This window comes from Panthera uncia, chromosome D1, assembly GCF_023721935.1.
Source record: "Panthera uncia isolate 11264 chromosome D1, Puncia_PCG_1.0, whole genome shotgun sequence".
NCBI lineage: Eukaryota > Metazoa > Chordata > Mammalia > Carnivora > Felidae > Panthera > Panthera uncia.
The window spans coordinates 12,594,140-12,648,880 of NC_064808.1; the positions used below are offsets into that span (position 1 = coordinate 12,594,140).

A 54,741-nucleotide genomic window follows, 5' to 3' on the forward strand; every position below is an offset into this window, starting at 1 on the left:
TATATTATATATAATTATATATAATTAAATATATAATTATATTATATATTTATAATATAATATATAATATAATATAATAAACGACAGATACAGAATTGCTGGCTCTTTCTCTTGAGGGATTCTTTTGTGGGTTCCTCGGAGTAACACAGTAATTCCAGTTCAGATAATTCATCCTAAGGAAATAATCCCAAATTCAGGGTTGTGGTGGCACCTTTTACTCAGAGATGTGTTTGTTATGTATGTATACAACCTAAGTATCCCCTGGTTTCTTTGGCTAATAGCTAAAAAGGGCATATGCCCTTTCAGGCCGGATTGTGATGGACTGAAACTCCCATCTTTATCCGTCACAAGAAATGTAGAGTGATTCCAGCGTGTCTTCTCCACGTGGCTCAGAGAGTCCCCAGGGGGAAGGAACATGGCCACTGCTGCTTTCCTGCCTTCACAGCTGCCTCAGGCTGCTTTGGCTCCTCCCACACCTTCCGATTCCCATTGCTGAAGGCTCTTCTGCTTCCTGCTAGTGGCCACCCTTCCAAGACAGCACTGTTTCCTCCCAAACTTGCACACAGACCCACTTTATTCTAGGTTACCCTCAGCACAGTTGAGGCCAGGCTGCAACTACGAATGAGACTTTATTAAAAAGTGGAAGTAGCCGGTGTGATTCTAAGAATGACTTGGGCTACAACATGGCTGCCCTGAGTCTTCACGTGGCTTGCTTTGTGGACTCCGGGCAAGGCAATCCCATGAGACAAAGGAGTCCTTCCACAGACCGTTGGTCTAAGATTTGGCCACTAGTCTGGAACAACACCACATGTAAGCCCTCAGAGTTGGGTCTTGGCTGAGTGTATCCAAACTGAGTTCGGTTCTTCATCTACAGGTGTTTCCTGTAAAGTCTCAACCCAGAATTTCTTATGAGAATCTAATTTAAGGAGAGCACGCTGAATCAACCACAATTCAGAGAGGTACTATACCTTAAATTCACACTCAGAAAAGAATAATTTATCCCCAAAGAATCATGTCTTTCAAACATGACCCATAGTTAAAATATCCATACACACACACACACACACACATATATATATATATATAGTTTAACTACATGTCCCATAGTTAATATATGTGTGTGTGTGTGTAGTTTAACTACCTGCAATACATTTTGATTACTCAATTTCCAGGGACTGGCATGTGGGTCATTTCCAGCCTGGCACCTGTTTGTAACTTGCAAGCTAAGAATGGGTTTTATGTTTTGAAATGATCAGTTAGATCGAAAGCAGAGTAATGTTTCATGGCCCTGGAAATTATTTGGAATTCCAATTTCAACATCCATAAATGAAGTTCTGTTGGAATGTGGCCATCTTTTGATGTCAGTTTTTCAATGGCAACACCATTGACATTTTAAGGACTGGATTATTCTTTGTGGTGGGCATTGTTCTTTGCACTGCAAGATGGTTGGTCTCATCCTAGTCTTTACCCATTAGATGCCTGTACCATCCCCACCCCAGTCATTGCATCAGAAATGTATCCAGATATTCTCTGTGGGGCAAAAATCTGGAAGACAGAACCACTGGTTTGTGGCTTGCCCACGGCTGCTTCGGGGCTACAGGAACAGAGCTAAGTAGTTGTCACAGAGACCGTCTGCCCTCAAAGCCTAAAATATTTACATATTATATAGCTGTTTTTAAATGTTTATTTATTTTTGAGAGAGGGAGACAGAGTGTGAGTGGGGGAGGTGCAGAGAGAGGGAGACAGAATCCATAGCAGGCTCTAGGCTCTGAGCTGTCAGCACAGAGCCTGATGCAGAGCTTGAACTCACGCACTGTGAGATCGTGACCTGAGCTGAAGTCAGAGGTTTAACCTACTGAGCCACCCAGGGGCCCTTACATATTATATAGCTTTTTATAGAAAAGTTTGGTGACTTCTGCTTTAATTCTATTCTATTCTATTCTATTCTATTCTAAATTTCTTTAAATAATGCTGGCCATGACTTACTAAACTGATTTCACTGCCCACTAATAAGACTCAACTTGTGGTTTGAGAAACCCTATTCCTTTTTTTTAAAGTTTATTTATTTATTTTGAGAGAGAAAGAAAGAGAGAGAGAGAGTCAGTGCTAGTGTGTGCAAGCAGGGAAGGGCAGAGAGAGAGGGAGAGAACATCCCAAGCAGGTTCTGCATTGCCAGTGCAAAGCCCAATGTGGGGCTCAACCCCACTAACTGTGAGATCATGACCTGAGCCAAAATGAAGCATCAGATGTTCAACCAACTGAGCCACCCAGGTGTCCCTGAGAAACCCTATTCCTAAGCAGCTCTGAAAGGAACTATATTGATTATTAGATAAGAGCATATGCCTACACCCAAGCTTGGGTTCATATTTTGACCACGTTGCTTAATACTTGTGTGAACTTGGTCAAGTTACTTAATCCTTCTGAGCTTCTAGAACCACATACATAAAGTGGGGATGATAATAATAATAGTTACACAGTTAATTTTTGTAGAATGATTAGAATGGTGCCTTGGTAAACAATGAGCATTAGTTGTTTGCTACTCTCATTGGTGTTTGCATTGTTCAGGGTCTTCCAGAGAAACAGAACCAACAGGATGGGTAGATAGATGGAATGAGTCCCTACAGAGTAGGGACTTAGTTACATTGTTGAGTGAATGACTGTAAACCGTCCAATATTTTATGTTATCATATTCATCCTTTTCTCAGCAGAAAATCTTTGCTTTGTCTTTGCATGTCTAAAATGCTGACTGACATTCAGAGCAGCGCTATTTACCAGAGCCCAAAGCTGGAAACAACTCAGCCATTGAAGGATGAGTGGGTTCTGAAATGTGGTCTGTCCGTTCAAATGGGATATTATCCAGCCTTGAAAGCGAGTAAGATTTTTCTACATGGTACAACACAGACGACCTTAAAGACATCACATTAACTGAAATAAAAAGATATGACATGTTTTAAAAGCACTACATAGGGAAGAAAGGCAAAAAAAGAGAGAAAATAAATAAATTATCTAACTTAGTAGCAGTTATATTTGTGTGGTGAGGCTGGCCAAATATGATTTTAAAAAAAATTCCATGATTATTAAAAAAAAACTACTAAAAAAACACAAAAAAACAAAACAAAACACGCGAACAAAAAAACCTCTATGGGCCACCTGGGTGACTCAGTTGGTTGAGTGTCTTGACTTTGGCTCAGGTCATGATCTTGTGATTCATGAGTTCTAGCCCCTTGTCAGGTTCTGTGCGGACAGCTCAGAGGCTGAAGCCTGCTTCAGATTCAGGGTCTCCCACTCTCTCTGCCCCTTTTCCCTGCTCCCGTTCTCTCTCACAAATAAATAAACCTTAACAAAACAAAACAAAACAAAACAAAACAAAACAAAACAGCTTCAGAGTGTCTTCAGAATGTCCACTTAATTCTTTACTGTCCTTTTCAAGGACAGTAGCTCTCCTCTTGTTTTATTTTTAATTAAGGCTGGGATTTGAGAAGAAACCTGTTTAACCTATTTATTATTCATTTTTGGCCAGTAACACTGTTTTAAGTATTGTCTGGCCAATGTCTAGACTTCAAGGATTTAATTTACTATTTGCTGATGTAAAAGATCCAACACCATTCCTGCCCCATATCTTGATTTGCCAAATTTTATACCTGAGGGCCCTGTGCCATGAATTTTTCCACCTGAAGAGTTGCTTCTAAAGGCTTTTAGGAGGCTGTGGTCCTCTGGACCCTTTGGTCTGAAAGAATGTGCAGGAGGCAGAAGGAAGGAGGAGAAAAGGGGAATCAGGCTGGGGAAGTTACATGCTAACAGTTTTTATATAAGTTTGTTTTGTAAAATTGAGATCCAGCTAATACTATGGCAAATATGTAAGTAGCTATGTGGGAAGTTTGAGAGCATAAGGATCATTGACAACATTGATAATGGACTATTAATCTTGTCCCTATAAGATGAAGAAAATATTGAGCTGAGAAGATCACTGGATATGAAGTCAAAGAGTGGAGTTTTCGACTCTACCACTAACTTTCACTGTGATCCCCAGAAGCTAACTTGCTTCTAGGAGGGCTTCATTTTCTTCATTTATAAAGTAGAATTATAGCCATTTATTAACATTGAAATAAAGGTTATTTATTGAAGTCAAATAGTAGAGAGATTTTTTGGCATTTATTATAACTATTAATCAAAATAACCAGAAAGATAGAGTCTGTATCCTTTGGGAATTTCCAACCAAATAAAACATGGCTAATATATAAATGACTACAATTTATAACAACATAAGAAGCAAATGGCTTAATGGAGGCTCAAAGGAAAGAAGGAAGGAAGAAAGGAAGGAGGAGATAAAGGAAGAAGAGAAAGAAGGAAGCTTCATACTGGATTAAGGGTGTGAATGGTTTCATGGAGAGGGAGATCCTTGAGATTGGCAGTGAAAGTAGGAGTTGGATGTCTAGTCATGGTGAGGATACCAGGTGGTGAGCATGGTACAAGGAAGGGCACAACGATGTGACAGAAAGGATCTGATTTAGCTGAAATTATAGGAACTGTGAAGGAAAGTGTTGGGGAAATGGATAGAACAGATAGAGTCAAATTATGGCCTCATCAGTTTGGGGAGTTGGGGCATTATTCTTTCTGTTGCAAGAGGGCAACACTTATAATGGGTAGGGCTACCCAACTGGAGAGGGGGCTTAGTGGAGGATGGTCAAGAATGAGGAGTGACTGCGGGTTAGGGATCTAGTAGAATCTAGTGGAATGGCCTGGGTAAGAGGAGAGTGATGGCCACATAATGAGAACCACTATCTCTGTTAAGCTCTTACTACCTTCCAGGAACATTATGTGCCTTATTTCATTTCATTCTCCACTGCAGGCACTGCTGTTTAACCTACTGTTACATTGGAAGGAACTGAAACAAGAGTTGTCATTTTTTTTTAATGGTATGTAGTGTATTTATTTTTAAAAGATCCACCTGTAAATGGATCCCCAGAGTTCAAACCTGTGTTATTAAAGGGTCACCTGTATTTTAGGTTCTGTTATAATATAGAAATGTATTTTATATAAATATATAAAATATAATGCATTAATATTATAGTATATAACATATTATACAACATATGTAATCTTTGATTTTCTTACTGTACACAGTATTTTACAGTCCATCAAATTTTCTTTTTTAAAATATTTATTTATTTATTTATTTACTTCTGAGACAGAGAGAGAGACAGAGAGGGGAAGGGAGGGGCAGAGAGAGAGAGAGAGAGGGAGAGAGAATCTCAAGCAGGTTCCATGCTGTCAGTGCAGAGCCTGGTTTAGGGCTTGAACTCAAGAGTCATTAGATCATGACTTGGGCTAAAACCAAGAATTAGATGCTTAACCAACCGAGTTATCCATGTGTCCCTATCAAATGTTAGCTTGCAGAGTTTATTACATAACTTAGAAATGTCTATATGTTTCCTCACCCTAACGTATGAAAGTTGACTATTGTGATTATTAGCTTCTTTTATCTACATTCACAAAGTTTACTTTTACTTGACTGGTGTAAGCCTTAAATATAGCTTTTTCAGTGTTTCCTTTTTCTTCTAGTTAGAAGTTCCCACATTTTGCTCTTTAGTCAAAATACATCGTTTTCTTTTTGTTCAATAGCCTAATTTATTCTCCACCCCCGCCCACCCCCCCATCTCCCTCCTTCCCCTCCTGTCTGTCTCTCTCTTTCTCTTCATATCTAAATTGTTGCCACAGTATCACTTTATATAATTAGATGCCCCAACTGTAAATAAAACAGTTTGAAATAACACGTTCAAGATCAAGGGCTGGTGTTCAAACCAAGAGGTGTCTGCATGCAAGACAGACATTCTTCAACAGAGCGAAGATGGGAATTACAGCCTTTCCTACAGCTTCTGATTTTTATAATTAATTTAACCTCCTGGGTTTGCCAGATTTTGCTAAATTTGGAGTAAACTTTTATTTTGTTTTGTAGGTCAGAGGACATCACTGCAGCAAGACAGGATAGCAATCAAGAAAATGATAATGCCGGAAAGTGGCCCTCCGCCCTGCACCGACTTACAAAGGAATTGCCCACCCCCAGGGTCAGCCCTTCTTTGCTGCCTCTCCTGTGACAGGCCCTGGGACCTGACTTTCAGAGTTGAACAGCAATCATCACTTGGGAAGTTTTCTTATTTAAAATTGCCTTGATTAATTATCTCCTCTGAAACTTGTTTAGGAGTGAAATAAATACTTTCTTTCAAGTTCGGTAATTGCCGATCTCTGAGCGCCCAATCAATCCTAATAATGCCCAAGGCATCTTGTTAGAAAGTCACAAAATTGGGTCTTGAAGCCTCAGTCTCACACTGGCAAGAAGAGTTTGTTAGCATTTTGCTGTAATGGTTTCTCTGAAGAGCTAATTACTGATTGCTCAGGCTTCAAACGCACTATCATAAAGTTTTTTCAAGTCACAGAGACGTTAGAAGTGAAAACAACCTTAGACATAACCTGGGCTGAGCCCTTTCTTTGTCAAGTGAGGAAATTGATTTCCTCAAGGTCGTGGGGTTAGAGGCACAACTCTGTCAAGAACCTGATCTTTCTGATATTTAGAGCAATTATTCTTTGTGGAGCAGCATTATTCTTGTTCCTGAAAAAGGAAGAAAACGAAGAAGGAAGTCAGGGCAGAAGGAAGATAATGAAGGAAGAAAACTCAAATAGCTGTCACACCGGGAGGGAGTAGTAAACATTTTATGATTAACTCATGGCTATTTCCAAAGGATCTTCCATTAAAAAAAAAAAGACCATTATGTTCTTTTGGAATTTTAGAAACTCATGATAGAGCAATAAAAGAATTTTTTGAAAGAGAGGCAGCACTTCCTGGTACTTCCTGATGAAGCTAACAAAGGGAAGGAAATAGTTTTGAACTCTCAGGGAAATAATGATGCTTGCCTTTGCCTGTACTCTGTTCTCTTTTCTACCCATTTTTTGAAAAATTGGATCTTTCTTGTGAGAGATATTTGATTGATATAACTCTCTTGAATAGATATAGTTATGGAAATATATTTTATGTGTTTTCTTATATATGCAAACATTGCACACACACACACACACACACACACACACAATACAGCAAATATATGACAGAGCCAACATGATACTAGCCTGGGGAGGGCAAAGTCCTAGAACCATGAGATGAGAAATTTAAATGGATATTATAGTGCTGAGGTTCTAGACAAAAGTGAGAGAGTTGCAGTAAAAAGGCACATGGAATTATGCAAAAGAGCCATAAGGGACCCTGGTCGTATAGCATATGCATTCATCCACTCAAAATAGAATAGAGACATAAATGTAAGACCCGGAACTGTAAAAACTCCTAGAAGAAATAAAGTAGGGAAAATGTTCCTTGACACTGGTCTTAGGAGTAATTGTTTGGATATGACATCAAAAGCACAGAAAACAAAACAAAAAATGAACAAGTGAGACTACATCAAAATAAAACGCTCCTGCTCAGCAGCTTAAACAATAAACACACTGAAAAGGCAACCTATTTGTTGGGAAAAAATATTTGCCAACCACATATCTGATGAGGTTAACAACGAAAATATGTAAGGAACTCGAACAACTCAATGGCAAACCAAACTAGACAACAACAACAAAAATTTAAAAATAGGCAAAGAACATTCATAAGATATTTTCCCAAAGAATACATACAAATTACCAATAGGTATATAGAAAGATATGCAACACCACTAATCATCAGGGAAATGCAAATCAAAGAGGTGCTCTCACCACACATCTGTTACGATGGTTATTATCAAAAAGAGAAAAGATAAGTGTTGGCAAAGATGTGGAGAGGAGAGCACTCTTGTGCACTTTAGGTGAGAATGTAAATGGTTATACGAATTATGGAAAGCGGTATGAACTTACTCTAAAAAGAGAACTACCATACAATCCAGCAATCCCATTTCTGGGTTTGTTCATAGAAAATGAAACCAGTTCTTCTTCTCCTTCTCCTTCTTTTTGTTCCTCTTCCTCTTCCTCCTCCTCCTCCACTCTTCTTCTTCTTCTTCTCCTTCCTTCTTTCTTCTTCTTCTTCTTCTTCTTCTTCTTCTTCTTCCTTCTTGCTTCTGCTTCTGCTTCTGCTTCTGCTTCTCCTTCTTCTCCTTCCTTCTTTCTTCTTTCTTCTTCTTCTTCTTCTTCTCCTTCTCCTTCTCCTTCTCCTTCTCCTTCTCCTCCTCCTCCTCCTCCTTCTCCTTCTCCTTTCTTCTTCTTCTTCTTCTTCTTCTTCTTCTTCTTCTTCCTCCTCCTTCTTTTTAAAGAGATGAAAGTTTATTGAATACCCTGCAAGGGACTAGTGGGCAGGAGAGACTGCGACAAGGCAGTGGTGAGGGGCCACAGTCATGGGCAGAGTGAGGAGGTGTGGGAAAGTATGAAATTCTTCATGTTTTGGTGACTGTGCCTGGTTGTAAGTAGCCCATTGGTTAGTTAGGTCTTATGACTATTTCAAGGTGGCTCACTTAATGAGCCTACTTGCCTACAGCTTGGTGGTCCCAGTGGGCCCTTTTGCCTTACTCAGGTTTCCATTGCTCAAGCCTGTTGCCTAAAAGCGACCTCCACATTCCCCCTGACAGCTCGACAATTGAGAAATCTTTGGCATTTGGGTGGAAGTAGCTTCAGTAGCTTCTTCCTGCTGAATGGGGGGGGGGTGTGCAGAAAAGTCCCTACCTATGAGTTAACATTGGTAAGTTAGGGAATTTATAGATAGGAGTTATGAAAGGCAGAGGCAGCTGAATCCAGGGTAGACAACATGTCTTAATCTCCCTGAGTAGAAAGGATCATCTATTAGCTAAAAGATATGGCAGTGAAAGAGTTTCAGTACCAGGTGGAGAGACATCAGAAAAGACAACAAAATAAAATTATTATTATTATTGTTATTATTATTATTTAATTATAACATATATTATGAAATACATAATATATAATATTATTATAATATAATTATAATATAATGAGCAAAGGAAGCCCACACTGCAGCATTATTCACATTATCCAAGACTTGAAAATAATCTAAATGTCCATCAATGAATGAACACATGAGGAAATAGTGATCATATACATTTAGTTTTAAAAATGAAACAGATACCATCATCCATAGCATGGTTGAATCTGGAGGATATTATGCTAAGTGAAATAAGCCAGACACAGAAAGACAAATAGTGCATAATTTTACATATATGTGGGATCTGACTTGTATACGAAATCTAAAAAATGTCAAGTTCTAAGAGAGTATAACATGGTTAAAGGGGCAGGGATGTTGGGGAAAATGGAGAGATATTGGTCAAAGAGTGCAATGCTTGAGTTACGTAGGATAAGTGAATTCCAGAAATAGGATGTACAGGATGGTGACTATGGTCAGTAATACTCTATTGTATACAGGAAATTTGCAAAGAGGGTAGTTCTCAGATGCTATCACTAAACACACAAAAATGATAACTGTGTTAGGAGATGGATATGTTACTTAGCTTGATTGTAGTTATCGTTTCACTGTGTGTGTATACCAAACATCATGTTGTACATCTTATATATACATAATTTTTTATTAAAAATCAAATTTAAAAGGTGTGTGGAGTTTTATTTTCGCATTTTACAAATCATAAAAAAATGTTAGTACCTTTCCATATATATTTGGCAATGGTTACACTATTTATTGTTCGGTTTTATGCTTTTGTATTGAAAAAATAATATATGTTCATGGTAAATATTCCAGTAAAGCATATGAATGAATCCACAATAAGAAGTGATCACAACCTAGACCTGCAGTTTCCTTCTTTAAATGGATCGATATTAATAGTTCTGGGTTGTTTTCCACAAAGTTTTTATCTTTGTAGGGACACACATGTATATATCTTTGCATACACTGGCAAATGGAAAGATACCGTATACATTGTTCTGTGCATTGCTTTTTTTAATCTAAAAAACAACTCAGAGGTTATTATGTTTCAGTGTATTAAATAATCAGTTAACTAACTTCATGAATATTTATCAAGTACTCATGTGCCAGGTGCTACGTAGAGGGCTGTGCCAGGGCAAGAGTATAGTACATTAGTGAGTAAAAACAGATGTAGACCCAGCTTTCTTGGAGTTTATGGTTTAGGAAAGAGACAGGGAAATACATAGTCACAAATTCATGTAAATTTTATAGCATAACAAGTGCTATAAAATAGGGACTCTTGGTCATGGATGCTTTGGAAGGTATAGATTCTATAAAAGTTTTGGAGCAGCAGAGCCTAACTAATGGAAGGTGCTTCTTGTTGAACAGATGTATGCATACGCTGAAAGGTGCTATTGCTTTTATCCAGCACAAGGTATCAAAATTCTCCCTGCTAAGCTGAAGTTGGAATGTATTTTTTGGCTGTCCACATATGGGTAAATATTTGTATAAAAAGGAAAAATTTTAAATATTCATTAAAAGTGTCATTAATTACATTTCCTATATTTTAAGTCCTGGGAAAATAATTTTTAATTCTTTTTTATTTCTATGATATAGGTAATATATCTAGGATGCCTCTTGCTAAACAAGAACCCAACATTGAAGGGTGCCTAGGTGGCTCAGTTGGTTAAGCATCTGACTTTGGTTCAGGTCATGATCGCACAGTTCATGGGTTTGAGCCCCGTGTCAACCTCTGTGCTGACAGCTCGAGGCTGCTTCAGACTCTGTGTCTCCCTCTTTCTGCCCCTCCCCTGCTCACTCTCTCTCAAAAATAAATAAACATTAAAAAAATTTTAAAAAGAATCCAACACTGAAGTAGAGAGAGGAAAAATGAAAATCCCTCAATCTTCCACTTCATATTTAACCCTCTTCAAATTCAAGATTCTTGTTATGAGATAGCAAGTACCTTCTCCTAACTTTTAAAATAGACTGCTGTTTTAGAGCAGTTATAAACTTACAGCAAAATCGAGTGGGAACTCCAGGAGATAACTGCTTTTTGACACACATTTTTCCCTTTACATTTGCCTGAAAAAGTTGTATTAAAATATCTGCTTGTTGGGGCCCTGGTAAAAAACCAACTGGGTTGGGGCCCAGTTGGTTAAGCCTCTGACTCTTGATTTTGGATCAGGTCATGATCTCATGGTTGGTGAGTTTGAGCCCTGCATCAGGCTCTGCACCGACAGTGTGGAGCCTGGTTGGTATTCTCTCTCTCCCTTCTCTCTCTCTCTCGTCCCCTACCCTGCTTGCTGTCTCTCTCAAAAAAATAAATGAATAAACTGAATTAAAAAAAATAAAATATCGGCTTGCGTTTACATTTCCCACAATTAAATTATCTTCCTCGGAGGTAGGGACTACATTTTTATTTGCCTTTGATTTTTAACATTTGCAAAGCTGATGTAGTTGCCACATTTTAAAAACTTATTTGTTTCATTTTTTTTTTACTGAAGTATAGTTGACACAGAGTATTATATTTATTCAATTTTGAAATGAGTGACACGACTCTTTTAGTAGGGATAGGCTAGGTTATATTATATTCCATGTCCTTGGGACACATCATCTTTGCACTAATTGGTGACTTCAAGAAGCCAGGTTCCTTCCCTCTTTTGGTGTCACCATCACCAAAACAGGATAAATGTTGTGTATGGGGTTTTATGGACAGAAATAAGAACAGTGTACCTCACTGTTGTTCACATCCCGCTGTTCCGAATATAGTCATGTGATCCTGGATCAACTGCACAATAGGCTGAGGGATGTGGTCTTCAGGGAGAATCGTGAACATTTTGAAGCTCATCTGTGTTCTTCTTAATGAACAATGATGCTGAAATTAGAACTTTTGCTCTAGCAGAGGCAGATAAATCCATTCAGGTGGGGGGGAAAAAAAGGAAGAAAGAAAGAAGATAGAAGGTTAAGTAGTAGGACTTCTAAAGCATACAAAGTGCACTGTGACAAGTTCCCATTATACTGATTCTGCCATTACCTATCTTCATGGTCTTGGGCAAATCATGGAAGTTGCGAAAATCACACAAAAGAATTGCTTTCCTCTGCAGTTGTGACAACCTGAACTAAAAGCACCACAAGGACCAGGAGTCGTTTTACTTTGTTCATGGTTGTATCTCTAATGATTAGCACATACTTAGATAAATGGTCCATAGACACTTCTCAGTGAATATTTGGTCTATGGCTAAATGGGATGTAAATTATTTCTGACTCTGTTTCCAATGTGGTCTAAAATCAAATCCATGAAAATTAAAAAGTGAAAGTTGGCTCAAAGTAATTTTATTCAATTATTCACCTCTGGACACTGAGGTGTTCCTTCTACCATGAGACTGGAATGGAAGAAGTAGGTTCTGGAAAAGGGCATTATCAGGGCACATAAATTTAGAAATGTGGCTGTGGACACATATGTGGTTCAGGGAACATTCAATGGACAAGAGAGACACAGATTCCTTAAAAGATAGAAAGGGTTTTATCACTCGTCACTCTCCTTCTCCAGCTTCCTGCCCTGAGAAAGGAAGCCATTTTATAAGTACATTGTGCAGAATAAGAGTTAACCATACACAAATACTGACGGTCCTTATGATTTGATGAAAGAAGATACCAAGCAAATGTCCATGAAATACACGAACATGGGAAAAAAAACTAACATTTTCTAATATATCGTAATAAAGAATTTGATGGAATGGATCTTGAAAAACAAAGACTGTGAAATGCTATACAGAATTTTGACTATGTACGAATTCATACATGAAACCAATAAAAAATCAAATATTGAGAGGTGCATAATATTTCCAGCACTCCATTACGGTTATTCATGGCTCATTCAAAAAGGGTGTTAGTTTCACAAAACCCTCTGGAGAACTTTGTGGAATTTTTCAAAGGTTTCTCTTAATCTGTGTATCTCAATTCTCTTCAAAGCTCTATTGGATCGTCATCTATTTTGCTTTTCCTTTATTTAATTGCTAGATTGCTACACATCATGGCTCAATAGATGCATCCCCAATTAAAATATGGCAATTTTCTCCTGTGATTGGTTTTCATTATGGCTGCAATGTATCCTCTGAGGATAGCATGACGAAGTAAACCAAACTCTGACCTTCAAGTACAATGATCTTTTTGGTTGGGTAGGTTAGCTATTATGAAGCAGAGGTATGTTTGAGTGTTTGGTATTTCCTCAGTGGTTATTTCTTCGAATATTTTTTGTGTTAGGACTTCTGTTGCTTAACATAACCATGCAATGATTGGGATTTGGATCATAAATACATGTCATAGAATGTCTGTGTATATATTTCATTTCTCTCTTCACCAGGCTCAACGCCTCTTGCATTTGGGAATATCATAGCAGAGCTTCCTTTTTCTAGTGGGTGGTTGATGGTATTGTCGATTTGTCTCCTCTCTTTCTTGTCATTATACTCTCCTCAGGGTGCTACAGGGTGAAACTTAACAAAAAACTAGTTATCAATTTCACGTTACCAGAAAATCTACAATTTCTAAAATTTTAGCGCCTTATCTCCCCAAGAAAGATGTAAAACTCACTGAAATGTTCAAAACAGAGAAATTAAATAGAAACAATATTAATATTAATTCAAAATTTATATACTGATTATTATGTATGCTAAACAAGGTTCTTAATACTTGGCATGCATTGACTGACCAAATGAGTCACAGGCTTAAATGAAGTTGCTGTTCTTTTTCTGTTTTTTAAAAACACTTTTATTTCTTAAAGAACTGTTGTCTCATACTTTTTCCATTTTTCTCCACTGCGCGGTATTTAGGATATTTCTCCGCTGCTCTACACAGGTTTTTCTCTCTTTGACTTGTTCCAAGTTTGAGTGACATAATATCCAGAAAATGTTGAGCCCTGTGCCTGGGCTTGCAAACACTTAGAATTGTAACTATTCTCTAATTAAGAGTTGAAGATTCAGGACAGGTGTCCCTGAGGACAGGTCCCTGATGGAACTGTGAGTTACTGATGTTCCACACTGTAGTTTGTCAGAGTACCTAGTACAAAATGCAGGGACTGACTAATTGTGTTGATGGGAGGGGGGGAGGTGGGGAATGCCAAATGTTAACTTTTGACTCGAAGCATGTGGTTTGAGTAGAAGCATGCAAGAACATTCTAGGCACAAGGAACTGCAGGCTTGAATCCAAGCAGAGGTGGTAATGGTGCAGGCTTTTTCAGGCAGCAGCATGAGTTCTGAGGGTCAGCGTCATCAAGGGCATGGCAACGGTGAGTAGCAGAAATGGCTGAAGAGGAAGGATGTAACTTATGACCCTTTGTGTCTTGCACTGGACCTTGACACATTATTAAGTTGCCCTATTGGTCTGAGGTTCTTGAAATGGACAGGTGATTTACAATAGGGTCACAAACAACAACAGTAACATTTTTTTTTTCTGATTTAGTTTCTACTTATACAAGTGCTAATGACCCTGCTCTAACCTGGTCAGTCACATTTTTTGGGGGGGTATCTCCCCCATCATGCAAGAGTCTTTTACTAAAGTTGAAGAACTCATTCAGTGAGAATGTCCTATTCCTTCTTTCTATCCTTCCAAAAAATGGTCTCTGGCCCCTCCTTCTTGACACAGTTGGGCCAAGAAGCTGTGTCTTTTTGCAATCTCTGTATGGTTTCTAGCAATGCTAGGTGCTCTTTGATGTTTTCTGTCTCTCCCTTTACATTAGTGCCCTCTCCAATCTGTGCTAATTTGGGGACATTTTATTATTATGCCTCCACAACACTAGTCATAGTGTATAACGTCATATATTTATTTGACATCCCTCCCCCAAACTGCAGTAATTTCCACAAGAACAGGCATTGTATGTCTCTCTATTTTAATTTTTGCTTGGTTTTTTAAAAATTTCGATTGATATTTATTAAAACCTTTATATATGTTATCTCACTTCATCCTCACAACAGTTATATGGGGAAGACAAATTATTTCCATTGTATCGATAAGAAAACTGAGGTTTGGTGAGTTTAAGTGCCCTGCTCCTGGTCATACAATTAGTGAGCTGTAGACCTGGGGTTCACACTTAGGCAATCTCTGTCCTGGGTTTGCTTTTTAACCCTTATAAGTTCACTTAAGTCCTTACCTTGCCTCATAGTTGTATCTCTTTCAACATCTAATTCAGTGTTGGATACCCAAGAGTTGCTCAGTGGATATATTTCAAATGGATGAAAATAATTATGGTCTCGTGTAGAGATAAAATTTGCTGTAACCATGAGGCTTTGCTTCTGTCTCTCAATTTCAATTTCTCAAATGCTCTCAATTTCATTGTTTGCAAACTGGCACATTTTATTAAGTGGTACTCAATGTGGTTCAGAGCTAAAATTCAAAGGCCTTTTCCTTATTGTCATTATCACCATTAACATCATTACGGACTACAAGTTATTCTTGAGCATCTATTATGTGCAGACAATTCTATTGGTTATTCCTCTCTGCCAAATTCTGTTTGATCTCAAATGCATCAATGAAACTCACAAAAGAAATGGACTTTCCAGGTCAATTGGGCCAAATATATTTGTGATAAATGATCTCTCCCTTCTTTATTCCAGAAATAAAACTGAGCACTGTAATTATTCACCTGGAACCAGAAAAGCGTATGAAGATTGGCTTTTCGTGGCATAGCCCCAAGGGAAGATCAGGCTTATATTTTGTCCTCCCATTGTTACCATTGAAAAGAGGATTCCTGTGGAATGAATAGAAGGCACTTTTTTTTTTCCCCTAAGATAATGTGAGAAATTCTGACTTGAGTTGAACTTCAAACAAAATCATTATTTATTTTCAGGAAGTAAGTATTGTGTTTAACTAGAGGAAAACGGTCAGGAAATCACTATATGGACCAACCCTCCCCACCCCACCCCCCCTTTCTTGATATAATCAAACCAAAGCGTAATTTGACTTTGTGAAATACAACAAGGTTTTCTTCCTTATTAAATATATTTGATGAGAAAAGCTGAAACGTTTCCAAATGTCTTATCTTTAGTTCCTGTCTTTTTCAGTGGAACAGACAATTAGATGTGTACGTGATGGATGTTTTTATTCTCAGGAACCCTCTGTAGCTAGATGTAGTTGTGTGTAGCCTGCCTCCTTATATCTTGCAGGAAACTTATTAGGCCTTAAAGTAGATCAAAGTACAGGAATTAACTTCAGCCAAAGTTTTCATGACCTGAAAATGTTTCCTTTCCTACATTAGGCAGTGCATGGGATAGGAGTTCCTTAAGAGAAGTACAAGTTTATCTATCTCTCTCTACCTATCGTCTACCTATCATCTATCTATCTATCACTCTATCTCTCTTTCTATCTATCTACTCTATCTCTACCTATTTGTATGTAATCTATCTGTATCTATTTCTCTGTGTATCTATCTGTACCTTTATCTGTATCTATTTATATGTTTTTTCACTTACTTTAATATCTGAGATCTTTGTACAGAAATATAGATATAGATATGATGGAAGGTACATTTGGCCTGGAGGGGACTGAGAATTAAGAGATCAGTTCCTTGTGGATGACCACTCTCAGACACATCTACCTCTTAGAAAGATCTCCCTATTACAGGGAGGTGTTTGAGAGCTGGGGAGGGGGAGATGTTTTGTTTCTGCCCATCCCTTGGCTCTAACAAGGCATATAACCAGCTTTAAGTCTACGAATGAACACAGGTAAATGTCAGAAGAGCTCTTTATTGTGTGTCTCCCTATATAATAACACTATTCAATATATTATGCATTCTATTTCACTCACTCTCTTCACAAGGATTCTTGGAAGAAATCATTTCAAAGTTGGTAACAAGAATGGTGATGTTTTGCCCAAACTCTTGGTTGATTTACCTGTCTTTTGGATGCTACTAATTTTATAGATGGGCTGCTAAAAAGTTTCGAGTCAAGTTTGTTGTCCCTACAGAACAGTGGGTAGGACTTTGTGCAATAGGTTCCATCCTTGCCTCTATGTTATGTCCTGGTCTTGTTTTTCCTTTGCCTTTTCTTATTTTATTATCTCATTTACCTGTGTCTTATATATCACCCTAAACGCCTTCGACCCTTTTTTTTTCTCAATTTGTAAAAGTGGGGATGTACATATTCACATATGGTTATATTCATATATATGTTTATTTTACATTTTAATAACTGGAGAGGCAAACAGGAGAGTTGGGAAAGAAAAGCCTCTTGCAATTTTCATTCCCAATAAAATTCTGCAGTCGAGCCCAGCAATTTACTGGCTTGTATAAAAGCCACATATTGAAGAAGGGGAGGTTTCTTCATGAGAACAAATGAAACTCTAAGGAATCATAGCATAGGTGCAATTAGACGTCCTTGGGAGGTGAAGCAAATTTTTCTGAAGGACAGATTACTGAGGTGAAGAAATTGTGAAATCATAGAGAATGCAACACATGATTTTAACGTCCAGCTTTTAAAGTGCTTAAGCACATCTGTGATCTCTTAACGGCCCCCTGAACTAAGGAGGTTAGGTGAGACAATAGAGTTTTGCAGCTTATCAGTTTATTTAACATTGTCAGCAGCAAGATCAGAACTCAGGTCTCTTGGTTCTTGGTCTTAAGCCGTTTTCAGGAACATACTTTGTGAAAATGACAGCCTTGAATTCTAAGGCAATTAAAGTGTCACTTATTCCAAGCTTCTTTTGCTTATTATGAAGAATTCCTACTTTGACAATAATTATAGCATATGTATGTATGCATGTGCTTATTTATGTATTTTAAAGTTAAAAAGTGTAGATTCTTACCATCAAATAGATACAATTCCAAGAGAACAATTCTTTATTTTTCTAGCTCAGTTGTAAGTCCGTCACCTAGCATCTGAACAAAATTAAGTTTTTTAATTTTTTCCCTCAAGCATAAGAGATTTCTATTTATTGCTTTCAAGGAAATTATAGTAAATACATTTCCAAGGATATTCCAAAATATGCTTAGACTAATGATCGTATGCTTCTTCATGTAATTCTCTAGTAAAGACAAAAGGAGGCAATGACCAGAAGAGAAACCAGATCACTCCTTCGAGCTGCCTTTTTCATATCTTTCACGGGGTGCTCAATCACCCCAAGTGCAAAGAGAAAAAAGAAACAGCTCAATTGGAGTTGGAGGAGAAAGTCATTGAAAAATCCATGGTGACAGGGAATAAAAGGCACAGCATGGTGAATATAGTAAATGGTATTTTAATAGCATTCTATAATGACATATGGTAGCTACATTTGTGGCAAGCCTAGCATAAGCTATCAATTTGTTAAATCACGATGTTGCACACCTGAAATTAAGGTAACATTGTGTGTCAACTTTACTCAAAGAAAAAAATACGGTGACACTCACTACGTGAGGAGCATAGTAACCGAACTCCCGAGTCAGCATACCACTGATTTCTCTGTCACCTAAAAAGAGTGATATCCACTGTAGCATGAACATATCTCACAGTGAACAACGTATATGCATCAGTTGGGTTTTTCCGTGATCTCAAATGGCAAATGATAGAAGTCGATATACTGAAATGCTGACATAGTTATTCATCTTTCCACAGAAAAGGAACATAGACACCCCACATCGATGGATGAGAAAAATTTCACCAGAGTGAAAGAGTTTATACTTCTAGGGTTCACAGCAGACTTGTGGTTACAGAGAGTACTCTTTGTCATTTTCCTCACCATCTATGTCATCAGTCTGTCCGGGAACATCACCCTGATTTCTCTGATCGGTGCTGATTCTCAACTCCACACACCCATGTATTTCTTCATTGGAAATCTTTCCTTCCTGGATCTCTGGTACTCTTCTGTCTATGCCCCCCAAATCCTCATGACCTGCGCTGCGGAAGACAAAAGCATCTCCTTTGCTGGCTGCCTTGCTCAGTTCTTCTTCTCGGCTGGGCTGGCATACAGTGAGTGTTACCTGTTGGCCGCCATGGCTTATGACCGCTACACGGCCATCTCCAATCCTCTGCTTTATTTCCAGGCGATGTCTTCGAGGTTATGTACTGGTCTTGTTGCAGTTTCATACTTTGGTGGCTTTCTCAACTCAACCCTCATTACCAGTGAGACATTTACCCTGAGCTTCTGTGGGAACAATGTCATTGACGATTACTTTTGTGATCTACCTCCCCTTGTAAAGCTGGCCTGTGACGTGAAGGAGAGCTACCAGGCTGTGCTCTATTTCATACTGGCCTCCAATGTCATTACTCCCACTGTGCTCATCCTCGCCTCTTACCTCTTCATTGCTGCTGCCATCTCAAAGATGCGCTCCACCCAAGGCCGCCTCAAGGCCGTCTCCACTTGTGGCTCTCACCTGACGGCTGTCACTTTGTACTATGGCTCTATTCTCTTCATTTACTCCCGACCAAGTACCAGCTATGCCCTAGAAAGGGATAAAGTGGTTTCAGTCTTCTATACTGTGGTCATACCAATGTTGAATCCCTTGATTTATAGCTTAAGAAATAAAGATGTTAAAGATGCCCTGAAGAAAATGTTAGATAGGGCAACATTTTCTTAAATGAAAATCTTGGGGAAACACGGCTATATCTTTTTTCTAGGTTATCCCCATGTTACTGTTACTAGCTTAGACTCTCAGGAATGAGGAAAGAAGCCAAAAATAAAATTATTGGATAATGCAGAAACACTAGACTGCAATTGTCTTTTTATGTTGGTGCTAATGTATGTGGATACGTGCTTACAATAGATGAGGCTGGGGCATTTGGAAAAACTGCTATGCCTGCCGGCTGGGGACAGAGTCCAAAATTCCTGGGATTCTGAGAAGATTGAAGGAGAAGAGTTTTGTTTTGTTTTGTTTTTTAAATTTTCACTTGGCAGTTCATAAGTTACCTGTAAGTATATTTTAATCTCTAAGTGGGAATAATAAAATTAGTTATAGAATCAGCGTGATGATTAGATGGATTGAATGACTTACTTCAAATCATGTAGTTCATAGGGGAGGAAACAGGAATGCAAACCCAGAACTTCTGACTCCAAAGGTTCTTGCCCCATTCGTTGGGAGAACAGAGTTGGGAAGTTGTAAATAAAAATTATATTGTAAAATAGCTTTAGAAATAAGTTTAACTTTTCTTTTCTCATTTCTTTCCTTCCTTCCTTCCTTCCTTCCTTCCTTCCTTCCTTCCTTCCTCTTGCCATGATACAAAGATGTTCTTGGTGATATACACAGGAAAGGACAAATATCTTAGAGTCACAGTGAGCTTCCAGTGAAAGAGTATTTTCCTCAACAATTAGAAGAACTGAGGGCAAAAGAATAGCAGTTGTACAGAGACAAAAGTGGAGATATAGATGGAACTAGATAAATAAAGAGATAGAGAGACAGATTTCAAAGAGGTTTATATCCACGAGAAGATTTATAGTGAAAATCTACTAGGGGAAACAATAATTGACAGCCATTAAGGTTCTGCGATTGTTTCTGTTTATTTGCTGGTTCAATGTGATGAATGAATTAGTGAGAAATTAGAGAACATGTAAACATGACTTCTCACATTCCTAATTTTAAGCCTAATTTTAACTTTACATATAAAATGTGAATTTGTACCACAGAAAAAAGCCCTACTGTTGCTAACCAAGTATATTCATTTGCTAGTGTTGCCAGAATGGGTGGCTAAAACAACAGAAATGTATTTTCTCACAGTTCTGGATGCTAAAAGGCCAAGATCAAGGTGCCATTGAGGTTGATTTGTTCTGAGACCCCTTTCCTTTGCTTGCAGGTGGCCACCCTCTTGCTTTCTCCTCACACGGTCTTTTCTGTGTACAAGAAGCCCTCTTTGCGTGTCCAAATGTCCATGTTTTCTTTTTGTGAAAACATGGATCAGTTTGGAGTAAGAGTCACCCTAAACATCTCATTTTAACTTAATCACTTCTATAGAGGCTCTGTCTCCAAATACACATTCTGAGTTACTATTAGTCAACATGTGAACTTGAGAGGGTTGCCATTTGACCCATAGTATCAGGGCTTAACAGGGGGTTCCTGGTGAATGAGACAGGGAAATGTAGCCTGGAAGCCTAGTGTAGACAAGGAAGCATAGTAGATCTTCTGGCAGTAAATATATATGTGTATATATATATATATATATATATGTGTGTGTGTGTGTGTGTGTGTGCAAATGATACACTCTAAACATTTTTAATTAGAACATTTTGGGGAGTTTCTATTATCAGACATGTTTATGATTATATTGTGACTTCATGGTAAAAGAGTGAAATTTTAATACAATATTTTTCGTCATATCCTAATTACTATGTCATCCTCATATTCTAAGCAAACTCTAATTGATTCTTTAGAGACTGGGATAGATATTGCTAGGCTGTTCTGTGGCAGAGGTCTCAAAGGGCTGTTGAGAAAATACATATATCGGCTCCAACAAAGCGTGCCAAAATATCAGAGGACAGAGAAAAGCCTGTAACTTCCAGCATCTGTCCTTCCTGACCAAAGGGTAAGCAACTGGGACCAGGGGCAGCTAAGTGGTTTGGCCTCTCATTGGCCTCAGCTCGATTAGAAGGGGGATACAGAGTTTGGCATGGCTCTTAAAGGATTATGGTTATGCCAAATACCACACACACACACACACACACACACCCCTAAATACCATTCAGATTCCACTAATGGCATGCCTAACCTTCAGCTAGAATTTGAAGGTCAGTCTGGTAATTATGCCGAGTCGTTGCATATTCACTTACACAGTGAGGTGGGCAGAGGAGAAGATTGTTGACATGCTTTTGGACTCTAGTGGTCATGGCACTCTGTGCTGTGCAAGCTAATAGTGTGTAATATTTTCACTTCTTGTTCCTCATTTTCAGGTGCTAGAGGGACACATTCTTCCCCCAAATTTTTAGTGTTCCAGTGAAGGGAGGAGGGAACAGGAGAATACACGTCTTGAGAAATCATTCTTATAGGCTGCTTTGACATGATTGGCTCGGACTTCTTCTGTGTCTTTTATTTCACATTCATACTTTCATTGCAATTTATTTCAAATTCAAGATAGATTTTGGCGAATCTTGATGGTTATGAGTGTGATGGTTATGAGTCTTTCTTTAATTATCTTCTTGCTGAGTGATACAGTACTCCGAGTCAGAAAAGTTCAGTTGAGGGTAAATTTGTCCTGAGTAGTTTGTACTAGGTTAGAAGTAGACAATATTTTGAGGAAAACAGCTTCAAGATATAAATATAATTAGTCATTTATTCATTCTAGAAATATTTATTAACTGTCAATTAGTTGCTGGAGACAGTTCTATAAGCTGGATGCAGCAATAAACAAAGTAGAAAACTCATCTTACTGACCTGTGTCTTGCATGCTGGTGGGGAAAATTGGACTCTAAACAATATTCAGGAGTTAGAAGATGACACTAGGTCTTGTGGAAAATAGAGCAGAGTCTGTGCTCACACCCTCATCTCCTTCAAGTCCCATTCAAATGTCATTTTCTGACAAAGGCCCATCCTCATTGCTCTATTTTAAATCCCATGCCCTCTAACCAGCAACGTCCATTGTCTTGTTTTGCTCAGACTCTGCTCTATTTTCCCCAAGACGATTTGTGTTGGTGTAAAGGCCAAAATCCTTAATATGGCTTCCACTAGGCTTTGTGAGCTGATAACTTTTCTGGCTCGTCCACTGGTTCCACTTTCCACTCTGTCTTTACTTAACCTCTCAGCTCTTTGGGCTCACCAGTCGCTCTCTCATGTGAGGGCTCTGATATATGGAACCGCTCTCCTCTCTCTCCTTAGCCCTACAAGGGGCTGGCACTGGGGTCACTTCTCAGGTCTCAATTTCAATATCTCTGCTTCTGTGAAGACTTTGGTCAGTAGACCAAAAAAATTATTTTTTTTTAGTAGAAGGGTAGTAACAGGCGCTGTCGGATATTTTCATTTGTATCCCAAATTATATTGTATTAAAAATGAGCTTAATAAGGCACAGATATTTTTCACTGCATAGACACATGATAACATGGCAGATGAAGTTCAGAGTAACTATTGAGACTGTGGCCATCCGCCACAGGTTTTTACATTTCAATATAGTAGCCATAGGTCACTGCCAAGAAAGCTATTAAGCTTGAGCCAATTCAGAAAAAAGATTAGCGTACCAATGAACACCAACGTAGCACTATAAACGTGAAGCTTCTGGGATGTGAGATGTGAGATTATTAAAGATAAGTCAATTATGTGAGTAATTTAGTTTGGTTGATGTCCTAAATAAATGAAGACAAGTGATGAGAGAGGGTTGTAAGAGTAAGTTAAGCTCACTGATGGAGGCAATATAGGACTAAAATATTTCTCTGTGCTAATGAGATAAGATCCATTATATAGTAATAGATGGAGAAATGAATGATCTTCAGGATTCCAAGCTTTATCTACCACAGTGTCGCTGATTAAGTCGTGTCCTCTCTGAACATTGTCAGCTACGTTTGAAAGATCAGAACGCCTAACATTTAAAGAGTGAGATACCTCCCTTTCTAACAAGCAGGAACAGTAGATCTTGGGGTAGAAAGTTTGCATTTGCAGTTTATAGAGTTATAAACCACTTCGGGCTTAGCTCAAAGGAAAACGTTCTGAACATGGAGGTAAATCACAATCGTTTTTCAGTTTTAGTTTTCTCCTACTACCGTGTTATCTAAGTGACGGTCAGCTGGCTACTGGGGCATTAGCCCCAATTCTGTATGGTATTTTTTTTCTGCAAAATTTTTATTTAAATTCACCTTAGCTAACATATAGTGTAGTATTTGTTTCAGGTGCAGAATATAGTGAGTCATCACTTACATATAACACCCAGTGCTCATCACAAGTGCCCTCCTTAATGCCCATCACCCATCTAGCCCACCCCCCCCCACCTCTAGCAACCCTCAGTTTGCTGTCTATAGCATGTTTTAAATTAGAGTACTCCTTCTTTAAAAACTTTTTATTTATTTTAGAGAGAGAGAGAGAGAGTCAGAGCATGAGCTGGGGAGGGATAGAGAGAGAGAGAGAGAGGAAGACACAGCATCCGAAGCAGGTTCGAGGCTCTGAGCTGTCAGTGCAGATCCCAACATGGGGCTTGAACCCACAAACTGTGAGATCATGATCTGAGCTGAAGTTGGAAGCTCAACCACCTGAGCCACCCAGGGGCCCCAGACTCCTCTTTTTTAACTTCTCCCTCAGAGCTTCAAAATAACTTGGAAGAATTCATGGCTTCTCAATAAATCTTTCACACCAAAAATTGTTTTTTTCCTAATGTTCAGCATTCACTTATATCCAAAAATACCTCAGGTATTTATATAAATCTCAAATCAATAAAACAAAGTGGGGGAAAACATTCTGAAAAAAAGGACTCTTAAAGATATTTTTATTAAATCAAGAAATTCAGTTTGCCAGAGGATTATAATGTTGCCTTGGCTAGGAAAGCAAAAAAAAAAAAAAAAAAAAATTACTTGCAACAGACATAAATGGCTTAACAGCTGAGGGCACATACTCTTGATAAAGAAAATTCTGGGTTCAAATACCAGCTCTGCTATTGACCAGTTCTATAACTTTGGAATTATTTCTTAAACTCCATGAGAATCACAATAGTGCCTACTTTCGAAAGTTGTGGAAAGGATTATGTGGATTGAGATTAGGATTTAAAATATTAACTGACACTGAGTAATATGTACGTATGCATATATATATATATATATACATACATATACATATATGTATATATACAGTATGTTGGTATTTGTATAACCATCAGCACAATGACTGACACGTAAATTCTCAATAATATTTGAAGGATACTGAAATTTTTTGAGCACGCACTATGTACTTAACATTGGGTTGGGTATTTTCACGCATGTTTCCTTCAATCAATCCAATAACCTGTTGGGGGCTTTATTTTTCTTGTCTGTTTGGTAAGACTAAGGGACTTGCCCTGCATTCAACAATTACTAAGTGAAAGCCCTAATTTCACAATCAGATTCTAACACCAGTTCCCGTGGTCTTCCCAAGTGACAGACTGAAGTTCTATCATTCTAGGCAATCACAAATAAAAGTCCATAGATGTCCTAGTAATTACTGACTTAACTTCTACCTTTGTTTATTTATTTCAATAGAAAAATCACAAAGTGATTTTTTTCCTCCTCAAAATCTTTACCAGGCTTTCTCCTCTGTGGACATGGAAGTAGGAAATCGCACCCTTCTGACTGAATTCATCTTGGTGGGTTTCTCAGCAGACCCACGGTGGCAGCTGATTCTATTTGGAATTTTTCTGATACTGTATTTGATGACTTTGTCGGGGAATATGACCCTGGTCATCCTGATCCGGGTTGATTCCCGCCTGCACACGCCCATGTACTTTTTCATCGGCAATCTGTCCTTCTTGGATTTTTGGTACACTTCTGTGTACACTCCCAAAATCTTGGCTAATTGTGTCTCAGAAGATAAACGCATTTCCTTGGCTGGATGTGGCGCCCAGTTGTTTTTCTCCTGTGTTGTAGCCTACACTGAGTGTTATCTCCTAGCAGCCATGGCCTATGACCGGCATGCTGCAATCTGCAACCCACTACTTTATTCAAGTACTATGTCCAATTCTCTCTGTACCGGACTCGTTGCTGGCTCCTACTTAGGAGGACTTTTAAATGCCATAGCCCATACCGCCAACACTTTCCGCCTGAGCTTCTGTGGTAAAAACATCATAGACCACTTCTTCTGTGATGCACCACCATTGGTAAAAATGTCTTGTACAGATACCCACGTCTATGAAAAAGTCCTCTTGGGTGTGGTGGGCTTCACAGTCCTCTCCAGCATCCTTGCCATCTTGGTTTCCTATTTCAACATCCTCCTGGCGATCCTGAGGATCCACTCAGCCTCAGGAAGGCGCAAGGCCTTCTCCACCTGTGCCTCACATCTCATCTCAGTCATGTTCTTCTACGGATCCTTGCTCTTCATGTATTCAAGGCCAAGTTCTACCTACTCCCTGGAAAGAGACAAAGTAGCTGCTCTGTTCTACACTGTGGTCAACCCATTGCTCAACCCTCTCATCTACAGCCTGAGAAACAAAGATGTCAAAGAGGCCTTCTGGAAGGCAGCACAAACCATAAGGCCACAGAGATGAAGGTTATCTTTTTGCAGATTGTTCTTGTTGCATAATTTTCTAACTCACTGACTTATATTTATATATATGTTTCTAATCATTGCAATTTTATGTAAATACAACAAATTATACTTAAAGCAATGTCACACTGAGGAAACTACTCTTTAAGTGTTTGCTATTATTTTGTGTGATTAAACTATTTCACATCTATTAAGATTGGGTCGATTGATGTTTCACAATATTGTGTTTTTGCTTCTTCTTAATTCTAGATTTACATAAAACTTCTCCTCTTGATTATCTTTGGGGGAACCTTGGAAAGACAAGAGAAATTGAAATAGTTTTTGTGCATGCAGTTTGACTTTGAACTTTGGCAAGCGAATCACTTTTCTTTTTTAATTTTTTTAATGCTTATTTATTGTTGAGAGAGAGAGAGAGAGAGAGAGAGAGAGATTGAGAATGAGATAGAACATGAGCAGGGTAGGTGCAGAGAGTGAGAGACACAGAATCTGAAGCAGGCTCCAGGCTCTGAGCTGTCAGCACAGAGCCCAACGCGGAGCTCGAACGCATGAACTGTGAGATCATGACCTGACCCAAAGTCAGATGTGCAAGCAAATTGTATTCTGTGGGGAGAAGATCTAGAATGGTTAAACCTCTGGAAATTTACTGAAGATTTTACAAATATTTATTTTTAGTAAGGCATTCTCTCACTATTTCTTCATAAAGCTCTAAGTGAGTAGAGAGAAAATATCCTTCTAAACCTTGTGTCTTCTACATCAATTTAATATTGGGCAGTATGTTTAAAAGTTGCTTAGGACAAGCAAACAAACAAATAGCCAAAATATTTTTTCTACATGTTTGGAGAGATATGTGTCCCTGGAATTGTGGTGTATCACCCCAAAAGAGTGGTCTCTCCATGGAAAATAGGATGAGTACTCTGCTTTCCACTCCTTCATTTCTACCACTGCACACTCCCCATGACGGAAAAGATGAACACCAAGTGGAACAAACCAAACAAATAAATAAACCTACAAAAGCCCCACTGTCTTCTAGACACAATTTTTCTCCCTCCCACCCACCAGAAGATTTTACGCACGACGAAACTTACAGCTGAATATTCAGAGCATAGCAGAATTAGCTGATTTTTTTAAATACTCTTTACAACCACAGTGAAAATTAAGGATTAACTACATTTGGCAAATGAATAGCCTGTGACTCACAAGTTAGTACTTTATTATTGAAAGACTATAGCTACTGTTGTAGTGAGCATATTTATTTATTTATTTATTTTTAAGTGCATTTATTTAAATTCAAGTTAGTTCACATACAGTGTAGTCTTGGTTTCAGGAGTACAACCCAGTGATTCATCATTTACGTATAACACCCAGCGCTCATCCCAACAAGCATCTTCATTAGTGCCCATCATCCATTTAGCCCATTCTGTCACTGATCTCCCCTCCAGCAACACTGAGTTTATTCTATGTATTTAAGAATCTCTTATGGTTTGCCTCCCTCTCTATTTTTATCTTATTTTTTCCTTCTCTTCCCGTAGCTTCCTCTATTTGATTTATAAATTCTACATATGAATGAAATCATACGATGTTTGTCTACTGACTTATTTCATTTAGCATAATACATTCTAGCTCCATCCGAGTTGTTGCAAATAGCAAGAATTCATTCTTTTTGATAGCTGAGTAATATTCCATGGCATATATACACCACATCTTCTTTATCCATTCATCAGTTGGTGGACATTTGGGCTCTTTCCACACTTTGGCTATTGTTGAGAGTACTGCTATAAACATTGGGGTGCATGTGCCCCTTCAAATCAGCATTTTTGTATTCTTTGGATAAATATTTAATAGTGTAATTGCTGGGCTATAGGGTAGTTATATTTTTAATTATTGAAGAACCTCCATACTATTTTCAAGAGTGGCTGTACCAGTTTGCATTCCCATCAACAGTAAAAATGTTCCCCTTTCTCCACATCCTCACCAACATCTGTTGTTTCATGAGTTGTTCATTTTAGCCATTCTGACAGGTGTGAGGTGGTATCTCATTGTGGTTTTGATTTGTGTTTCTCTGATGATAAGTGATATCGAGCATCTTTTCATGTGTCTGTTAACCATCTGGATGTCTTCTTTGGAAAACTATCTCTTCATATCTTCTTCCCATTTCTTCACTGGATTATTTGTTTTTTGGGTGTTGAGTTTGATAAGTTCTTTATAGAATTTGGACTATAGACTATAACTTTGGGTTATAGACTAACCCCTTATCTGATGTGTCATGTGCAAATATCTTCTCCCATTCCATTGTTGCCCTTTAGTTTTGTTGATTGTTTCCTTTGATGTACAGAAGCTTTTTATCCTGATGAGGTCCCAATAGTTCATTTTTGCTTTTGTTTCACTTACCTCCAGAGACAAAACTTGTAAGAAGTTGCTGTGGCCGAGTTCAAAGAGGTGCTTCCTGTTTTCTCCTCTAGGATTTTGATTGGTTTCTTGTCTCATATTTAGGTCTTTCATCCATATTTAATTTATTTCTGTGTATGATGTAAGAAAGTGGTCCAGTTTCATTCTTCTGCATGACACTGTCCAGTTTTACTTCACTATTTGCTGAAGAGACTGTCTTTTTCCATTGAATATTCTTTCCTGCTTCTTGAAGATTAGTTGGCCACATATATGTGTGTCCATTTCTGGGTTCTTTCTTCTGTTCCATTGATCTATATGTCTGTTTTTGTGCCAGTGCCGTACTGTCTTTGTGACTACACTTTTGTAATATAACTTGAAATCCAGAATTGTGATGCCTTTATCTTTGATTTTCTTCTTCAACATTACTTTGGCTGTTTGGGGTCTTTTCTGGTACCATACAAATTTCAGAATTGTTTGTTCTATCTCTGTGAGGAATTCTGGTGTTACTTTGATAGGGATTGCATTGGATTTGTAGATTGGTTCGGGTAGTGTAGACATTTTAACAATATTTACCCTTCCAATCCATGAGCATGGAATGTTTTTCCATTTCTTTGTAACTTCTTCAATTTCTTTCATAAGTTTCTATGGTTTTCAGCATACAGATCTTTTACCTCTTTCATTAGGGTTATTGCTAGGTATGTTATGTGGTTTTTTGTTTTTTTTTTGGTGCCAATGTAAATGTACTAAATACTCCAAAAGACAAAGGGTATCCGAATGGATTAAAAAACAAAACAAAACAACAAAACAAAACAAAACAAACAAGATCCAGCAATAAGCTGCTTACAAGAGACGAATTTTAGACTTAAAGACACCTGCAGATTGAAATTAAGGGGATGGATGACCATCTATCACGCTTGTTAATGGACGTCAAAAGAAAGATGTAGTAGCGATACTTATATCAGACAAACTAGATTTTAAAACAAAGATGGTAACAAGAGATGAAGGAGGCTATTATATCATAGTTAAGGTCTCTATCCATCTAGAAGATCTAACAATTGTAAATATTTATACCCCTAACTTGAAAGAATACATATATATAAATCAATGAATAACAAACACAAAAAAACTGGTTGATAATAATACAATAACAGTAGGGGCCTTTTACCTCACTTACAACAATGGACATATCCTCTAAGCAGAAAATCACAAGGTACAATGGTTTTGCATGACATACTGGACCAGGTGGACTTAACAGATATTCAGAACATTTCATCCTGAGTACTCATTCTTCTTGAGTGCACCTGAAACATTATCCACAATAGATCACATACTGGGTCACAAATAAGCCCTCAACAGGTACAAAAATACTGAGATCATACAATGCATATTTTCAGATCACAATGCTATGAAACCTGAAATCAATTACAAGAAAGAAGTTGGAAAACCCTCAAATACATGGAGGTTAAGGAACATCCTATTAAAAAACGAATTGGTTAACTAAGAAATTAAAGAATAAATTAAAAAAAATACTTAGAAGCCAATGAAAGTCCTAGATAGTCCAAATACTTTGGGATGCAGCAAAGGAAGCCCTAAGAGTAAATTGCAGTTCAGGCCTATCTCAAGAAGCAAGAAAAGTCCCAAATAAACAACATAACCTTACACCTAAAGGAGCTAGAAAAGGAGAAGCAAATAAAGCCTAATGTCATCAGAAGTGAAATAATAAAGATTAGAGCTGAAATAAATGATGTAGAAACAACCAACCAACCAAACAAACAAACAAACAAAAAAAAACCAGAACAGATCAATGAAACTAAATGCTGGTTCTTTGATAGAATAAACAAAATTGATAAACTCTTAGCCAGACTTGTCAAAAAGAAAAGAGAAAGACCCAAATAGATAAAATCATGAGTTAAAGAAGAGGAATCACAACCAATACCACAGAAATACAATTATAAGAGAATATTATGAAAAAATATATGCCAACAAACTGGACAATCTGAAAGAAATGGACAAATTCCTAGAAACTCATGCACTACCAAAAACAGAAAGAAATAGAAAATTTGGACAGACCTACAGACCTATAACTAGTAAAGAAATTGAATCAGTTACCAAAAATCTAACAAAGAGTCCTGGGCCAGGTGGCTTCCCAGGGGAATTCTACCAGACATTTAAAGAAGGGTTAATACCTATTCTTCTCAAAATATTCCAAAAAATAGAAATGAAAACTCCCAACTCATTCTATGAAGCCAGCATTAATTACCTTGATTCCAAAACCAGACAAAGACCCGTTAAAAAGGAGAATTATAGGCCAATATCCCTGATGAACATGGATGCAAACATTCCCAAAAAGATACTAGCAAATCAGATTCAATGCTACATTAAAATAATTATTCACCATGATCAAGTGGGATTGAATCTGGAAGGGATCTGCCCCTTCCCTGGCTGCAGGGCTGGTTCAATATTCACAAATCCCTGAATGGGGAAAGAACTGAGAGCTTTCCCCTAAGGTCAGGAAAATGACAGGGATGTCCACTCTCACCACTGTTGTTAATCATAGTACGGGCAGTCCTAGCCTCAGAAATCAGACTACAAAAAGAAGTAAAAGGCATACAAATTGGCAAGGAAGAAGTCAAACTTTCACTCTTCTCAGATGACATGATACTCCATGTGGAAAACCCAAAAGATTCCACTAAAAAACAATTAGAACTCATACATGAATTCAACAAAGTCACGGGATATAAAATCAAAATACAGAAATCAGTTGCATTTCCACACACCAATAATGAAGCAGCAGAAAGAGAAATGAGGGAATTGATCCCATTTACATTGTAATGGGCACATTTATAAAATGCATTTAAATTAAAATTTTAGGACAAACATGTGTATTCACTTCAGCATTTGTATTATCTCTGACACTTTTGATCTTTCTTTTCCTCTGCATTCATCAAATAATGCCTCACTGCCTTCTCTTTTCATCACAGTATTCTTACTATTTTTTTAATTCTTCTATTACCGAAACTCTGGATAGCATAAGTCTCCAGAATTTCTTCACATTCCCATAAAGCACAGTGTGCAGGGGAAAAAAATAGGTAATCTTAGGAGAGATAGCAAAGTAAAGCTTCATCTTTTGTGATATTATAAGCAACATATGCATTTCTATTTTGCATTAAAACCCAATGCTGCTTTTTAAAACACTATGTTAATATTAGATTGAACCAATATTTTATAATATATAGTCTGATCACTAGAGTAAATCAAACTAATATAAATAAAACTTTTTCACTGGATTTCTTTGAGTAGAAAAAAAAAGGTGGTTTTTGTTTTGTTTTGTTTTTAATTTTTTTTTTAATGTTTATTTTTGAGAGAAAGAGAGAGAGCACAAGCGAGGAACGAACAGAGAGGGGGGGGACGCAGAATCCCAAGTAGCCTCCAGGCTTGTGGGGCTGGAACCCACGAATGGTGAGATCATAACTTCAGCCAAAGTGGGACACTTAATCGACTGAGCCACCCAGGTGCCCCTTGTTTGATTTGGTTTAGTTTGGCTTGGTTTTTGTTTTTTAAAGCCAGTTTCTCAAGCTTCCCCTGAAGCAATGCATTTTCCCTGAGCACTGATTGAGAAATATATGTCAGTTCAGACTTCCGAATGTGTTAACCGAAAGAGTTTTTTCAGTGCCTCTTTCACATCCTTATTCCTCAGACTATAGATCATGGGGTTCAACATAGGGAAGAGCACAGTATAAAATGTGGACACCATTTTGTCCCTCTCAAGGGAATAGCTGGAACTTGGGCGAGAATAGATGTAGAGAATGGAGCCATAGTACAAGGTGACAGAGACCAGGTGGGAGGAGCAGGTGGAGAAGGCCTTGCGGCGGCCCCGGGCGGAGCGAATTCTTAAGATGGCAGCGATGATGAACAGGTAGGAGGCGAGGATGAGCATCGTGGGGGTGATGACATTGGAGGCCAGGAGGAAGTAGAGCACAGCCTGGTAGCTCTCTTTAACATCACACGCCAACTTCACCAGAGGTGGGACATCACAGAAAAAGTCGTCAATGACATTGTCGCCACAAAAATCCAATGTGAATGTGTTGCTGGTGAGTATTATTGCATTGACAAAACCTCCAGTGTAGGAATATGTAACCAAACAGATGCACAATGTCCCTGACACGGACTGAGCATAAAGCAGAGGGTTAGAGATGGCCGCGTAGCGGTCATAAGCCATGGCAGCCAACAGGTAACACTCACTGTATGCCAGCCCAGCAGAGAAGAAGAACTGACATACACAGCCAGCAAAGGAGATGCTTTTGTCTTCAGAGATGCAGGTCATGAGGATCTTTGGGGTGTAGACAGAGGAATACCAGAGATCCAGAAAAGACAGATTCCCAATGAAAAAATACATGGGTGTGTGCAGCCGGGAGTCATTACAGATCAACACTATGAGGGTGGTATTTCCTACCACAGTCAGAGAGTACACACCAAGGAATACCGCAAACAGGACCAGCTGCATCGTTGGGTCTGTGGTGAAACCCACCAGAATGAACTCAGTCACCGTATGATTGCTTCTTTCCATGACTTAAGGAGATACCATCTACAAATGAAAGAGTGAAGAGTTTAACACCCTCAGCCGATACTACAGGAGATCCTTCTCTGTGATAGGACTGCGAGATGTGGTCAAGGTTATGGATTTTAGGGTAAGGGATATCAGAACAGGAATCTTGCCTGGCTAGGGCAGGTGATGGGAGTTTTTGAGTCTCAAAATACTCATTTCAATGAGATGCATTTAACAATAGGAAAGCTTGAGTGATCTTGGGGGCTTATTCATTTTTTTAAGAAAATAGTTCTTGAGCCCCAGGTTCCATCTGAGCATTGGGATATAGTAATGAGGACAATAGGGCTGACCCTTATTCTTTGGAGACTTTATTTAGAAGGGAAGCATGCGTAATAAATAAGTGTAGAAATATTTTCAGTTAATTTTAGAAATATTAAGAATATAAAACTGGATGGTGGAGTGGAAATGAATTGGGAGAGGAGCTGATTAAACTTAGACAGTGAAAGGAAACATTCCTTTCAAGTTGTTCAAAGTCCATGAGAGATGGGAAAGTCCCCGGGGTTTGGAAGGTGGTGACATTTGAAAAACGGCACAATATACGACCCCAAAATATGGCATTTTGGCATATTTTTCTTTTTCATTAATGTTGTAGCATGTATCATTACTTTGTTTTTATTGACAAATAATATTCCTTTATATAGATATACCGTATTATTTTACCCATTCATCAATTGATGTATATTTTACTATCAGTAATTTTTGCCAATTATGAATAATGCTGCTATGAACCTTCCTGTAGAAGTTTTGTACAGACATGTGTTCATTTATAATTGCTGAGTCACATGGTGTATCTATATTTAACATTTTGAGAAACTACAAAACTGTATCTCAGATTAGCCCTGCCATTTTTCAATCACATCGGCAAAGTACATGCATTCCAATTTTTCCTTATTCTAGTACAAATTATTGTTTTTTTTGATTTTAGCAATCCTATCGGGTGTGAAGTGGTATAATATTGTGGTTTTGATTTACATTTTTTTTTAATGCTTAATTTATTTTTGAGAGAGAGAGACACACACACATACAGTAGGAGCCAGGGAGGGTCAGAAAGAGAGGGAGACACAGAACCTAAAGCAGGCTCCAGCAGAGATCCTGACATGGGGCTCAAACTCGTGAACCACGAGGTCATGACCTGAGCTGAAGTTGGATGCTCAACCCACTAAGCCACCCAGGCACGCTTGATTTACATTTTCTTAATGACTAATGATGTTAAGCATCTTGTCAAGTGCTTATTGGCTATCTGTTTATCTTCTTTGGAGAAAAATATTCAAATCTTTGCTCATCTATTAATTAGTTGTGTTTTTTTTTTGTCTTTTCTTTCTTGAATTGTAATACATCTTATTCTGGATACAAGTCTTTGATCAGATATATGATATGCAAGTATATTTTCTAATTCTCTGTTATCTTTTTATTTTTTTCATGGTCTCCTTTGATGTACAATAGTTTTTAAATTTCATAAAGTCCGATTTATCTTTTTTCTTCTTCTTTGTTCTTGGTGTCTTATTTAAGAAACCATTGCCTAACCCAAGTTCATAACAGTTTGCTCTGTTTTATCCTAAGTGTTTTAGTTTTAGTTCTTACATTTAGGTCAATGATCGATTTTGAGTTAATTTTTGTATATGGTGTGAGATAGGGGTCCAACTTCATTCTTTTGAGTATGCATATCTAGTCCCAACAGCATTTGTTGAAAAGACAATTTTTTCCCCACTGAATTGTCTTGGTACCCTTGTCAAAAATCTGTTCATCATTATATGTTTCCTACTGTCCTTGTAACAAATTACTTTACACTTAATGGGTTTAAACAACAAAAATATATTATCTTGCAGTTTTGTAGGTTAGAAAGAAATCCAACATGGCTCCAACTGGGCTGAAATCAAGAGGTAGGCAGGGCTGTATTGTTTTCTGGAGGCTGTAAGGGAGGATCCATTTCCTTGTCTCTTCCAGCTTCTAGAGGTTGCCCACATTCCTTGATTCATGGTTTCCCTTCTCCATCTTCAAAGTCAGCACCATTGTATCTGTATGGCCAGTTTTCCATAGTTACATCTTTTGGCTCTCAACTCTTGTCTCTTTGTACTTTTAAGGACTCTTGTGATCACATTCAGCCTAGGTGATTATCCAGGACTATCTATTTTTTTAATCAATTAATTAGTTTATAACAAGATTTAATGTACATTTATTCTTAACATATAGAACATACAAAGATTTTTTACTGAATAAATGATATTCATTAAGCCAGAGGAAAAGGAGGAATTTACATGAAGTTTTTTTCTCTACTTTTTTTTTAACTACATTATCTTGAAATACGGATGTGGATTCTTAACACTGAAAAATCTTTGAAGCTGTGTTTTTTCCTTTTAGTTCCATTTTTTTTCCTTTTTTGCTTGTTTTGGTAACTGTTTTATAAATCAATCACTATGCAACCATTTCTACATCTTGAGATTCATGAAGCAAGTTGTGGTCAGCTGCTCTCTTGAAATACAGCATGACTTCATACATACAGAAACTTGTACATTATCCTCTTTTCTTGTTTTTATTTTTGTTTTTGTATTTTTTTCTTGTGTGTGTGTGGGCAGGGGGGGACATATGGCCCTAATGAAAAAGAAACTAAAAATTCTGTACTTAAAAAAAATGAAGGTATGTTTAATGTACAACTTGTATACACATCACAGCCAATAAGCAGTAAAAAAAATTTTTTTAATGATTATAGGAATTGTGAAGAACTGTCATGTAAAAGGTCAATGGGTAACAGACATGACAACAGTGGTGAGATAATCAGGATAATCTACTTTAAAGTCAGGTGATTTGCAACTTTAATTTCCACTTCCATGTAATCTAACATATTCATGGATTCCAGGGATTAGACCATGGGCATTCTGGGGAGACTTTCCCCTACCTACCAAAACCAGAGTGTAAAGATTTATTTCTGGGTTCTCCATTCTATTCTACTGATCTTTATGTCCATCTTTCTGCCGGTACCTCGCTGTCTTAATTACTGTAACCTTACAGTAAGTTTTGAAATTGCTCTTAGCTTTTCTCTTTAAAGTAATTCTTGGGGCCCCTGGGTAGCTCAATCGGTTAAGCATCTGACTCTTGATTTCAGCTCAGTTCATGATCTCATGGTCTATGAGACTGAGCCTCAGGTTGGGTCTGTGCTGTCAGCACAGAGCTTACTGAAGGTTCTCTCTCCTGTCTGTGCCCCTCCCCCGCGCACGCTGTCTCTCTCAAAGTAAGTAAATAAACCTTTAAAAAAATAAAATAAAATAATTTTTATCTTCCTTCGGCCGCCCCATATACTTTAGTTCTCTTCCACAGTTGCTTCTCTTTGTTCAAACTTGCATATAAAAAAAATTAGGTTTTCTCACTTCTTGAGATCTTCATTTCCTTATGAGCACCACGTCCTGTAATATTTATATTAAATATATTGTATGCTTTTGTTCTGTCAATCTGTCTTATGCCAATTTAATTCTCAAGCCCAGCCCAAAACCCTAAAGTAAAATTTTGCCTCTCCTACACAGTTTTCTTCCACAATCACAGAAAGAGGAGCCTTTGGCACATTTATCATAAGTTCCAGTGAGACAAACAAATTGAGAATCAGAGAGAAATTTCAGAGTGGAGATCAATAGATTAATCCATCTGGTTATGTCAGGTAGCAAAATATGTGATGTCATCCTAAGTCTTTTAGGTCTAAAAGCCTGGGACTTAACATTATTCTCTAGATTTTATAACTAGCCATGTACAATGTTTAAAAAGACACATCCCAGCTTGATATCGTTTGTAGTAATAATTCTCAATTTTATCACATTCAGAAACTTCCACTTTAAAACAAACATTTAAAATAATTTCTTTTTATGGTCTTAAAATGAAATTTATAATTAATATAACCTATGTACAACATATGTGTGTGTATGTATATAAAATATGCCAATTCGAAGGTAAAGCGATAAAAAAAGAAAAGTAGCTCATAATGTAACTCTGATAATAATTATAGGATTTATTCCAAAATAATGTGAATTTCAATATGTAAATTCTGGAACACTTGGTGAAATAGAATCATCACATATGTATTAGTGATTCAGATATCAAGAGTGACATTTCCATTAGTGGTAAGATTTTTCTGACAAGGTGAATAATTCTTGATAAAGTTCCAAACAAAATTAATGGCAATCTTCCCTCAATTTTGAATTCTTAGGTGGGTTGACTTATAGTAAAACCTTGCAAAATATAGTGTATACTTGTAAGGTGGGGTAGATGTCAAACTGACGTAATTATAAAGATCTTTTTTCAAAGCACAAATGTCCATGAAGACACCAGATGTAAAGAGTGGAACAGTTGTTTTGGTTGGAAGTTCCCCATACATGCAAAATATTTTCATCCTTGTCTGCCGCTTATTATATAGGGCCTGTGATCTTTGTGACAGTCAAGAATCCAACCACACATTTCAAAAATGTGCCTTAAAGGATGTTATCACTCTGGGAAGAAACTCCACTCCACAGCTTTGTATTTTACTTTGTAGACTTTTGTACCTTTTTTTTTTTAATGCTTATTTATTTATTTTTGAGAGACAGAGAATGCAACCAGGGGAAGGACAGAGAGAGAGAGACACACAGAATCTGAAGCAGGCTCCGGGCTCAGAGTTGTCAGCACAGAGCCCGATGTGGGGCTTGAACTCACAAACCGTGAGATCATGACCTGAGCCGAAGTCGGAGGCTCAACCGACTGAGCTACCCAGGTGCCCCACTTTGTGACTTTTGTAGGATTCCTCTGGGAAAATGTGAAGAAATGGAAAATAACTGGAGAATATCTGAGTGGTAAATTTCCACTTTTCATGGGCCTACAGGGTTACTGGGGCCACACAGAGATAAGAGCCCATTAAGATATAAATTTCATGAGAGCAGGGATTATTGTCTGTTTCATTCATTATTATATGCTTATAACTAGAATAATATCTGATATATAATAGACACACAATAAACATTGAAGGAATGAATGAATGAATGAATGAGCAGCCCTGAGTTGGAAAAAGAAACAAACCAAAAGAATTGCTTTTCTGGGTGGCTTCTAAGAAATCTCGGTGAAGTTATTCTCACTCTTTATAGCTGGAGTCTGCCTGCCGTTGCAATGTTGTGAATCCTGCCTGCCGTTGCAATGTGTTGCCAAATGTTACACATTTAAGGACAGGAGCTGTAAACAGATCTACTCTGCATGCTGATGCCAGTGCAAAAACAAGTAGGGCACACGTTTCCTTGGGTAGAGAGACCGGCCTGAAGAGTTGAGTTCTATTTTCCCGATCAGATCACAGTCATCTGGCTAATTAATTGCTAACCAGCTAACATGTTATTCTTCCTAATTAAAGTTATGCTTTCCTATTATACGGTAAAGCACGTATTTCCGCCTGTAATTACTCGAATATAAAGTGTGTGTTTAGAGAGATCTCCTTGAATTCTTCTCAAAAATGCCATCTGATGCCATGCTTTGTTAAAGCATTTCAAGCGGGAAGAAATTTGAACTTTTTTGGATGCCCTTGGCCTTCAAGAATCTCTAATAATCTCTGCTACTTCATTCTGTTGCCCCAGTAGCTTTGTAGATACTAAGAATGTTTTTCTTTCCCTTGTCCTTTCCATAAGTGCTGATCACCTTTTTTTTTTTTTTTTTTTTTTTTGGTCTCATACTAAGATATGCTTTTTCTTCCTGTGAAGTCAGCAGTTTCAGAAGCTATGATAGGAAGGTGGTGAAGATACTTCAAAAGAGGCTTTTTCTTTAGCATTTATGATATCTTAGTATGCACATGACCATTGCCCTGGTTGTGAGGAACAAGAGAAAATTTCCATCTACCTCTAACATCTGGATCAGACAACTTACCTAAAATTATCAGCGACACCGTCATTTCCACGGGATTCAAATTGGCTGGCCTCAGGCACTTTTATTTCGCTTTCCGAATCCCCAGAGTTGTAGACTCCTGTAACCTCTCAGGATTTCATAAGCTTGAGAAATAACGAACAAGACAATTAAACAAAATTGTGTGTTGACAAATTGGGTATTATTTAATATTGGAGAATTCATTTTTTGAGACTGGGATTCCCTGGTGAAAATGTAATCAGTCATAACTTGCATTCTCATTTTCTCTTGACTTGAGTAGAAGATAAACTAAGCCTATATGTGGACATATATTACATATAAAATATATATTAATATACATACATCTGCATATTAAAGCACCTATGCTCAACAATACTGATATTTTTGTTAAGTGTTGAATACCTTTCTTTTGTCCTTCCAAATCCATTCTCGATCTTTTTAAACTCCTCTTTTGCTCTAGGATACTCAGCCATATTAACTGTATCGGTGGGCTTCTTTGTTGTCTGTCTACTTCATGGATTTAGCCAGCGGTTATCATTGGTGGGGAACAGAGTGAGGTCCGAGTGGTTTTCTCCAGTCTTCGTTCTTGCAAAGATGCCACAGTGGGCTGCATCCCTAGACCTGGATCATAACTCCTGCCAGGTGACCCGTTTCAAAGCCCTCCCTCCATTACTCAAGACTTTTCTGACTTCATGCAAAAATAAAAAAGGTGATAGATGACTCTCAGAAGTTACTGGTTTTAGAGTTAGTACACTATTCTTTGGGAGTTCCTTATACCATGTGCATTTCTTTGTAATAATCCCTTTGTAAACCCTCACCAAATTAATCAGTTTATGTGTCCATCTGTTACTTGCCAGACACTGGTCCTAAAAGTGGTACCGGGAGATAATACAATTGGGATTGGGTTGTTCATGTATTTGAAGGTGGGACAGATAAACCCATCGTGGTGGGAAACGGGACAGTGGTAATCTACTGCATTTAGTAGCATCAAACTTACTTAAGTGATCACCAGTGGCATCATGGAAAAAAGGACAGGCAGAGGGCAAGGCATTTTTTCTGTGGCACAGAGGCATGCAAATAGACATCATAAATATCACGTGGTGCTTTGGCTTCTGCTGCAATTTAAACCTAGACTATCTAACTAAAACACAAACAGGTAGCCGGAAAGCCATATTGCAGTGAATAACTCTCAGAGACAAGATGGCAGGAATTTCCAAATATACCACAAACTCTAGGCGGTAACCAAGTATTTTGCTCAGACATTTGTGGCAATGTCTCATGGATTAGGTGGTTCTTCAGATGTGAAGCATATGGGAAACCAACCAAGGTAAAATTTGTCTTGCCAATAAAAGTATTTTGTTTTTACTCGGATAAAAACTATTTCGGGATGTTCTAATAGGGAAATACAACTTACATAATTCTCTGACCTAAGCTGGTTTACAGCCACTGAAAACATTGACTAATGGTGAGGCACGGTTACTCTGAGGAAAGCCCCTGAAACTGAGCCAAGGTTTACACCATACATCTTCCTCCAAGGCTTCTTGTGAATGGCTTGCAGCCATTTACGATGGTAATCCCACATTAGGAAAACAGAAGCACCCAGATCTTGTGTGGGATGTTAGATATGGCTCTGAACTGACACTAATCTGCAGAGATGGAAAACACCTGAGGTACATACTTGCCAGGGACGGTAATTCAGACGACGTCAAAGATAACTTTGGCCTGAATGCATCTTTCAGTAGGTCCAGGGGAACTCGGTATACAGCTGATCGTTATTTACCCAGACCCAGAAATAATACTGTTACAGATATACAAAGTGACACAGAATCCTCATTTTAGTTACATTTGCTGGCTCTTGGAATGAAGGTTATTAAATTCAAGCTTCAAGGGTCAAGTAGAAGCTGAAATTGCTCTGCTAAGTCAGTAAACAAAATTTCAACCTGAGGGGAAGTACAGAGATTAGTGTTTCCATCAAAGACTTGGAAGATACATGGGGGTGGGGATCCCAATTCATTACTCTTAAATCTCTCTCTCTCTCTTTTTTTTTTGGTCTGGGGGGAAAGGGATTGAGAATCTGCAAGGTGGAGATCATGAATGAGCACGTTACAGATAGACATTTGGAGATAAGATGCAGAAAACAGTAATATTCCCCTTGCGAAATAAAATGGAGGGAGTCAGTTTGCGTTAAAAACAATTTGGAATCCTTGGCCGCCTCAGTGGCCCAGTCGGCTAAGCGTCCGACTGACTGCAGCTCAGGTCTCAAGATTTGTGGGTTCGAGCCCCGCCTCAAGCTCTGTGCTGACATCTCAGAGCCTGGAGCCTGCTTCAGACGCCGTGTCTCCTCTCTCTGCCTCTCCTGCACTCATGCTCTGTCTCTCAAAAATAAATAAACATTAAGGAAAAAAATTGTATCCTCACAAATCTGTACTACTGAACAGGCTCACCCTGGCATGAAGCAGATGTCGCCTTTGAGGGATAAACAGTGTGTTTCGACATCACTGAGTTTGTGGGAGAGCCTGAGAGGCTGGTTGGTTTCATTGTACCTGCAGGTGATAGATTTTGTTGGAAGACGTCGTAAACCCCTTGCGTTCACACATATGTACATGATTCTACCCACACGTGCATGTATTGATTGGGAGGCTGCCACGAAGCAGGTGGCTGCCGTGACATGCTCTGTGAACGTTAGTCCACTTCTTTCTCCACACACTCCAGTTTCTGCTACACAAGCCCTTGCACAAATGGCCAGAGCAGCTGGAATGGCTTAACAAGATGGCTTCTTCACCAAGACTGATTTGGCTACTTCCGCTGTTAGGTATCCCAAATGCCAACAGCAGAGATCACAACTGTGCCTCTGATATGCCGTCATTTTCTGGGAGGATTGTGAATCACTTGGGTAGCAGGGTGATTCGGTTAGACTGCGTCTTCCTAATCCAAAAGTATAAAGTTAATGGCTTTCTTTCCAGGAATAATCACATTTTGGGAGATTTATTGGCTTTATCCACCCATTTCCTGCCAGTTTTTTTTTCTTGCCAGCACCTGTAGATGTAGCCTTTTTCATGAACATGATATGTCACCAAACATTGCCTCTACCAAGAAAAAAACATTAAATGGCAAAGGAATAGTAACAATTTCCTCCAATCCACAGAAATAGTTGGCTTTACTTTCTGCCCCAACATTCGGAAGCAATTGTCCTGATCAAATCTTTAAAAGGCTAGATGAAAGCTCAGTCGTGGTTGGTAAGGTGTCCTCGCCTGTTTTAAAACAGCGGCCAGTAGATGGCTTCATTTTTCCCTTATCAAGAATGTACATCTCTACAAACCAAGGGGATGAGGTTGGCACGGTGCCTGTGGTGGCCGGGAAAATGAGCCTTTCAAACTCCAAGTATAGCAAGTAGAAGGTCCTGGCTGAAATACATTCCCTCATTTGTATCAAGGTCATGCTCCCCACAGACTGCTCCCTGCTGATGACCGAACACAGCAGGGATACCAAGGTAAGACTGTCTTTCTTAGGCACTGGATGCCTTTGATGGCTAATTTTGGCTCAAGTACCTCCTAGTAACCTTAATGAGCTTATCACAGATGGATCTAGGTCTAGGATGCCTTTTCCTCTCTTTCCTTGCCTCTCTTCTTCACTTGTGTTCAGATTTGCCTTGTTATTTACTGGTACTTCTCGCTTCTGTCTCCTTGCCATTTTCCCTTACACAAGCACACCTATTTCCCCTAATAAAATCCTGGGACTCTTAATTCTATCTCAGTGTTTGCTTCTCGGAGGGCCCTGACTACCACTACTTCTTTTACTGTGGCATAAAATAGCACACAAGAATTTAATTTCCCTACTCATAACCTTATATGCAGTATATTTGGAATCAGCGTCCACAAGGGTGGAATACCCCAAAGGAACACCGAAATGCCCCAGAGGATTTAGTGTTATATTTCATAGTATCCCCTGGGCCTTATCTTTCAAAGGAAAAGTACTGCAACCAAATAAAAAGAAGATGACCAAAGGCTCAGACTTAATAGGAAGAAAATACAGACAGCTTATCCGCTCTCATCCAGCTGAGGTGTTGAGAGTGAATGAACCAGAGTAATGCAAGAAGTGAGGTAGAAAGTTGACTCTTACAAAATATTGGATTTATTAAAATGTGTTTATCTAAATAATACATCTTAGAAAGCACTTTCTTTTAAACTTCAAACTTCACTTGTGATTTGAGTAATGAGACTCCCTTAGGAATACATAGTGTAATTATAAGTTACTATGGGAGATTTTGAATGTTTCACAGTCATGAACTGCAGATGAATCATTCTCTCTGTGATTAAAAACCTTCCTGCCAAACTTAAAAATATTCGAAAACATTTCCTGAAACACCAATGCCTCATATTTAATTACATGTGTATTACGTGTATAATTACATGTGTATTTGTATGTCTCTCTAAGATTATTCCTAGCTATGCTTTACCTTCTTACTAGGGCCTTACTGGTGTCATTTAGGCTTGATTCTGGAGTTGAGATACTTTTCCGTACACATTATGACTCTACAATTAGGCCAATGAAAATTAACGGTATCTGGGTATACCAATTACATTGGTAATTATTTGGAGAAGAGGACTTGATTGCTTCTCCTAAAAGGATTAAAATAGGAGTTCTTGATAAGGAGTTTGAGCATTTTTATCGTAGTTAAAAATCGGGATTTGTGACATTAGGATGTCTTTGTTTTGTTTTGAGAGAGAGAGAGAGAGAGAGAGAGAGAGAGAGAACACACACATGCATGTGAACGTAAGTGGGGCAGGGACAGAGAAAGAGGGAGAGGAGGAAACTTAAGCAGACTCCACGCTCAGCACGGAGCCCGACACCGGGCCCAATTCCTGAGATCATGATCCTAAGATCACGACCTGAGCCAAAATCACGAGTCAGAATTTGAACTGACTGAGCCACCCAGGTGCCCCAACATTAGGATGTTTTAAGAAGGCTGATTACTTCAGTTTTACTTTTTTGAACTAATGTTCTCCGGAATGATGTATTTTCTAGCTTCCCTTGATCAACATGAAACAACTGACTTTCTGTCACTGTAATACACCGATCAGATCTGTTAAGATTACTCCAAAATAATATCGTTTATAGGAATTTTACTATTTTTCATGAGAAATAGAGATCTTTTAGACAATGAGAGTCTGAGTTGGCATACATAGCTTTCCATTTTAGAACACTGTCAAAGTCAAACATGTTGGATCAGTCTTTTCTACTCTGCATGGAGCTCTTACATTTTGGGGGACTACTTGCCAGAATTTCACTTTCTTGCATTTTTATCTTTACCACTGCTTATCCCAGTAGAAACAAGAATATATTCGTGTTTCAGCGACATGAGTTATATTTACACCACCTCACTTTTAAAAAATCAAAATTAGATGCAACTCATCATATTTACCCTTTTGCTTTATCACTACCTGTGTGTATCACCCGTACAAGTCTTTAAGTAGTGGGTAGTCATAGACTTTTATTTCTCAAATCGGTTCATCTTACTGTAGTTATTATTCTTTTTCATAATAATTGTGTTTTGATGCTCAGGATGTCACAATTTGGATGTAGAAGTCCTTGCAACTTCATCCTTGTAAAATAAAAGAGGAACTCTGGTAGGTATACAGAAATTTACAAAAATCTTATCTATGGAAACTTGACTGGTTTTTCCTTAATTGAGGGACACATGTAAGAAACAGATTGGAGAGGCCTTGCTTGCTGAATTTTGTTGTGCCAAGTTATTTCATGGGTGAGTCTAGATCATTGCACTAATGCTTGGGGGCAAAAAGTACATATATAAATGCTTAAGAAATTCTGTTAAGGGAATAGAAAGTGATAATTTTAACTAATTCATTGTCATAGAAAGATACTAAAAATTAACTTAGCACATTTGTTCCTGTTTTTAGAAAATAAATATTTAGATACTATTCTATATATATCAATCAGCCATAAATAGTCTCATGCTAACGGAACAAGCTGTTTTCTCACATTATGAAAGTAGAGGAGAGTTTTTGTTTTTAAGATTTTTATTTGTTTTTAATCTAGAGTAACATGAAATTCAATACAAGTTCTTATATTTTATGTTTAAATTCTGTCTCCTAAATTCCCCTAATTTTCTCTTAGGTCTCTTGAATTGTCATGTATCAAGGTGCAAGTTCTTTAACTTGCATTGTGAGAATTCTTCATCATGATGGAACACAATGGCAGCTCTTCTTGAAATATAATACCTGATCAACAATTGTCTTTGCATCTCCTCCGAGAGAGTCTTGATTTATTTAATGAGTTTATCCAGAGCCTCTTTCACATCCTTATTTCTCAGGCTATAGATCATGGGGTTCAACACGGGGAATACTACAGTGTAAAACGTAGAAACTATTTTGTCCCTGTCCAAAGAATAGCTAGACTGGGGACGAGAATAGATGTAGAGAATGGAGCCATAGTACAAGGTGACAGAGATCAGGTGGGAGGAACAGGTGGAGCAAGCTTTGAGGCGGCCCTGGGTGGAACGGATCCTCAAGATGGTGGCAACGATGAACAGGTAGGAAGCGAGGATGAGCACTGTGGGGGTGATGACATTGGAGGCCAGAAGGAAGTAAAGCACAGTCTGGTAGCCATCTTTTTTGCCACAAGCCAACTTCACCAGGGGAAGCAAATCACAAAAAAAGTCATCAGTGACATTGCCACTACAGAAGTTCAAGGCAAAAGTTCTTTTGGTGATAATAGAAGAGTTAATAAAGCCACCAAGGTATGAAGATACTACCAAAAATGCACGTAGCTTTACAGACATAGCCTGAGAATAAAGCAATGGCTTTGAGATGGCCGCGTAGCGGTCATAAGCCATGGCAGCCAACAGGTAACACTCACTGTATGCCAGCCCAGCAGAGAAGAAGAACTGACATACACAGCCAGCAAAGGAGATGCTTTTGTCTTCAGAGATGCAGGTCATGAGGATCTTTGGGGTGTAGACAGAGGAATACCAGAGATCCAGAAAAGACAGATTCCCAATGAAAAAATACATGGGTGTGTGCAGCCGGGAGTCATTACAGATCAACACTATGAGGGTGGTATTTCCTACCACAGTCAGAGAGTACACACCAAGGAATACCGCAAACAGGACCAGCTGCATCGTTGGGTCTGTGGCGAAACCCACCAGGATGAACTCCGTCGCTGTGTGATTGCTTCTCTCCATGGCTCACCTAAGAGGAGAGAAAAATAGATTTCAGCTTGCATTATTGTGCTGAATAAATGGAAAATATACCGAATAAATAAATTATATATACTAGAGTTTAATTTTTAATTTTCATTTTTTTTTTTTTTTTTAATCTCCTGACCATTTCTCTTCCCTGGACTCCAGACTCACAGATCCAAATCCCTACTTAACATCTTTTACAGGAGTTATACTGGAAATTTCAAAAAAATACTGAATTCCAGCAGTCCTTCCTCAGCCTGTTTTGCTCTCAGACTTCTCCACTGCTGTGGAGACGTAATGTAAATGGCGTTATCCCTTTTTAGGGAAAATCAATTACTACCCTCGACTCTTCTTTTCCTTTTGCACTGTAACCAACTAATCAGCAACATCTTGATTCTACCTTCACAACGTATCTAGAACCTGAAGAGTGTTTCCAAGCTCCAGTGGTTGCTAGGCTAAAACCACTCTGATCTCTCGTGGGTGTTACCACAGAGCTTCTAATGGTTGCCCTGCTTCCTCCCTCCTTCCATCCTTACCCCACTTGGCTCTCTGAAAGAGGCAGGCAGACCAGTTAGACCATATTACTCTTCTGCTTCAAACACTCTGGTGATTTCTCAGCTTATTCAGAGTAAAGCCAAAATCCTTACAAAGGTGGACTGGCTTATTGCCTCTCTGCTTCTGACTCCTACTGTCGGCTCCAACCTTGCCACCTCCTTTTAATTCTTAGAATAAACAGGGATACTCTGAGGCTTTGGAACTGCTTCTCCGCATGGCTAGGATGCTCTTCCTCAGTCTGTCTTTATAGCAAACAGTTTTCAAGTGTTAATCACCACTGAAATTACCACCGTTCAGGTGTTCCTGATCACCATATTCCAAGCTACTCCCCTGGCATTTCTTGTATCCCTTTTGTGCTTTATTATTCTCCCTAGCACTGCTCATTATCTAATGTTATGTACATCTTTTCTCTTCTCTATAATGTTTTAAAAAAAGAAACAAGGAGCCAAAGAAAGGGTCGTTGGCCCCCTGGGAAGCAAATCAAGATTTAATTACCATTTCAACATACCCTAGGGATGTGACCTTTAAATTTAAAAAATATATACATTCTTGAGAGAGAGAGAGAGAGACAGAGACAGAGGGAGAGACAGAGCATGAGAGGGGGGTCAGGGCAGAGACAGAGAGAGGGATACTTAGAATGTGAAGCAGGCTCCAAACTGTCCCCACAGAGCCTGACATAGGGCTCAAACTCATGAACCATGAGATCATGACCTGAGCAGAAATCAGAGGCTTACCCAACTGAGCCATTCAAGTGCCCAGGAATGTGATCTTTTCTTTTAATAGTCATTCTGAAATTCCCCAGAGCAGCACTAGTGAAATCATCTGCATGATAAAAGCCCTGTTTTTCCCTTTTCCCCAAAAAAGGTGTTCTGGCCTAACACAATCCTTTCTTTCTTTTGCTAATAACTTCCTTGCCCCACCCTCCTTCCTACAAAAAATGTTCCTTTCTGGGCGGCTCCTGGGAGCCTCCATGTACTTGCTGGCTGGGCTGCTACTTGATTCGTGAATCACTTGATAAAGCCAATTAGACCTTCAACTTTACTCAACTGAATTTTGTTTCTCAACAATATACCCTTTCTTGCCTGTTTTTGATGGAAAAAAAATATACCAATTCAATGTTTATCTCATATTCACGTGTAGGTTATTATGAAATTTTATGGGCTGTTTTAAACGTGACACTTAATGCAAATGGAGAACAGTTGTACAGCTGGGCAAAATCTTTGAAAATACAGATCCATGAGACCTAGAAGAGAGTTTCATGTGGGAAATGCTTGAAAACTCCCGGACTCAATCTTCAACTTTCAACTTATTTTCTTTCTTTCTTTCTTTCTTTCTTTCTTTCTTTCTTTCTTTCTTTCAAGTTTATTTATTTATTTTGAGAGACAGAGAGAGAGAGGGAGAGAGAAAAATCCCATGCAGGCTCAGCACTGTTAGCACAGAGACTGATGCGGGGATGAAACTCAAGAACTGTGAGATCACGATCTAGGCTGGGGTCAGATGCCTAAGTGACTGAGCCACCCGGGTGCCCCTCAGCTTAGTGTCTTCTAGTTTGATCGTTCTCTGGTTGTCATCATTATTTCAAAATCTGATTGTTTCTAAACCTAATGGTGAACAATATTCAATATTTTATTTGGAGTCAAGCACTGTTGTTAGTGCTGCAAGTACATTACTTTACACATTCTCATAACATCCATCAGAGGTATATTGACAGATTAATAGCAGTAATTTACAGACGACCAAGTTCGGTGTAAATAAATAGCTAGTAAGTATACAATTAGTAAGTGGTGTTGTCTTACTCCAGAGACTGCTAAGCCATCTCCTTTCATATTTGATATTAGTTAACAGTTGCTTGTGGGATCCATGGGTCTCTCTTTTTTTGGTTATAACACCTTAACTCCAAACCAATAGGACAATGCTGACAGATTCAGATGCTGTCACAGGTTAAGGACCTTGGACATGTTGGGTCAGGTAAATGCTTCTAAGTAATACCCAAATCACCTGGCAGAGTCCTTTATCTCATATTTACAGGCAATCCTGATTATGAGCATAGAAACAATCTACTTACCTTGCCCAGAATGAAGACACTTAAACTCACAGGCCTGAAACTCAGTCACAGCCAACAAAGGACCATGTTGTGGATCCAAGTATCTTATATTTGCTCAGGATCCCCAGTGTATTTGATTCCTCAAACACCTCAGGGGTGTAGGCTTTGAAAGTGACTAAAAGGCAATTAACCAAAAAGTGTATTAACTTTTGTAGTAGATTCTTTTTTTTTTTTTTTTAATTTTTTAAGGTTCATTTATTTTTGAGAGAGAGAGAGACAGAGCACAAGAAGGGGAGGGGCAGAGAGACTGGGAGACACAGAATCTGAAGCGTGCTTCAGCCTTTGAGCTGTCAGCACAGAGCCTGTTGTGGAGCTCGAACTCGGGAACTGTGAGTTCGTGACCTGGGCTGAAGTTGGACGTTTAACTGAGCCACCCAGGCGCCCCTTCATGTAGTAAATTTTTATTTAGTGAAAAAAAAAAAGGGAATGGTTTTAAAAGTAATCATATTTATTGTGATATTTTGAGAAACTACTCTTTGTAAAACACCTTCACGGGAACTTTATTTGATTGCCAAACAACTTTATGAGGTAGGTATTACAGTTCCTATTACAGACAAGAAAATAGATCCAGAATACTTAACCAACTTCCCCAAGGCAAACTTGGAAGTCAGTGCAGTCAGGATTTAACTCAAGGCAGCATGATTATAAAATTCATAGGCTTTCCCCTATACCAATGCGTACTTTGGAGAAACATAATCTTTGAGTATCTATTCAGCTATGACCATAAAGCTTTAGAAGAGGACTTTATTATCCTGAGTGTTTATACAGATGGATTTTGCAACAAATATCTCCAGTCTCATTTTTCATCAACTTGTTACTCAATTTTTAAATGACAAGAAAGGTGTCATCTTGTATTGTCCCTAAAGGCAACATGTCAAGTTTTTCCATTATCATCCTAACAATATTTGCTGAATATTTAGGATGGCCCAGGCACTCCACTGAGTGTTTTATTGTATTTTTTAAATTTGTTTTAGCTTATCTATTTATTTTGAGAGAGAGAGAGAGAGAGAGAGATAAAGAGAGAGAGAGAGAAAGTCAGGGAGGGGAAGAGAGAGAGGGAGAGAGAGAATTCTAAGCAGGCATTGCACTGTCAGTGCAGAGCCCTATGGGCAGCTCACACTCATGAAGGATGAGATCATGACCTGAGCTAAAACCAAGAGTCTGATGCTTTACCAACAGAGCTTCCCAGGTGCCTCTCCACTGAGTGTTTTAAAAGTCATGTCAGTTTAACCTTCATGATGATCTTGTGAAGTAGGAGTGATTACTATTCCCATTTTACAGATGAGCTATTTGAGACAGAGGAATGATTGTACATACTTTGTTCAAGGTTACAAAATTTGAGGCTTAGAGAGGCAAGATTCAAGTTCTCTCACTGCATATCATCCGTCCCCAAATCTACATAGCTATACAGCATTTACTATGTTCTAGATGCTCTGTCGGGCACTATGGACAAGAGAGAGAACTAAGGGATGGACCTGATTTCAAGAAAGGTGTAGTTTATTGGGAGAAACCCAGTCTTTGAAAACAAAGAATCGCCATAGGTTCTAATTGGATGATCTATCATCACTGATAGTGGGAGGCAGGCCAGACTGGAGAGCTGGCGAGGGGCAATGAGGGAAGTGTTATGTGTATGTGCTGTGGCAGGTTTTACACATGAGGGAGGAACATATTTCTTGGCTGAAGATGCATGGAGACTTACCATGTGTGAGGGAGGGATTTCTGGTAAAGAAAAAGAAACTACAATCATCAAGGTATAGAGGCAGGACGTGGAATGGAGAGTGGAAAGTTGTCCAAAGTTTGTCAAATCTGTCCAGAGTATAGAGTGTCTTTTTGTTGGAATGATGTTAGATGAGATTGCACAAGGCTAATGCCACACTCAGAACATTCTTGAAGACAATGGCTTAACCTGGACCAATGTTAAAATGCTTAAAATGTTAGAGGCTATGGCAAAAACTTAGTGGTGTTCAGGAGGCAACTAGCACTGCCTGAATCAAAATGTGCCCAGCAAGTACAAATAACGAATGCAGAGATACTCCACTCCACCCAAAATTCAAGATCAGAAAAATGAAGAGAGGGTGGCCCTCCTAAAAATGAAAGTGATGAGGGGGACCTGGGTGGCTCAGTCGGTTAAGTGTCTGATTTTGGCTCAGGTCGTGATCTCCTGGTTTGTGAGTTCAAGCCCCGCGTCGGGCTCTGTGCTGACAGCTCAGAGCCTGGAGCCTGCTTCAGATTCTCTCTCTCTCTCTCTCTCTCTCTCTCTCTCTCCCTCTCTCTCTTCCCCCTTCCACTCACTTGCACACACACACTCTCTGAAAAATAAATAAACATTTAAAAAATTTTAAAAAATGAAAGTGATGACTGGAGATTATAAAGCAAATCAGTGGGCATGGCTGAGTCAACAGTCAGTGCCTCTGACTCCATGTTCTGTGTTCTTTCTACTACAGTAAATTCCTGCTAAACATTCCCCCACCGTGACAAAATCCGTCCTCCTTTTAGGCATTTTTTCTGTTAGTCATACCATGAAGAGAAGGGGCAAATAACTCTTGACTTCCCAAACTTCATGCCCTAACCCAACCAGTCCTCCGATAAAGATGATTGGTAACCTAGTGAGATGGGGCGTGGGTGGAATGGAGACAGTTTCATAGTGCAGTGGGACATCGGTACCCCAAGGGACACATTTTGGCTAGGGATGTCTATGTTTCTCCCCACAAACTCTGCACACTCACATATATGCATACTCTTCATTTCTTCATTTGCAGTTCAAAGGATGTTCAATCGTGAGATATTTACACTTGCTGTTCATTCTGCTTAGAACATTCTTTGCCTCCTTTAGTTGTGCAAAATATATCATCTTCTTAGAAAGGTCTTTCTTGATCACCTTCTTCAAAATTGTGCCCTGTGCACACCGCTCCCCCCTCCCCTCCCCCCCCCTCCCCCGCCCCGCCCCAGCACTTTCTATCCCTTACCCTGCTTTATTCTTCAGAGCGATTACCATCCGGGTTACCATATAATCGACTATGTTATTTCCTGTCTGTCTCTTTCCACTAGGATGTGAATACAAGAAGGGCTTGTTCTGTTGCTTGTTTTTTTTCACTGCTGGATGCCACTGCTTAAAACAACATCTACCACAGAGAAGGCATGAATAATATTAGCTGAATGGATGAGTAGACAGACTCCTCTAATTCTCAGAAGCATGTCAATTAAATCCACATTCTGGTTTGCCTTAATGATGGCATAAGCCTTCGAGGACTTCTTTGTCATTCCACATGACCTGTAATCACAGAAATCTCTGAGCATTCTGTGCTAGTCACAGGCATGCAAAGAAAAATCAAGGACAAATAGTCAAAGACTACACAGTCTGACCACTGAAATACACACATTAATGGCACTTCAAAATAGAGTGTATTCGTGAGAGGGAGGGTTGTTTCCATTTAAGCAGCAAATTCTTTCATGTTGAAGAGCTACAAGGAGGCATGTCTTTGAAATGAAAGGTGGCCACGATTTGGACGGTAGTCCAAGCAGAGACAGCACTGGGCCTTTGGGCTGATGACAGGGATTCAAGTTTGATCTTACTGCTTACAGTTGTTGGAAGACCTTACACAAGTTACTGGATTATGCCAAACCTTGTAAAACAAGACTTTTAGATAGGGCTGTTGTAAAGACTGAAGAATATAATATTTTTAAGCTGGTATTGGAAGGCCGGGCACATGAAAGATGCTTATGATGTCAGTGGCCTTCCAATTCAGAGAACTTAACTATCAACTGCTATAGGGCTTGGCTGTAGTTTCTCTTAGACAAATTTTAGCAAGTCAGCTCTTATTAGAATGCCATTATTAGAACTTACTAGAACTGTTATTAGGCCAGCAGTCCTCCTTTACAGAGCTGTGAAGATGAAATGAACTAATATATATTTGTGCAGAGGCATTTTGCAGGAGAGCATATTTGGGGAAGCAATATGGGCTCTTGAACGTGAAATACAGGGTCACACAGACTTGAGCTGAGTTCTAATTCCAATCCTTTATAACCTGGTCACCTTTGAACCCTTAGTTAATCCTCCTGAGAATCAATTTCCTCATGTGTAGTGTAACACACTTTTTATCTGAAATAATGCATTTCTATAAGATTATGCAGCTATTTCTGAAACACAATGTATTTTTAAGGAAATTAGAAGGTATTTGACATCCGATAATGGCTATTAGGGGTTGAGCATTAAATATTACATTGGTTATTGATGTCATATGATTATGAAGTAGCAGAATTGTCAATATTATGCAAAAGAGTAAAGAGAATACAATATCTTTGGGAACCTGAACTCTGTGGGTCTTGAAAGTACTCAAACCTACAACACACACATGTACAACAAAAGAGTGCACATATTTCCATTGTGTTTCCCTGGAGACTAAACATGGACTGTAGGTCACAGGTTCAAGTTTTACTTTAAGAAAGGACTTCTCTGCTGGCCAGTCTTATGCAGAGGCTACGGCAAGCTGCCAGTAAGCATAAGCTGTTATCTAACATTCTTTTTAAATGGATCTTCTGTCTTTCCATCCCTTGCGAAAAACATAAATTTTAGAAGAAATTACACTTCTCATGATTTGCTTTGAACCTGAGTCTAGGGGGTTCTCTTATTCTGCCTCTAGGGCTCTTGAGGGCCTCACAAAAACTTACTTCTTTGGGAAACAGTCTCAAAGTTATTTTTTTTTTTCCACTTTTGTGTCAATTATATAGTTTTATTTTTCCATTTCTTCCTTTATTGCAAATTTCCCTTTATCACCACAAATAAGAGAAAAAGCTGTCTTATTTATTTATTTTTTTCCTCTAGCTGTTTCAGAAATTGCTATAAAATGAAGATAGGGCATGAAAATGTGGCTTTGGACTTCCTACCATATATAACAGGATGTAAACAGCTATTGAACAGTTGTGGGAAAAAAATAAATTTCTATGACAGCAGTAATTACTGAACCGCACAACTTATCAAAATGCATAGCAAGACCCTATTCCAACATTCTAATATTCAAGTCAGTCAGCTAGTTCTCGAATTTTCTACAATAGTTGGTAGATCCTGTTAAAAGAAAACCATAGGCCCCAAATGGAGTCACTTATGTTAAGGCCCCATGTCAGCAACCAAGATTCAATGCCGAACCTAACTACAGTTTCAACTCTACTCCCCCTGCATCAGAAGGTAACCTTCAACTAGTCAGCATGAAATTACCTGGTCAGCATTAGTGAGATACTCCTCCGGATAGACTCCTTCTTTCCATTCCCTGTAGGAAGGTGACCTTGCCTAAAACAATATATTCTTTGCTAATAGTTTCCCTTTTCTACCTCCTTCCTACTTTTAAACACTTCTTTTCCTACAGCTTGACAGAGCTCCTTTCTATTTGCAAAGTGATATGCTAATTCATGAATCATTTAAAAAAGCTGATCTTTGATCTTTCAAATTACTCAGCTGAATTTTTGTTGTTTCACAATCTCAAGGGGTTTATATCCATGGAATTCCTCATGGTTTTAAAGCTTGGGGGAATGGCAAACAAAGCAATTAAAACTATGCATGGGCAAAGTCAGGTCAACCTTATTTAATAAAGACTCAAAAATATTTTGTTTAGAGACTGTAATTCCCCAGTGATAGATTTATTTGACCATAGTTTTTCTTCACATTCTATATTGAGTTTTGCTGAATCCATCCATATATGTAAAACAGATATGATCCATATATATAAATATAATATATATTTATATTAATATTATTTATTTATTTATTATTTATTTTATATTTTTTATATTTATGTATTATATTTTATATTTATATTATATTTATATTTTATATTATTTATTATTTATTTATTTATTATTTATAAAATATTTTTATAAATATAATATTTATATTATAAATATAAATATTTATAATATTTTATAATATATAAAATAATATAATATAAATATATTATAATATATAATATAAATATTTATATATTTTACATATATTATATTATTGTTTAATATTATCAGTATTAATTATTAATAATTAATTATCAATTAATTA

The 54,741-nt window shown here is 38.3% G+C and overlaps 4 protein-coding genes across 4 annotated transcripts; 2 read left to right on the forward strand and 2 right to left on the reverse strand.

The window, feature by feature from the left end:
- Positions 1-18,497: 18,497 nt before the first annotated feature.
- Positions 18,498-19,433, forward strand: LOC125915844 (olfactory receptor 1013-like). Its single transcript, XM_049621887.1, has one exon. The coding sequence runs from the start codon at positions 18,498-18,500 to the stop codon at positions 19,431-19,433; it is 936 nt and encodes a 311-aa protein (XP_049477844.1).
- A 5,605-nt stretch (positions 19,434-25,038) lies between these two features.
- On the forward strand, positions 25,039-25,992 carry LOC125915852 (olfactory receptor 9G4). The gene has a single exon (XM_049621899.1). It carries the CDS (start codon positions 25,054-25,056, stop codon positions 25,990-25,992), a length of 939 nt encoding a protein of 312 aa, XP_049477856.1. The 5' UTR covers positions 25,039-25,053.
- A 6,015-nt stretch (positions 25,993-32,007) lies between these two features.
- Positions 32,008-32,943, reverse strand: LOC125915861 (olfactory receptor 1013-like). Its single transcript, XM_049621911.1, has one exon. The coding sequence runs from the start codon at positions 32,941-32,943 to the stop codon at positions 32,008-32,010; it is 936 nt and encodes a 311-aa protein (XP_049477868.1).
- A 12,115-nt stretch (positions 32,944-45,058) lies between these two features.
- Positions 45,059-46,039, reverse strand: LOC125915868 (olfactory receptor 9G1-like). The gene has a single exon (XM_049621923.1). The coding sequence runs from the start codon at positions 46,037-46,039 to the stop codon at positions 45,122-45,124; it is 918 nt and encodes a 305-aa protein (XP_049477880.1). The 3' UTR covers positions 45,059-45,121.
- Between the last annotated feature and the right edge of the window lie 8,702 nt (positions 46,040-54,741).

Coding starts and splice junctions, on each gene's coding strand:
- LOC125915844 (XM_049621887.1), top strand. CDS start 18,498: ATGGATGAGAAAAATTTCACCAGAGTGAAAGAGTTTATACTTCTAGGG.
- LOC125915852 (XM_049621899.1), top strand. CDS start 25,054: ATGGAAGTAGGAAATCGCACCCTTCTGACTGAATTCATCTTGGTGGGT.
- LOC125915861 (XM_049621911.1), bottom strand. CDS start 32,943: ATGGAAAGAAGCAATCATACGGTGACTGAGTTCATTCTGGTGGGTTTC.
- LOC125915868 (XM_049621923.1), bottom strand. CDS start 46,039: ATGGAGAGAAGCAATCACACAGCGACGGAGTTCATCCTGGTGGGTTTC.